Raw genomic sequence first — 63,527 nt, 5'->3', positions numbered from 1 at the left:
GTTAAAAGTGAAATAATTAATAATACGTGAATAATTAGTTAATGCGTAATTAATATGATATAAAATAATATATAAATTCACTCGTAGTTAATAATTATATTATTAATAATTGCATGATTTAATGGTAAAGAGTTGCGATAACTATAGAGGTATCAAGCTTCTAAGTCATACTATGAAAGTGTGGGAAATAGTGGTGGAGATGAGGGTGAGGAGAGACGTGTCTATTTCAGAGAATCAGTTCGGATTTTTGCCGGGACGCTCAACTACGGAAGCCATCCATCTTATGAGGAGACTAATGGAGCAATATAGGGAGAGGAAGAGAGACTTGCATATGGTATTCATCGACTTAGAAAAGGCCTACGATAAAGTCCCACGAGAGACACTATGGAGATGTTTGGAGGCTAAAGGTGTACCTGTAGCGTACATAAGGGTTATCAAGGACATGTACGAGGGTGCCAAAACTAGGGTAAGGACAGTAGGAGGGGATTCAGAACACTTTCTAGTTGTGATGGGGTTGCATCAAGGATCAGCTCTTAGTCCGTTTCTATTTGCCTTGGTGATGGATGTATTGACGCGACAAATTCAAGGTGAGGTGCCATGGTGTATGCTTTTTGCGGACGACATAGTCCTCATCGATGAGACTCATAGCAGAGTTAACGCTAAGCTGGAAGATTGGAGACGCACCTTGGAGTCTAAAGGGTTTAAGTTGAGTAGGACCAAGACAGAGTACCTAAAGTGCCAGTTCAGTGAGACTCATCAAGAGGTTGGCGCGGAAGTTAGGCTCGGGGACCAAGCCATCCAAAAGAGAAGTAGTTTTAAGTACCTTGGTTCTATCATGCAAGGCAGCGGGGAGATCGACGAGGATGTCACACATCGTATTGGGGCAGGATGGATGAAATGGAGGCTCGCATCCGGTGTGTTATGTGACAAGAAGGTGCCACCACAACTTAAGGGCAAGTTCTACAAATTGGTGGTTAGACCAGCTATGTTATATGGGGCGAAGTGTTGGCCAGTTAAGGTCTCTCACGTGCAAAAGATGAAAGTTGCCGAGATGAGAATGTTGAGATGGATGTGTGGGCATACCAAGAGCGACAGAATTAGAAATGAGGCTATTCGAGACAAGGTAGGAGTGGCCCCAGTGGAAGACAAGATGCGTGAAACGCGATTGAGATGGTTTGGACATGTGAAGAGGAGAGTCCCAGAGGCACCAGTGCGGAGATGTGAGAAGTTGGCCATGAATGGTTTCAGAAGAGGTAGGGGTAGGCCGAAGAAATATTGGGGAGAGGTGATCAGACAGGACATGGCGCATTTACGACTTACCGAGGACATGACCTTAGATAGGAGGGTGTGGAGGACACACATCAGGGTAGAAGGCTAGTACATAGTGGCATTATTCCCCCTTATCCGTAGGCGTATTAACGCACTATGATTTCTTGTACTCTGATTTATGTTATGTATGTTATGTTACCTTGTTATGGTATTTATGTTATTATTTGACGATATCTACTGTTTTTTTTTGTGCTTTGATTATACTATTGTTTGGAACTCTTCTGTTGTCTACTTTTCTACTTTTAATATTCTTGTCTGACCTTTTTCCTATGCTTCTATTGAGCCGAGGGTCTTTCGGAAACAGCCGTCCTACATTGCTAGGAGTCAGGTCTGCGTACACTTTACCCTCCCCAGACCCCACGATGTGGGATTTTACTGGGTTGTTGTTGTTGTAATGGTAAAATCGAAAGGGCAATAGTCGAAATGACAATTTGGTACAAATACACAGTCTCTCGGATTATTTTATCCCATTAAAAATATACAATTAAAATAAAATATTTATTTTAGTGATTTAATGTCTACAGTATATTAAATAGTTCATATAAATTGTGGGTCCCATGAGATTGAAAAGATGGTCCATATTGATTCACGTTGCAACATTTGAATGGATCCAATGTGGTACTAAATCATAAAATTAGTTGAATTGACTAACCCAATAAAACCATCCATGAATAGAATTCTAATGATGGAAAAACAAAATGAAGTCTACTTAGAAATGTTTCATATTCCTAAATACCCTTTTTTTTCTTTATCTTACTAAAAAAAAAGATAAGCCTTAATTTTAATTTCTCTTTCAGAAGAAATTAGACTGAAATGTATATGTTCCAAACTTTCGATTGTACCACACTTATTTGAGTCATACAAATCACCCAAATTTTATTTTAAAATTTATATTTGTTATTTCAAAATTTAGAAAAGGGAACTTAGATAATGAAACTAAAGAATAAATATAATTACAAAAAAAAATTAGATGCCTATCACATTCTAATGTTTTGGTCTGACTAAAATTATTGTATTAAACAATAATGATTATAACACCATTAGGAATATTGTAATTTGAATCAGGATGAACTCTAAACTACTGAATCTTCTCTTAAAACTAACTTTAAGATTAATCGTTAACTAATTGTAGACCGTCTCTAAAATGACTTGACTAGAATTTGTTAGAAATTGATTATTAAGTAATTGTATCATAGTTGAATGCGTCTTTTTATTATAACAAATAATTTACATAAAAACAAGTGAAGAATATAAAAAGTAAAACAAAGATAAAATTATTGTTCTACCTTGAGTGGCCAGATTTCCCTTCAATTTTTGGTATGAAGGAAAATATTAGAGTTTTCCATTGTATACAGAAGAGTTTCTCTCTTTCTAACCACTCTTTTGTATACAATGTGCTTTCATCCCATTTGTCTCCTAAAAGCATTAGCAATAAGTTGGATTATATAACAACTAATGTAATACAAAATATAAAATTGTTCTACAAATACTAATGACATATATTTTTTGGTCACCAGTGCTTGCACGAACTTACACCATCTAATTTATAAAAAAACAAATACGTATTTGTATCATTCTAATTTTTCCTTATTTTTAATATTAATTGGAAAAATTATATTAGCTTTTCATTGATTATGATATCATGATTTGGTTACAACAATATTGGCCCTAGGTATGAAGTAAGAAGTACTGAAGTAGTATTTATTACAGTATTGGTCGGTAATTTTGATACTATTTCAGGTAGAATGATTAATTTATCATAGTATTTATCAATAATTCTGATACTATTTCGGGTAGAAGGATTAATTTGAAACTCGTACGCTTGAAAAATATTCACATGTGAAAAAAATCAACTTTTATCAAATTATTAAAGAGAGCTAAATCAGTTGGACAAGTCAACAAAAGCAGTTAAAAAAAATTGGCGAAAAAGTTAGTTATAAACAGTAGTAGTCCTAGAATTAGTTACTAACAAAATTGGAATTAGTTAGCAACATGATTGATTCATTTCTTTGATTGTATTCAATGATACTTGTATAATTCATTCGAGAAGATATAAAATATACACTTTATATTTGACTACCATAAATTCTCTTCATCTTCATCTTTTTTCTTTTATCAAATTAGGTTATTTTCTCAAATTTCCTCTATGAATTTCTGAATTAGCCATCTGAGTCCTCGAGTTATACATAACTCTTGTTATTCATATAACATTGGTATAACATTGATATTACAATCAGTTTAATGATATTTATTTAATACGATACATTTTCAATCCTGTAAATAAAAATCAATCCTGTAAATATAAAGCATGGGAATGTATCGAGACTTAATCGAGCCACTGATGAGGAATATTGAAAAGCTATTGAGAAATATTATATTATTTTACACAAATCTCAGACTGTTAATGGAATAATGTACAAGTACAATCAATAAAGAATTGAAAAGGGCTATAACTGTGCAGTACACCTTAATACTTTGTAGAATCTTTCAAAAAAGTGGATTGAAACCTCATAATCATGACATATACAAGATTTAGTTGAGCAGATGACATAACAATTTGATTTTGTCGACGAAATAGTGATAAGTACGAGTCGATAGAATGACCTTCACCTAATTCACTTTTGACATACAGAAAACATAGAAAAACAAAAACAAACATGCAAATGGTTTTGATCAGTCAATTATTGGCCAATAAATCCACCAAGGACCACGATATAGCCAAGTTATTCACTTTCTCTCTTCACATAGCTCTGGTTACAACTTATTGAATAAAAAACATAGAATAATATTTGTTATTTGTAATATATTTGTAGGTTCCTATCCATTATTGTTCTAAAAAATATGTAATTTAACCATACTTCCCTTCAAATCATAATTTCCTTCTAATACTACGTACAATCATTAAATTGTGATTTTCAAAACTTAAATGTAAGCAACTATCAAATCTTATTTTCCATAAATCAATTAAAGGTTCAAAGTCAATCTTTTGGTATTGCCTTTTTTTCTTCGTAATTATTTATAACATAAAGGTTTAATAAAACACAAATGCTCTAAGTTCACAACACGCATTTAATAGTAATACTATCATTTAAATTGGTAAAATTTAATTCAGGTTAATAAGATGTTTGCCATATTTTTGCAATATATCAACTTAAATATTGTTGTAAATAACATTATTTACTGGTATGAAAATTCGAATAGTTTAATTCAAAGTTCTAAAATATTTTTCATCTTTCTTCTATTTCCTATTCTATTATGATTTTTTTTTCTATAAACTTCAATATTTTTCGAACACAAATAAAGAGCGAAATACTACAGGCCACTCAAACTTTACATGAAAATGCATTTTAACATTTTATCTTCTTCACCACCATAGAAAAGTAAACTTTACCTAAGTCGCATAATGGAAAAGTCTAATTACTATACATCCCTCATTGTACCAAAATTACCCGATATCTCCTTTTTTTTCAACTTTTCTGATACATTAGTGATGTATCTGATACATCAATTATCTATAGAGTAATTAATGAAGATCATCTATTTATGGATAGTATCTTAATATAAGGTATGATTGGTTCTTTAAATCAATTACTGATCTAATTAATGGGATTAATTTGGTTAAAAAAATAACTGTTGTGTACTTGAAGATTCAAGCCAAAAAACAGAGCATAAATTCAAACCAACTTCGATTTCAATTTTTTTTTCCAGTTTTGGTGATACATAAGTTATGTATCTGATACATTAACTTTAGATGTAGAATAATTAATGCATATCAATTGTTAAAAAAAGCAATTGTTATGTTCATGAAGATTCAAGCCAAAAAACAGAGCGTCGTCTCGAATGGAAAAAACAGAGCATCAATTCAAACCGAAGTTGATTTCAATTATTTTTTCACTTTTGCTGATACATAAGTTATGTATCTGATACATCAACTTTAGCTGTAGAGTAGTTAATGCACATCATCTATTTATGGATAGTAGATTGAGATAAGGTATGATTGACTCTTTAAATCAATTACTGATCTAATTAATGGGATTAATTGGTTAAAGAAGGCGACAGTTATGTACATGAAGTTTCAAGCCAAAAAACAGAGCATCGACTCCAAGGAAAACAACAGAGCATCAATTCAAAACAAAATTCGCGTTTCATCAATTAATCGATGATTCAAAATCATCAAGAAAATTAGCCCTATATGCCGTGCCGAATCTCAATGGGTGGGACGGGATCTTCTTGATGACGTATTTCATTCCCTGCATTGACATGAAAATATCTGATGCATGAGATGAGATTCTGATACATACAGAAAATGTATCAGAAATAATTATATATTATATTCCGATACATAAATGTAGATGTATCAGAATCATTAAAACTTGAAATAACAGAAACTGAGACTTAAACATGATGTATCGGAAATAGTAAATCTCAAAAAATTGCATTTGAAAAAGACATTATGTATCTGATACATAAATGATATGTATCAGCATCATTAAAACTTGAAACAACATAAAATGACACTTAAGCATGATGTATCAGAAATAGTAAATCTCCAAAAAATTGCATTTGAAAAAGATATTATGTATCTGATACATAAATGTATATGTATCAGAATCATTAAAACTTAAAACAACAAAAACTAACACTTAAACATGATGTATCAGAAATAGTAAATCTCCAAAAAAATTCCTTTTAAAAAGACACTATGTATCTGATACATAAATGATATGTATCAGAATCATTAAAACCTTCACAAAATTTTCATTCTAAAACAAAAAACTTAATTGAACCCATACCTTTGGGAGATTAGGGCGTGTTGTAACCCCTTCAATCTTGTTGTCTATTTCTTTGGGTGCATGTTTAACTGTAGCTTTCGACTTCAATTTTTCACGTAGCTTATTCATCACTGCTGGATCGTTATGATGTTTGGATCTAACCTCGTCGTAACCTTCCCAAGACGAATCAGAACCAGGAGAAACAAGAATTCCTTAATTTTTATTGGACTGTTTGAGACCATGAACGGATTCCATATGTATCATTGAAGGTATGAGAAACAAAAATAGAAAGATTTACAGAAGAAAGCAAATGATAAAAATTTAGAAAATTTTTCAAAGATTTTCAGAAGAAATCAAAATATACAAATTTTAGGAGAAATCAGATTGAATGAGGATGAAGTGAAATTCCATATAAGGAAAGATTAAAATATACCTTAGTTGGAACCTTGAAATTGATTAACGGTTGAAGAGTATCAAATTAACTAGAGCAAATTAGGGCGAGGATGAAGGAAGAGGCGGATGTATCAGTGAGGTATAGAGAGAGAAAGGAAAAAGAGGGAATTTGGAAATTTTTTGGTGTAGAAGGGAATAAAAGTAAATATAGCATCATATTATGTGTAAAAGGGTAATTTTCCCTAAAGAAAGTAACTTTAAATCCCACACAACAATAAATAGAAAATCATGCTTTCCTATTAGAAGTTTCTCCCTTCTTCTTCCCTTAACTGGCTGGAAAAAGATTAACTTAACAACAATTATTTGGTTTTTAATTGGAGGAAATTTCAAACATAGATACTATGAGTATTTTAATTATGCTCCTTAGCTATAGTTTGACTAATTACGCCCCATAACTATAGTTTTGTTTGCTATGAATATTTTCGTCTGTATATTTCGCTAGCCAATATACAAACATGATAAGTATATACAATTTATACATTTAAGAATTTTTCAGAATTTATACAAATCAAATATATCAATAAATCATATATACAAACAAGATAATTATATGCAAATTCTTAATTTATACAGTTATGAAATTTTCATAACTCATACAAATTAAATGTATCAACAAATCGTATACAAATAGCTAGGATAAGCATATACAAATTCCGAATTATACAATTATGAATCGAATTAAACAAATTCTGAATTTAAACAATTAGGAACCAAATTATACAAATTAAATAGCAAAATTTGATTAAACTATGGCCGTGTTTAATAATTAACCAAAACTATAACTTAAATACATAATAACCATTAAATATTTGTCATTTCGCTATTTATTGTATAATTGCCTCACTATTTATTTTTTGCCTTGAATTTGGTCCAATCGGTGGAATGAGCGTATTTCTTAGCTAAATTTAATAGGTTAGGGACATTTTATCAAAAGATCCGGCGTCTTTGAACAAGAAAACCCAGTCCAAATTTTGTCATTTTACGCCCTCAATCAATATAAGTGAGAAACATATTCTGCCCCACATCAGCTGGGAGTGTTGAATAAAAACATTTATTTTTTTTGCAATATTAGGTGTTCAATAGGTACAAAGCAAAGATTTGGTGTTAAAATGAAAATTACGTCAAAGTTTGAGTGTCTGTGTATGTATTTCGTCAAAAGAAAATCGTAAACTTCACTACTTCAGTATGAAATATTTTGGAGGCCTAAAGCAAACGCTTTCTTGCTTACTGGCTATTGCTAAAGCTTCCTTCCCTGCTTTCTATCAATCTCCTCCATGCCGTCTTTCCGCAATGTACCAAAGTCACAATTGCTACACAATAGAGAAGTGGAATGCCAATCATGCAGCCTCCAAATGCAAGATTTGCCAGTGTCTGAAAACAAACCAGGTTAGCAAGAGTGATCCTCAAAACGCCGTTTAATCAAAATTCACTCGACATTGCTCAATTCTTTCTTCAAAACAGTAAATCTACAAAGTTCAGCGTAATTATTAAACTCGATCATCTGTACATTAAATAAAATCAGTAACTGACATTGAATTGTATGGTCAAGTGATTGATTTCAAGAGGAAAAAAAAGAAGAAATGGACCTCTTTTGGAGATCTTGTACTACCTGAGGAATCAGGATATGAAAAGTGAGCCAGTCATGGCAGTTCCTGTTTCGAATTCTCTCTTGCTAAAGATATTCGCACATGAAAAATGTAAAAACTACAACTCTCAGTAACCAAGAATGTAAATAACCTGTTATGATCGACTATGGACATTTTAACCCGAAAAAATTCAGAAGCCACACCAATTGCTAGAATTATCTGCTTCGATATTGATCTCATGCTAAACAATTAGCAGATTCATGTAGGAAAGTGTTGGTTACCAGATCCCTAATATCATTCAGTTCAGTAGTTGGTTTTCTCTACAGGTTTAGTGTGCCCTCTTCAAGTATGCATACGCAATCATGTGGTTACCAAGGGTAGCAGCATTTCACTACGTTTCATTAGTAAAACACTAAGCTTCTCTTAAATAGCCTCAAATAACGTATACAGTCTCAGACTTTCTTGGTTTTCTATGCCAAGAAGCTAAAGCTATTAATCCCTTCAGCTTTACTTTGCTAGCTATCTCTCTCCATTTCTAGCTGGAGGCTGCTATCATCTCGCAGTTCTGCACCTAATCTGTATTATCCAGCCACGAGGCTACTGCTATAGTTCTTACGCCTGAGTTCTAGCTGCACCTTATATCTGCTGGATGAAGGTGGTATCAAGAAAGTTCATAATATTTAGTGTCATATTTTTACTTCAAACTCCAAACAATGGATTCAATGAATTGGACAAATCATGAGTTAAACATTCTGCACATATCATGGCCCCAAGGGCTTTGATTTAGTGGTTAGAGCATGACACGTGATATGTGAGTTAGATGCATGTCATGGATTCGGATTTGATTTCTCAGTTATAAAAAAAATTCCACCTATCATGTTCAACCTGAAAAAAATTCAGGTATTTGATCTTCTTTAGTTTTCCTTTCGGGGTGGGTGGGAGCGGTGCATCAGCATGGAAGGTTTTTCACTCACCGGTGGTTCATGTAGGTCCAATGCTCTTTTCTAATTTGTACTGGTAAGCACTTAGTAGATGCTACCTTATGTAAAGAGAAGTCATTCAAAAAGGTTTAAGAAATTTTTTGACTGGAGATTATTGTAATTTACGAGCACACAAAAACGATTTTGTACCTATATATTCCTCTCAAATGTTTGAGTACAGAACTTATTATGTTCAATTGAGTACTTCTCCCAGAAAGTAGAAGCTAGATTGACAAAACCAAGAGAGCTTTTTTGGTAAATTGAACAGTATTTCCAGTTAAAACGCAGTACAACAATCTAAAAAGTACTATTTCATATACACAAGTAGACAAGATGGAAATCAGACAATCTAGATACTTACCAACATGCCAGCAATTACGTGAACAACAGGAGCAAAACACTGGTCCACTTTGTTTCCTTCTTCATATCCACTGAACGCAATAACCATGGAGAAAGTGTGGATCGTAGCAAATGCAAGCGCTATATTTGCTGCAATTAAAAATGCCAAAATAGTGTTATAGGACTGCATAACCATATAGGTATCAAAAAACACCATGGAAATGCACACTACACTTTACACTATATTTCTAAGTTAAACAGTAGTGGCAGCCCCAAGAAAAGGGAACCGAAAATTTTAGGTAAGCTCGTTGTCACATTGTCTCACACACTTTATTTCTACTTGTTTTTATCTCTATAGGCTTTTACATCTCAACTTAGGCTATCAAACAGCTCTAGACTTCTCGTTCCCAATACAGCATATTGAGTCACTAACTTTTCTCTTGATCGACTCTTCAGCCTAAGGAGCCTACTCTCTCTATCTCTCTACTCCATTTCCACTCTTTAGCCTGTTGAGCCTACTCTCTTTTTATCTCTGTACTCCAGGCCCACTCTTCAACTTGTTGAGACTACTCTCTCTCTACTACAAGTCCACTCTTTAATCTACTTCAAAAATAAACAAAATAAATATGAAATATAAAATGAAAAAATGTCCAAGTCCACGTGTATACCCTATAACTGGGTTACACATGTGTGTGTTGGTGTTAAAGATTACAATAGTCCCTAAGGATATCGAAAGAAGTTTATAATGGTCCTAAGTTACTCCATTCACTGCCTCAAATTTTTGGGTTGGTGCTCAAAATATTTCACATATAGAAATAGAAGACTTCCCTTACCAGAAACAAGAAAGAAGGGTATCTTTGAGCATTTCTCTACATAATATGTCGCTGGTCCAAATGCAGGTGTCAAAAGGCCAAGGCAAAAAAACACAGCATGAGCCACACCATGTCCCAAACCCCCAGCTGCATGCAACACATATCAGATATTAAAGACAGATCAACGGAAAGAATATCAGAAACTACACTAGATATCTAATAGCAGAAAGGTAATTCATATTTGCCTTCACCAAAAAAGGGAAGACCAAAATAATATTCGAAAGTTGAAACAACTTGGAGCTGGAAAGGGGTACAAACAGTAATAGTACCCCAGATTAAGCACCCACTTGCAAATAGCATCACGGTGCGCAGCACTATTTTGTCGTCTCGGCAGATTCAGAATCATAATGAATAACAATGACCCTTAAAAATGCTTATTCTAATTAATAGAACCTCTAATTGTCAGTTTAAATGGTAAAGAGGGTTATTTATCTAGAGCAAACTGAAGGGTAGTTTGTAAAGAAAACTACTTTATCTTTTTATTTTCACACTCCGATATTTGTACCATCTAGTAGAAGTAGCTCATATAACAGTCAGATTAGAAACATCTAAACCTTCAGAAAAAAGAAAGAGCAGTTAAAACTTAAACCTCACAGTCATGCCAACCACTAAAAGTTAGCCTTTTCCATCCCAATCTTATTGAACGTGCCTTTCCTCTATCAATAACCCAATGCCTTATTGTCCTTCTTCAACTTTCAACTCCTTTCTAACTGACAGTCTCTTGGTCCATTTTACACTAGTTAAATGAAACCAGCACATCAATTTCAGCTACTAAGTCCCTCCTTTCCCTGCCTATCGTGGAACAGAACTTCAATTGCATCAGTCCAATATAGAGAGTGCAACTAACAGCATCTTCAAGTTTCCTATAGTCAGAAGTGTTTTCGTGATATTTTTAGAATCCTTTTGATCTGTATAACAACAGAAACCATCAAGATTATTTAGTTATTACCAAATTATTCTCAACTTGTCAATCAATTAGATCTAAAAGTTGCATAAGTGAGGCAACAGTTATCCGCATGTTCCTTTTTAGTTTCCGTTAAATATGCTTAGGATTTCCCTGTTCAATTCTGTTTCCACTGGAGAAGATCAATTCATTAAGTGCAGAGCTGAAAAGAGGGTTTAGAAGTTGTATGGTGCTATGGTATCTTTAGTTATATGATATTCATTTTTAATGTTAAAATATGTCGTCAACAGTGAACTCTTAGAAGCAGCCAATGAATAATATGCAATGGTAGCTCCAATGGTCGTACATAGCCCTGGAAGTATCTATGTTCTCTCTACGATCTCATCTCTTTTTTTTTTTTTGATGACCGTGGTATCCGGGCCAACTTTTGCATACCTCGACTAATTCCATGGGATATGATCTCATCTCTTCTTTTCCTGTTTTCGATCTAAGGATTGCTGTTTTGTTAGACCAATTTTTGTCCTTTTCGCCTCTCACATGCTCTCCTTCTCTCTCTCTATCTATTGTCCACACTTCAGTACGAGCTTGCTGCTCTGTTGCATACTCTGAAACTAAAATGTAACATGTTTTGCAACAAAAAGGTATACTCCCAATGGGTAGGCGAGCTGCTTCCACTTTTTTATTTTCCCGCTTATTGGGTTGGGTTAAGGCTAGGCCCTAGGGGTTTTCAGGTCATTGTGAAAAGTCTTCCACACTCATTTTTCCTAGCCTCCCCATTAAGGTACCTTAGTGAAAAAAGAAAACTATAACAAATAAAATTCTACAGGGAGATGGAAAAAGTATCAAGACTAAATACTAGAATTTAAAAGACATGTAGTGAATATGTTCAGTATTCTACCAAGAGCAATTTGCATCTTGTCCGTCATAAAGAGGCGAGGTTTAGAGACTCTGTCAGCAAATGCGTCCAATATATCCTCCAGCTTCCTGACATAACACAAACATGGAATACAAAGTTAAGGGTAAATTCTACATATAGAGCAGGATAAAGGTACTGTAAGTCATAAAAGCTCTTCGCAACAAATCATAACCATTCTTTTGAGGTGACAGTTATAACCAAGCAAAATCAGCAACAAATTTTCAAATGAAAAATGTAAACCATGTCAAGCAATGATGCAACAAATAGAGGAGCTCTGCTGAAGAAAAAAAAGGCAACGAAGAGAGGGAATGAGCAGAAGGATAGATTTCTTGTTGAGGTCTAGTCCAGGTAAATATAAGCAGATAGGATGTTCTACCAACTTTTTATTAGAAAAATAAGTTTCACAATATATCTGATAAATAAATTTACATTCCTCATATACTAGTTTTCGTAACCACACATCATTTCCAACATGGAAAGCACGACATATATCCTAGACAGAAGGGCCGGCAGGGTATCAAAAAAGTGGCTATACACCAAGTCAGCATAGTATAGCAAGGAAACATAGACTATCCACTACTCATGAAAAAGAATGTTTACATCTTAATAAAGCTATGTTTATTCATTTGTGCATGTAATTTACTTCATTTGGCTTCAACATACTCTTTACCCAAGCAGTTCCATGAGAAACTATGTTAGTTGAAATACGAGAATTGGCTCTATATGTCAAAGGCTACTTCAGATGATTATCAAAGTAATGATATATCTCATCTTGGCTTTCTCTGTGTGGTCAATTGGCGCAATTGCGTGCAAGTATCTACAATCATGTAGTAGCAAAACACAAGGTCTGTTGGGGATAAATAATGCCTCTAATTTTGGAGATCGTCACGTTTATGACATTTTGCACTGGAAATTCTATGAGTTTAATACGTATGCAAGTCGTCCCTTCACATTTTCATAGTATAATCTAGAGAGCACCACTTTGATGACCTCTTGCCCTGGAAATTATATGAGTTGAATACCTATGTGAGTCCTTCACATTTTCATAACATAATTAGGAAAGAGTCACTTTGATAATCTATTTCACTGGAAATTGTATTGAGTTCAACACATATGTAAACCCTTTACATTTTCGTAGCATATCAATCATGCGTATACTTTGGAAAAAAATCATGTGTATGAAAACTCCAATTTTTTTGGGAAATCAACAAGTAATTCAAAAGAGGTCAAGTCATCTTTATTTTATTTTCCATATCTACTCTTCACACAAATTTTCTGCAAATAAACTAATTGGTTATAGTGATATCTATATCATCTGTGAATTTCACTCAGTTATAACTGTTTCAACCAATGCAAACAGAAAAGTGTACACACGACATTAGTTGTGGGCCGACTTACTTGTAAACTTTCCAGAAGAGAATACGAAGCCCTTCTTGGAAACCAACAGAAGTGAGTATGAGGATTGTATATGGCCACCATGCTGTGGTTTTCAGTGGAAGGAAAGCCCTCCAAAGTGCTGACATTACTATCAGACTCATAAGCCATACCAATGTACTTGCAAAGTAGAAAGAAAGAAAAAATTACACACATAGAACAATCATAAGTTGACTATACTAGTACAACGCAACACAAACCACAGCATGATTGACAAACACCAAGCTGATTACAGCAGAAGAAAACATTATGATGAAAATGTAACAACAGTAGTAGTTCATATAGTCACCTTTAGTAAAGTTATTGAGCAACAAAGGGGTTTCCTACTATAATCAAATGAACAAAGAATGACAACTATATGTCAGCATTTACCATAAACCAATCACATCCAACAACAACATACCTAGTGTAATCTCACAAGTGGGCTCTGGGGAGGTTAGCGTATACACAGCGTTGCCCCTACCTACCTTTTGAAAGTAGAAAGATTGTTTCCGATAAATCCTCAACTCACGTGAAACAAACCAATCAAACCCAGTAACCAAAAAATACAATCTTTAAGTAATAAATGACAACAATATGCCCCCATTTTATAATGACCAAGTCACACCCATCAAAGAAAAAAAAACCACCAAACTTGCCACAAATAAATAAACTATAAGCACCCAATTTTTCAATAACTGTAATCAGATGGATTTTTTTGTGAATTTGAAGAAATTTTCGAAAAAAGTAACCGTGAATTGGAAGTTTACCTTGAAAGAAGTGTGAGAATCAAGAAGGGTTTTTTAGAGATAAGAGCAATGAAGAGGGAGAGAGAAGGGCCAAGAGCTAACAAAGCGTATCCAAATCCTGCTGCTACTGTCATGGCTTTAGCTGCTTCCTTACTCCGCAGCAAGTTTGGCAATCAAGAAGAAGAACAAAGGGAGTGGACACTTTGAAAAAACAGAAACTTTGAGGGGTCAATGTTTCGAAAATTCTAAAAGAAGAATGATCGAAATGATCCCTGATGTATTGAAGTTGCATTATTTTGGCCCTTGATATATCACTTGCTTATTTTAAAAAAGAATTATATACAGTTTTCAAATTATAAGTTATTTAAAATAAATTTATTTAAATAAACTCAATTATTTATTAAAGCTTATTTTAAATATAAAATAATTTTAAATTAGTCACTCAAAAAAATTAAATACAACTTATAAATCACTAACATTCTAAAGTAGGTATAAAAGTGAACAATTTGCTCTAACATTCTAATATTTATCAATCTTTTTGTCAAATTTATGTTACATTTTGGAGTAATCACTTTGTTACATACTTTAAGATCTATTAATCCATCAACTAAAACAAAATAACTCCAACACATCGCTACCATTTTGATCATTTTCTCTTAATTCATTTATATATATATGAATAATAATAAATTTATATATCTAGGTATTGTAGTTTAACTTATATACACTACTCTTTATTTTTATTATTTTAGATTACTAATTTACATAATAGGAAAATATTATATTTTTCTCTTTAGTTTAAAAATAAGCTATATTTGCACCCCATTAACTATACTTTTGTATTTATATTATAGATTAAAACTAACTAGTTTGTTTTATCTTTCACCCATTGAAATTTCATTGTTCATGATACTTGACATGACTTTGTTTTGTCTCTCTCTTACTATCTTAACAATTTAGATGTCAATTAAGGTATTTATTATTTAACTAAATTAACCAATAATTAAGGTATTTAACATTGAGCTTCTTTTTTTTTAATATTTGGAGCAGAGTCCAAGAATCAAGAAACGAAAGTATGGTTTGGTTTTAATCAAAATGTCCCCCTCTCTTCTCAGAAACACTGCGCTTCTTCCCTCAATCCCACTTCCAATTCAAACCATTTCCTCCGCCAAAATGCGAAGAACTCGAAGTTCCCTTAACCAAGAAACCCCTTCTCAGAAAAACCCAGGTCAGACAAATAATAAAGAAGCTATTTTTGAATTACTTCTTTAAAGCTGTTGCACGTATGCATTGAATAATAAAAAGGGGTAACTTTTTTGAGGGGGTGGGGGTGGGGGATTTCAGCCATTGTTGAAATTTTTTCAGTAATATTGAAGTTTTATGTTCAGGTTCTGATGGCTCAGGTGGAAGCTCCGTTCCTGAACTTCGTGTTTTCATCCGGAAAAAGAGAGTTAAAAATACTGTGGAAGTCATAGCCAAAGAGGTCAAGGAAGAATCTTCTGGCAAGAAAGTATGATAGTCCTACATCTTTATTACTTTTGGCTTGAAATGGTTGTAAACTTAAAATAGGCAGTAGATGTATAATATATGTGTAGAATCCATGCATAATATGTGTATACTCGTGTGTAATTCTATAAGATGTGTGTACTGGCTAGAATAAGCAGTAAATCTTCCTGGCTATTTGTGTGAAGATCCCCTGTATTTAAGTGTATTTACAGAGGGAATAGACTTTCAGAACTTTTAGCATCCAAATTCATTGTCTGATAATGCATCTAACGAACTGATTAAAATCTTAATCAACTCAAGATACTTCTTTGCTTTGATCATTTGAGTTCTTTAAGGTAATTTGATCATTTGGCTTTTCAGTGACACAAAAGGAAAGAGAATTTTCTGATCTTTTTTTTGGCTTTTGCAGTTTGTTAGACTGCCTGATATAGAGGAATTTTCCTATTCGAAGGGCGTTACACATTCCCAGTCAAGTAAGTCTCAGATCTTCATTTTGACTCCATAACTATTCTTATCACCATCAATACATTGACAATAGTTTGCCTAGCGGTCCCTAATCAAAAGCACAATATTATTTGCCAAGCTGACAAGGGCAATGACCAACAAACTTTGCTATTTTAGTAGCTTGCTAACCTTTATTAACTTGCTGCTTGTATCCTTGTGCCTGGAAAGTAGCACCTTTTACCTTGTTAAGCTTGATTATTTCTGGACTTAATATTCTTGCCTAACCCCATTCTACGGGGCACACATACAATAAATTTGACAATCAGTGCTATAGTTTGTGATTAAATGAATGAATGCGATTGGATCAAAACTTTTGCATGATTAGATGAAGTTTAAACATGATTTTTGTAGAAGTTTTTATCCAAGCACAAGACTAAAAACATACAACTTCATGAAGAACTTTAATTAGATAAAGTGATTGTTGAAAAAAAAAGGGAAAATACAGAATATCCAAGTTCTGTAGTTATCTAGTGCTAAAAAAATGTTAGCATAGGTATTCGTTTATTGACTCAAGAAGAAAATTTCCTTCAAGATTGAGTTAGTGAGACCCAAAATATTGCATGACTTGACTTGAACTAACTTTTGCAAATCAAAGAAGGATAATTTAGAAAAGATATCAATGGAGAAACAGCAAAGTGATAGGAGATGACTAATTGAAGTAGTAGATGTGATGGAGTCCTTACAACCCGTCATATGTCTGTTATTTTTACATTGAAGCATTAGTCACGAGGAACCTAACTAATCACTTTGACTTCCTTGTGTATTAACCAAGGTTATATGAAAGGAAAGGAAAAGCGTATGATTAAGGCATGTAGAAACTATGTTGTGTAAAAGAGAGGAAGTACACGACCCATTGTTTGCAAATCATTTAATCAAAGGCTTATTAGTAATTGAAGATCTATATCTGTGACTTTCTAATGGCACATCTAATGCCATGACAGCCTTAAAAATACTGATCATTTGTTGACTAACTAATTTCTAAGATATAAAATGTGTGCATGCCTACTCAAAAAAAGAAAAATAAGTGATGAAAGTATAAGCACTTGTTTTGTCAGCAAGTGAAGGCCTTTTTTTTATATGATAGGGTTAGAAAGAAGGTAGAGTCTTCTATGTTATTGCCATTTCTCTTTCATGTTTTTATGATGCTTGAATGGTATAGAACTCTGTCACAGTTACAAGCTTTCAGTCACCTTTGCAGCTCTGCTATTTTACGTTCCTGTCCATCTGCATTTGGACTTCCTAATTTCCTTGTTCTTCATCCATTTTGCCAATCATTTTTTACTTTGTGCAGCACCTTCCAAAACTGTGCATTTGTCAGGAGAACAAGCCCTATCCCAGTTGACGCAAACAGGTAAATGAGGTAATCTGGAGGTTCTCATTATTGTTTCTGAAGTTGGAAAATATATAGCTATGGATACATGGGAAAGAGATGTTGATTTAACTGCCAAGAATTGTGCAAATAGGATTTAGGCGGTAATGTGAATATGAACTTAAAGAAAAGGAACAAACTTGTCACCTAAGGGATAAGTATTAAACCTGCAAGATATCTTTTTTCTTCTTAATCAAAGGTTCGAAAGATCGTACTAGTCTATCTCAAATTTTCTTTCCTTCGTGTCACTGCAGAGTTTTTTTTTTCTGGATGTAACAAACCTCCATCTCTAGGATAAAAAATTCAAACAGATCTTACCTCTAACCTAATATCACATTCACAAACTATCAACCTAAATTTAATCTACTTCTCTTGAAACAATACTCACAAATTGATTAAGCTTTGAAAACCCAACTAGACATGTATATAGATTCTTCAAATGGCTGTCTAGTAGATCAAAAGCTTAAGTCTGGATAGTTAAAACCGCAAAACTATTTCTCTGCCAACTAGCTTGACAAATCTGCTGGTCTATGGCTATAATTTTCAGTGGAAGAGTCCAATTCGTTGGATAAGCAATTGTGTCAGTCATTGGTTTCATTACTTCAATTATTCGGAATTTAAGTCCTCAATTGACACGTTAATAATGTGTGATTGTAATTTTTGTACTGCCAAAGTGAATGAAGAAGAAAAGGGGAAGAGTTCTTTGCTTCAGTTCATCTTTCTAGACACTCTTAGGTGACTAGAGAATTAGCCTTTGTCTTGAATTAATGAGATTTATTTGATGCTTTTATAAAATTCTGTTTTTCTTTTTTAAAAGATGTTAACATGTTATATTCATCAGCAACCCAAAAAAGGGATGGTATATCATATCTAAAATTACAGCCCTTGACAAAAACTTACAAAGAGACCAAAAAGTCTAGTAATGGTTCTGCATCATCTATTAACTGTTCTTTACACCAAAAATAAAAAAAGATAATTTAAGAACCCTTGATCTTCTGGATTGAACTGCTCTTGCCTTCAAAACATCTTGCATTCCTCTCTTTCCAAATTGTCCACCATATGCAAGCTGGAACCATCTTCCACCACTCTTTCTGAGTAAAAGAATTCTGTTATTATCTTGCTGTGGTTTGCTAATACCGAGGTTTCTTTTTGGTTTATATCTTACCGTTGTTAGTTTGAAATAAAGAGGACTTGAAGCACCTTTGTGTGGAACTCAACATTATGTTGAGCCAGTGGGCCCTTTGTTTTGTTTAACCATATCACTAAGCTAAGGTCTGTTAAAGGACAGAAATCAAAGGCTTCAGTCTATCTGATCCACTACAACCACCTTCAAACTGGGAAAAAGTCCTTGAAGGAATCCGCAAGATGAGATCCGCAGAAGATGCACCTGTAGACTCTATGGGTTGTGAGAAAGCTGGGAGTTCACTTCCTGCCAAGGTGATGATTTTTTATTTTTATTTTTGCACTAATTGAACTCAAAAGCATATCTATGATGGTGGGACAAATTTCAGGACTCAAATCTGTGGGGTTTGAGAGTGAAAAGAGTAGGTAATTGCTGGGTAAGAAAGCTTCCAGTGTCAGCAAGGATTAAGTAATGGCTTGAGGAGGGAAAAGGGACAAGTTTCCGGCGGAAAGCTGTGAACACTTCACAATATTTCTTAAAAAAAATGAAAAAGATTGTTAATAAAGAAAGAAAGTTCTAGAATGACTCCCAGACCCTTAAACAACTCACTTAGGGTTGGATGTGATTACTACAGATCAAAATGTTAACTCAAGAGAAGAAACAATGTTTACACTTTACACCTCCAATGAGTATAGAAACAATGTTACTCTCTAGAGATAAGGACGAAAAGGACATGGAAAAGAGAAAAAAGGAAGTTGCATCGGGAAGGGTAGATTTGAGCCTTTCTTTCATGTGACATTAGCAACCTCTGGCCTCCTTTTGACTAACTACTTCCAAAACTTCATGGGTCACATATACCATGGAACTAAATTGAAGGAGTGTTGTCAGTAGTGTATCTCCCTAAGCTGGGAGGTGCATAATTTCAGCAATCTAGAGGATTATCCATGTTTATTACTCCATAAAAGGTAATATTTAACCGCAGGAAAGGCAAAAACAGTTGTGGTGAAAGAAATTCAGCGAAACATACAAGGTCTTCAACTAATATCCTACTAATTCAGTGTTGCCTAGTTTAGGAAGGTATTATAATCAAACTATTTTTCAGTTGAAGATGCTTAGATGTTTTTTTTTTTTTTTTTTTTTTTTTTTTTTTTTACCTGTGACGCTTTCATTATTTATTTAATCGTTATTTGTTATTAGTCTTTATTTATTTGTATTTATTTGTCATTTATTCGTTATTTGTTTGTTGTTTTTCTCATAAAGCTTTTAATTTTCTATTCTTATCTAACATTTTTTTATGCATTTATGCTTTTACTGAGCCGAGGGTCTCCAGGAAACAGCCGTCCTACCTTGGTAGGAGTAAGGTCTGCGTACATTCTACCCTCCCCAGACCCCATGTTGTGGGATTTCACTGGGTTGTTGTTGTTGTATGCTTAGATGTTTTTGACAGTTCTTCTAGTTGTTGATTGTGAATGGGTATTACATCCATTCAGGTTTGACAGGTTGTATTCCTTGCTGACCCTTTGGTGGATAACTCTTGAATTATTGATGACTTCTGGATGCTTCATCTTGACTTTGTTGTTAATTTTGACACCTCATGTTTTTATCAGGAAAGAAGATTTGCAGTCCTTGTATCATCACTCTTGTCAAGCCAGACCAAAGATCAAGTTAATCATGGTAAGTTCTGAAGTTGCTAAGCTTCTAATTTGAAATTTCTCTTACTGATTCTGTACTCAATTTTGCTTTTCAACTCGAAGTTGCTAATCCTAGTTATATTGTGCCTAACATTTCGAATTGATTCTGTCTAAGATACTTCTTATTCCACTGATTACTATATCTTAAATTCAAAATCTGGTCGTTGTCATTGTCTTTGTCCTCTAAATTTTAGCATTCCTGTAAGGTGATATCCCCGTGACCTTATATGGTGAATTTTTCTATCAAATGCTCATTTGTAACTTGAAAACTCTCAGAACTCATGTCCAAAAATAAAATACATGATTTTTGAGTTGAAAGTGCTAAATTATCACGTGTTCTCATTACTACATCATGTTTTGGTAGAAGTAAAGCCCTGGTTATCTGGCATGGAATTCCTTTATTATACTTGTATTCATTGAGGACTTATTATCAACAGGAGCTATCCAGCGTCTTCTTCAAAATGGCTTGCTTTCTGCAGATGCCATTGACTCAGCAAATGAAGAAACAATCAAGAGTTTGATATATCCAGTATGCCTTCTTTTATGCCAATTACTTGCATGCTATAATGTTTTTGTTAGACCCTGATCAGCTGAAATGCAAGAAACAATTAAGAACATTAAGCACCTTTAATCAACATGTTTCAGAGTTTTCTGAGCATTGATTGGTGATATATGCACACCATTTCCCTTTCAGGTGGGGTTTTACACGCGAAAGGCTAGCAACCTGAAAAAAGTAGCAAAAATTTGTCTATCAAAATACAAAGGGGACATCCCTAGTTCTCTGGAAGAATTGCTTCTGCTCCCAGGAATTGGTCCCAAGATGGCTCATCTAGTAAGGAAGTTATGTTTTTCTCTATTTCCTTGTCATTTTCACTTGTAAACTAGTTGGATATTTATTCCTTCAGGTTATGAATGTTGCATGGGACAACGTTCAAGGGATATGTGTAGATACTCATGTGCATCGTATTTCTAATCGGCTTGGATGGGTATCACGTCCTGGAACAAAGCAGGTATTCTTGATTTCCATGACAATGAGGCTACGTGCCTGTTTGACTTTTTCAGCTTATAAGCAGCTTTAGATAAGCTAAGCCAAACAGACCCAATTATTTTTTTAGGCTTATTTTAAGCACAAATGGGTTTTAAGTTGGCCAGTCAAACATTCAAAAAAACTGAAACCAGCTTATAAGCAACTTATAAGTCAATCCAAATGGGCTCTACATCTAATGTGTCAGGAGTGTGATTCTCATATGATTAGATGCTATTGTTTTCTAATTTTAAACTAAAATTCATATTTGTTGAGGAAAGCATAACATATATTTTAGTCCTTGGTAAAAAAGAAAATAGAAGCTACTCTAAACTTCTGCCTTGCTTTAGCTTTCAAATAATTATTGGTTACCTTTATAATAGCAGACTTATGGTGTGGAGTTTGAGCCAAGGGTCTATCGGAAACAACCTCTCTATCCTACAAAGGTAGGGGTTAAGGTCTTAGTACATCCTACCCTCCCAGAACCCCACTTGTTAGATTACACTGGGGTATGTTGTTTTTTTGATTGAGCACTCTCTTACCATTTTGGGTAATAGTAATTGTGGTACAATAACATATTTAGGTGTAGTGTAGGAATTCAATATATTTGAGAAACAGTTGCAGTATCTTAGGATCTGTAAATTCTCTAATTATCACAATGCATTACGTCGTTTGATTTCTTACTTTGCTCTTGTTAGAAAACAAGAACCCCCGAGGAGACTAGGGAGTCCTTGCAACTTTGGCTTCCGAAGGAAGAATGGGTGCCAATCAATCCTCTCTTGGTATGTCTCTGATCTACTTTTCTTGCATACGTAAAGTATAGCTACTTGTATTCAAAACTGGTAGACATTCTTGAATGATTCTTTTTATCTTATATCAGCAAGAGGCATCCATAATCTGCAAAAAGAATTATGCATGAATTCTGCAGTGTCTGATCATGATATGTAGTTATAGAATCCATCAACGTAGGTGCACATTGTAAATTCTTTGGTGGGGGGAAAAACAAAGGTGCTGCTCCATAAAGCATGGAACGACATATCTGACAAGGGAACATATCTTTAAAAGCTCAAAAGGCTGAACATGTTTACTTGAATTGGTTTCACGCTGGTGCGATCTTGAGAAACTGACCATCTCAAGAATCTCTTCTTTCTTGAAACTTTTCAGCATCTTAATCAAGAAGAATATTAAGACGGTTGCACTGAAGTACACTATTAGCTTCTACATATTGAACCGTTTGTTTTTATGTTCCCCTGTGAATCACTTTTTGTTTAATTGCTTAGTTTACTTGGTTTCATTGATTTTAAAAACAGGTTGGGTTTGGTCAGACCATTTGTACTCCTTTGAGACCACGTTGTGCAATCTGTACAGTAAGTGATCTCTGCCCATCCGCATTCAAAGAAGCGGCAAGTCCATCTTCCACACCCAAAAAGTGACATTTGATGGCCTTTCAACAAGTTTTGCAGTGAGGGCACAGTTTTCTCAGTCATTTCTCCCATAACATTGTCATTTTTGACTTTGAGCGATAAGCGAATTTTGTGCTCTTAGCTCATATTTTGTATCAGCCATATATACGGCCATGCTGCTTCTTTCTTTTTGATGGTCTGGAAAGAAAAATCCATCGGTTTTGTTTGGTGGGAGGATGTGGAGAAGATGAAAAACTGGCAAAGTACATATTGTAAAATTAGATACATTTTGTACAGTTCTCTTCACTATCCTACAATCCATGGAGGGAGTAAGATCATGTTTTGGTTTCATATCAAGGGAAAGTTATATCATGCTATCTATATTTTGGATTGATGCTATTTGCTTTGTCAACTCAGAGCATGCACATGACCAAGCATTTCATTTTCTTTTTTCTGTTGTGGAGGCCTGGAGGATGAGTATGAAGGGCTAAATTAGAGAACTTTGATGAGGCCCATAAGTTATATTTTGATTAATATCCTATTAGAATATCTTTGCATTAATTACTAAACTTTTCAAGTTGTTTCAACTAAAATTTAGCCTATATAGAGATGAGTTGTATTCTTCCACCTTCAGTTTTTTATTTTTTTTATTTTGGTAAAGATGGAGAATACAACTCTATCCACATTAATGTATGCTTCATAAAGTACACCTACTAAAATTTTCAAGATCTAACTCGACATGGAAGGTAGTAGTAAACTACACGTTACCAGCCCCCCTCCAGTATTTTAAGTCTCTCAAGTCACCAAAAGTATCAATAAGCTATGCATCCAAATCCAAACTTACGAAACATAGCAGCGCCAAAACTCAAGGCAGTACAAAAAGTCACGACAGTGATCTCTTTTGAGAAGCACAATATTCTCACAAGTATGTATATTCGTACAACATCAGTACAATATTCTCACAAGTCATTCTTGCATCTCAAATTAGCCAACCTATCTGTATTCTGACACTCAGCTGATTGAACCCGAACTGTGCTTTTGCGCCAATTCCAATATTTTACTCTCATTGGATCAGCATGTTCCAATATGGAACAAATTCTCTCTGTCAGTTCAAAATCTGGTGAGCATGACTGTGGAGTAAGAACATCTACTGCACTTTTCAATTCTTGGCTTGGTTCAAAACCATGACAAAGAAGATCCAACAAGAAACTCAGAGCATGCACATGACTATTTTGGGAGGTTAAGACGTCCAAAAGCACTGATGCTACTTGAGAATCCTCAACTAGAGATTGTGTATCATTCTTGTAAAGACCACGAAGATACCTCCAAGGACTTTCATTCTCTGGACTAGCCCTGATGGCTTGAACTGTGTAATTCACTTCCAATTCCCTCATTGCCGCTAGGCCCCCTAGTAGAGGTGATCGTGTTACGACAAAGTATCTCTACAAGAAAAGAAGTAAAGTTAGGAGCTACACTTCCTTCACAAAGGATTTTTACCCTTTCAACAATTTAAAGCAATAAGCATAAAACTTTTTTTTATGAGGCAAGCATAAGACATTTGTTAGAAGTAAGCTACTTGAAAATCTCAGCGAATGCTGATGTTATTTAAGTCCTCTCTCATTAAACCTTCAGGGGTTTGGGGCAAGTGAAGAAGTTAAAGTTCTATAGAAGAATATTATGCATCCAATTCTGTGCTCTATTTGGCTTGTGGGTATCACAAGTATTCCAAACGGAACTCGGCATCCAGATTTCTTGGCATCACAATAGTTTTCTGGCATAGTTTTAACAAACCTCCAAAGGGATTGGCAGATGCTCCGTGTTTGAAGATCTCTTTGTTATACCTTTTGATTCTGTTAGCTGACGACATCTTGTCGCTCTCTGTAACCTCATTTACTATCATTCTCACTAAAAAAACTCAATCATTACCTGATTCCAAGCAGAATTGTTGTAAATATCATCTTCAAGGAGTTTTTGACAATAGGCAAGCTCATCTTCCCATCCGCCAAGTGCTTGAAGGACCCACTGAATAAATAGGAAAAAAGATCAGTATTCTGGTTTGCTAATGAAATAAAGAAGCAAATACTAGTCCAATGTTATAAAAGGCATGATCCAATATCATCTCTCGTAGGTGCCAGATTAGATCACTGAGCTGTAAGATTCTCCTAGATAAAAGCTAATTACTCCGGGTGTCTTTCTAACTTTTGTCGTCTTGGTTTGACTGGAAATGGACGTTGAGGTATATTTGAAATTGTATAGTAACTGAAGAAGCAAGCTCGCAAGTGGAGATTAAGTAAAATTTTGACGGGGCACATCCCTATTGTTTATGCTTTTATAGGTGTTGTAAAGCGCTCACGTAAAGTGCTTAAACAATGAGCTATGTACAGCGCAGGCCTAACCGCTTCGTCTCGTTTAAGCGACACTACAATGCAAGCACCGAGGCAGCCACTTCTGGCTCTTGAAGATAGTAACACTACTCAACATATATAGCTGGCAAACTGATATGCTAATTGTCAAAGCAACGATAGTGATTTGGTAAGTAACTCGGAAAAGGAAATTAGGATTTTTTTCTATTTTTAATAACAATAATGTTTGGGCCAGCTTGCATGCAGCTTGACAATTGCAGCTTGACAATTCCATTGGGGTACCTGCTACCTCCCACCAACAAAGGTATTAGTACCTGAGAACTGCATCACCAAGGTTTAGGCCACACCCTTGGGTAAAGGAAATAAGGAACTTAACACAAGAAAACTAGTTCTACTCCCAAATCAAAACTTAATTCATGAACTTGTAATCTAAAACATGATTTTAGTACCATGAAACACGACTCATGCAAAAGAGCTTTTCCAAACAGGCAATGTCATTACTTTTTCGAAACAAAAAATAGGGACAGAAAGACAACCTGCCTATGGGACCAGGCATGATAATTCTTTGCATCCTGAGAAAATATTTTCTTGGTGAATTCCAGCTCATTTGTCACAGCATCAGCTCCCAGCTTCTCAGCAAGCCACCGTCTATGATGCCTGTAAATTTCTACAATGAAGAATTCCGACTATCGTACCCATATTTACAATTAAATACAAATAAAGAATTCAACAGATAAAGAATAACTTATGGAGGAAAAACTTCCCTTTTTCTGTCAAGGTATAATGGAGTCAAGTATAATATGCAGACACATAGGTACTGAAAAGAGTAAAAGAAAGTCATAGGCTATAAAACACCTAGCAAATATTGAGACATGGACAACATGCAAGTGTACATAGGTCACAAGAATTTGTTACAAAAGTGAAAAACATGTGGGCCATTTTAAAATTGAAAAAGACAATCAACACGGGAGAATGGTACTTTTCACAAATTAACTTTAAAAATATATTTAAAAAAACAAAGAACAAATTTAAACTCAAGGTTTAGCTTTTGAGAAGAAATACAATTATGAGCCTTGGTTGGCTGACCAAGCGAAACCATATTAAGAGCTAGAATAGTAAGTCAAGGTCAAGCCAAGCATGATAGCTTAGACCCCGTTCAGCTTAGCATCCAAAGCTGCCAAAGAATGGTCATTTCATCCAAGCACAATGGAACAAGCAAAAACTCTCACTTTCTACTTATCTTTAAAGGATATTGAGGGTGTTTGAATAATCTTATAATGCGTTCAACCCAGCTTATAAGCACCTTTTGTCTTATCTGCAAGTATTTATAAACCAACATCGACCAAATATCATAAGTTGAACTCCCAACTTGCGACTTATCAGCTTATATAAGCACTTCTATTTACCAAGTTTATATTATTTTATCCCTAATATTTTTTATAATGCTTGTAATACATTTTTTGAAACAAAAACCTTTAACTCTCTCTCCATCCCATTTCCATTATTCGTCATTCTCCTTGTAGAATTTTTTTTGGTATATAACTTTAAGGATATTCTAGTCTTTTTGACAAAAAGAGTGATTATCCACACTTTTTACCAAACACAGTAACTGCTTACTATCGAATTCAACACTTCTATCCAAACACAGAATTGCTTATTTATAGAACATTCCATAATGCTTATAACAACTACTTTGAATTTGTTCCGCGCCAAACGGGATCATTCTAAACACACACAGTAAAAACGATTGAACATGGTGATGGTAAGGGGATAGGGGAAACTCGTCTATGCATATTATTAAATGTCACACATTTTTGTTGAGACTAATAACACATTTTCTGCTTTCCCCAAGTCAAAATTATGTATAGCCAAGAAATTCAAACAAAGAATTATCATCTTTGCAACACCTTAATACCTTGTTAGTATCTTGATGTCACTAAGGAATATAGGTGGAGCAATACTTTACAACCTTAAAACCCTTTCTCTTGATTATATAAACTGCTGGGCAAGAAAAAATTCAGGAAGTTTGGCATAGATTATATGTCCCTAGTGGGAAGGAAGATGGCTTATTGAACAAAAATCCTAGGTTATGATTATTCATGTCATCTCATCGAAAAATCTGTTAAAATGGTATAGCCAGGGCCCAGCTGTGAATTTTAACACCCACCGAAAGAATCCATACATTTACTCATAATCACTATTCAATAAAGTTTCAAGTGATGCCAAGGCAGTGTACTAACTCAAGGGTTACAGCATTCAAGAACCTGAGACCCATTGCAAGATGAGTGAGTTTAATAATCTTTGATAACCAAGATTTCCTTGTCAATGAGCTTTCCCAGTCCCAATGGTTATCTATAAAATTTGGGCTTCCCATGCTGACAACTTGTGCGGAAAACAGTTTACACAGTGATATTTCTCCAGTGATTGTTTATTAAAAACCTTATTTACTCCAAGAATATAAATCAGCTATGTTTCATAAAGATCTGCAATTTCTTTGAAACAAGCACATCTCATAGAAAAGGTGGATGCATCACCTTGTCTCGCAACCCAAAGAAGACCATTCACTCTTGTGCTAGAACCATTAATTTTCATTTCTAAAAGAATGTACTTACAGGGCACTAACTTAAACTGGCCAATTAACCACCAAGCCATGATCCCCCCCCCCCCTCTAGAACATGATGGATAATCAGAACTCAGTAATCAAGTGTCTCTGCATATCGATTTTTATATGTTATGATGGTATATCTGATTGTTGAAAGCTCACCTACTGTCTAATCCCATCAGCTTAAAGCAGTTCCTCCATGTGATATCCATTAGCCTTGGAATGGTGATATCAGTCACTTGTCAACAACGTATTTACATTACATCACCTTTACTTAAGTAGGGACCCGCGTGGAATTTTTAACTTACCAAATTTGATAATTTTTTGTGTTCTCCCCAGCAATGCGATCAACAAACTTCAATTCTTCCTGTAAATCAATACCCAATGCCTCCAGGACAACACGCCTGAATTGCCATACCTAAACATGAAAGTTAACCATTAACTAACAAATTTGTAGTACAATTAGTCTACAAAACATCCTAGCCCTCCTCCGACCTCCATGCCCCAAGACAAGCAAAGGGTTCATCCAAATTAAGCTTCACAGTTAAATATAGACAGATGAAATTTAGGAGTTTAAATCAGTGCCAGGTCCACTGTGAATCCTGCATAACCCACAGCTTCGAGCCTGAACCATTATATGTATGTCACTAGTGTGCACCATATATTTGTGCCTTTACACGTATATGTGAAAAAACTAATATAGAGAACCCAAAGAACAACAGCTCCTGGCTCGAACCCTAAATGCATGTGTCTCACTAAGAGCGTCCATACATAGTTTGTGTGTGTGTGTGTGTGTGTGTGTGTGTGTGTGAAAGAAAAAGGTATAGATTGACTTAGATATACAGTTAAAGCTTCGTGGAGCATCAATGAAGTACACGGATTCCAATCCTATTATCTCACAAACTTCCATTTTAAGCTCAAATTAGAACTCTACACCAACTGTACAATTTTTCCATTTGAATACACGAAAATTCCAATTATATACCAAAATACTGCATTAAGGAAACGAAAATGAGAGGATTGAAAGAGGTAATTGCAGTTTTGGAGAAAAAAGAAGAAGATGCAAACACAGTTACAGACTTACAGTGTAATTTCCAGGGTTTAGCTGAATAGCTTCAGCAGTAAGATGGAGGGCGCGTGGAGATCGCTCGTCGGCTATGTAGATTGCCCGGAAATAGTCCATGGTTTCAGAGAAGTCTTCCGTGTAGGCTATGGGAGCCACTGGGCAGGGCCCGTCGTCTTGCGGAACGGGCTTTACATCGGCCCAATCGGGCCTATCCTTGAATGGAATTCGCGTTCTCACCTCTTCATCAGAGTCCATTTGCTACTCGGCTCCGGGATCCGATCGGAAAACTACCTGCAGTAGTTCAATACTGGAATTGGCTGGCAGAGTTAGCAGGAACAGAATAATGTGTTTCAATTAAGAGCCCGTTTGGATGGGTAAGTGTTTTTAGAATTTTAAAGTGCTGAAAGTTATTTTTATAAATAAGTAGTTGAGTGTTTGGATAAAAGTGCTTAAATGAGGAAAATTATGTGAAGTTTAGGGTTAAAAGAATAAAAAGGGTAGTTTGGGAATTTAGTTAAAATATAAGGGATATAAAAGTAATTTCTATGGTCAAAGAAAATGACTTTAAGCACTTAGGAAAAAAAAATTAGGAATCCTAACTTTTTATTTTTGACTGACTTTAAGAAATTTTTGGCTTAAAGTTAGCATTAGGCAAACACGTCCAAAAGCTGAAAAGGGACTTTAAGTTGATTTTGACTAACTTAAAACTAATCCAAACGGGCTCTAAAAAGTAACTCTAACACCCCGTTTCCATTGGCATATAATAGCAAGTTTGGATTCATTTATTTTTAAACAGATTATAAGTTGAAAAATATTTATAAGTTAAAATAAAAAATTAGGTGCAGATCAATATTGTTTTTTTGACTTATAAGTTATTTTTATAAATTAATTAAAATAAATTCATTCAAATAAACCTAACTATTTATTGGGCTTATTTTAAGCACAAAATAATTTTAAGTTGGTCAGTCAAACACTCAAAAAAAGTTGAAAACAATTTATAAGTCAATTCAAACGGCCGCTAAGTTGTTGAATTCAGCTAATTTCAGTGTTTTGATTGGCTAATTTAGAGCCTAGACGGACTTATTATTTTAAGTAATTTATAAGTTTAAAAAAAATAGGTGTGACCCAATTTTTTTTTTTGATTTATAAGTTGTTTTTAACGTATAAGCTACTTTAAATAAATTCATTCAACTAAATACAATTATATAAGTTGGCTAATCAAACACTCAAAAAAATTGGCTAATCAAACACTCAAAAAAATTAAAAACGGCTTATATAATTAACTTATAAGTCAATTCAAATGGGCTCTTAAAATTATTTTGTGCTTAAAATAGGCTCAAAAAGTAATTGAATTTATTTGATTTAGTTTATCTAAAACAGTTTATAAGTTATTTTCAGCGTATAAGTTGTTTTAGATAAGCTAAGAGAATTAAACATATGTTTTCTTATTAAATTAGTACTATAAGTAGACACATTTTAAAGTCCAAGAGTTTCATACAAAAAATTCAAAAAAATTGATATTCCGTCGAATGGTTAATATTAAAGATATTCCTTTGAATGGTTTAACACGACTAGCAGAGTAAATCATGTCATGTTTAATTAAATAATAGACTCTGATTATAATTTGAATTGTTATATATTATGTAGAATATAGCTATACATAAGATTTAATATGATAATTTAAATATGTGTCTAATAATATTTTTCATATACTTTTACTTTTTACGTGATATCCGAGCGTCACATTATAGATCAAAAGAACTCTAGCAGTAATTGACATCAACTTTAATTCTCATATGGTGTCAAAGTGTCACATTGTCGATCTGAGCAACACTAACAATAACTATTATCAACTTGTCAAGTTCCTCCACAATTGCATGGTACATATTCCATATCGAACTCGTATTTTTTTAAGTTTGTCATTTGAGATATCATATCATAAAAACAAAATATATCATTAATATATAAGCATGAGTCTTTTTTAAACTAAATGATATGTCTGGATTGAATTAAACAAGAGCATCAATTTGGAATCAATGATCGCTGGAAGAAATTATATTATTCATCATCAATTTTTTTTAATTGTGCTCAAAACTTATCATATATCACGATAAATTTATTTTGGTTAAGTGATTATGAACACCTTCACCTTTGCACCACACCTCAAACGGTCAAGCCCAAATTAAAATAGCTTGAACTTCCCATCAATGATTCTAGAGTAATCATAAGACATGAATTCTCAATTTCTGTTCAGATACGAAAAATATCAATTGAAAATAGTGGAAATTTTCAAACAAAAAAAAAACAATTACACAAACATTATTACCATAAAAACTAATCCATTCTGTAATTTGAAATAATTGCATATTGTTTCAGTAATTAATAATTTCATACCAAATTTCAAGTCAGATACACTGCTCGTTCAAATTTTAAGTTACATACGTGTATCAAAGATACTAGATACATATATCTTTGATTTTAGATATATTCTCAAAATACATATACATAAGGAGAGAGACGAGCAAGGAATTCAGTTTATACAAATACATGTGAATCACACCAGATATATATATCTATCGATATCAAATATATTTAAGATATTCTGAAATACAAATCGATATGGAGAGAGGCGAGAGAAGGGGGAAGCAAGCAACATAAGAAAGAGGTGAGCGAAAGAGTTAGTGTATCTCATATACATGCGAATCACGATTGAATATATTGTATATAAAATAAATTACACCTAATTTGATCAGCATTTATCTGAGATATACAATGTGAGTGCGCTAAATACATAATCTGGTGAAGCTAACGTGGTACCAAAGATAATTTCAAAAATTGAAGTGCTAACCTAATGTATTTGAATAAGGACACGAAAAAACTCCAACGATAATAAATTTTCTCTGCCTTCTCTCTAAGTCACTGTTCATCAACTCAGGTTTACCGAAATGGCCTCAACGCAGCCGGTAGAGCTTCCCAGGCCACCGGATGATTCCCAAACGAAAAGGAATTTCAATATGAACATAACTTATCAAGCATCAACCTATAATTCAGCTCATATTTCCTCGAATCTGTAAAAAGAAACTGAAATCGAAGTAGCAATTTCGAGTGAAGATGAATTGATTTCAATTGAAATTCCTCAAATGGAAACGCCTGAGATGCGCCCTGACATTCAAACAAGTTCTGGTGGTTTTTCTGACATTTTGACCGTTGGGTTCTCTTCTCCAGGTGATGACACACCTATTGATACCGATATGAACAATTTTCATGGTGAAACCACCGGCGGAGAGATCTCATGCGAAGTCGGCGGAGCCACGGCGAACCAAATGGCCAAAGACCAATACCAAAATGCTCAACAAAGCGCGAGCAGTACCAATCACTCAACAAGAGCTCTCGAATTATGTCCAGGTTTGTCGAACAATCAAAAGGATCAAAATATGGGACAAAAGACTGAGTTCTACACAGATACTCGATCCCAAGGATCTCTTCAAATTGAATCTCCTTTGATTTAACAAAAGGGAGGAATTCAGTCTCAATCTCTATCTCAAAATAAACAAAATGATGGTCCAAATAAAGTTGGTTGCAATCAAAATGCTCAATTTGACCAAGATAAACCAAGAACCAGTGAAATCTATGTAGGAAAAGAGGCTACTCTGCAACAACAAATGATCAACAAGACTCGACCAATAATTTAAGGTATGTCTCTAAATCAACCTACCTCAATTCATGATGTTCAAAAACATTGTGTTGACCAAGTAGCTCAATTACATTCTAATGCGATTGAGAAGAATATGGCAAAACCAACCCCTCTTATGCAGCATAAAGAACATAACAGTAATTCTAGTGATAGGAATATTGATAAGTCTCTAACTGGTAAGGAGAAGTTGAATACCAATCAGAATGTTCATGTTGGTCAATATGGAAAGAGTCATACCCCCATCATGATCTTACTAAATTGGCATCAAACTTTGAAAGACACATCAACTAAAATCATAGTCCCAAACAACAACAACCTGCAGACAGCACCATCAAAGCTCCTAATCATAATTCCAACAGTTTCCCTAAATCCAAACTTTTTCCTGAACCAAGACCATATACCATTGTTCACTGCTATGCTACAAGATTGAGGGTTAATCAAGTCAAAAGTGAGACTCCTATTGAGATTAGCAAATCCAAAGTTACTACCAGACATGGTCTTCCAACAGTCATATTCAAAAAAGAAAACTTCATGGTTAAACTGACTGCTAGATGCAAATACACTTTGGTTGAAATTTTTCAAATATTATACCAAAGATTGAGTTGATCAGGAAGAGTTTCATTCAACAAGCTCAACTAACTGGAGGGATCAAGATTGCTCATTTTAATGCTAGTAGGCATATATACATTGATTTGGATAATGAAGAGGATCATCTCTCCATTTGGAATAAACAAAAAATGTATATTGAGGGCCAGCTTATGAAACTTCAAGTCTGGACACCCACCTTCACCCCTGAAAAAGAAACACATATTGTTCCAGTGTGGGTTACATTGCCTGAGTTTCCCTGGTACAGCTACAACAAGGAATTTCTGTCAGCACTCTTATCACCCATAGGTAAAACTCTTTACTTGGATGCAGTATCACTCTAAAAATCCAGGGAAAGTATGGCTAAAGTCAGGATACAACTGGACATTATAAAAGAAAGACCACCACATGTGTGGATGGGCTTTGATAAGGAGGACTTCACAGTTGGAAGATGGCAAGCCATTCAATTTGAAGGCCTACTTGACTATTGTTTATATTGTAAACACCAAGGACATTTAGCTCAGGTTTATACTGTCAAAAAGAGAGATGAGGAGGAAAAAAAGAGAAAAGAAGTTGAAGCTATAAGAAAAGCCAAAAACAAGCCAGTTGCAGAAACTATTAACCATGTATCTTCTCAAACTGAACCTATTATGCTTGTTACTACTGAGGGCATTACTAATGTCTTAGGTACCAAAGATAACCAACAAAAAGGACAACAAGGAATAGAGAAAAAATAGTAGGAAGAATGGCAAATACAGGGTAGGAGAAACAAGAAAGATTAGCATACAAGTGTGCAGCAAAAGGATCTAGCTACTGCTACTAATAAACAGCAGCAACCAAACAACTAGGCAAATAAGGAACATCAAAAGGATAATATCAACATGTCTAAGGATAATAGATGCTTGGACCAATGTTCAGCTTGCCAATATATCTAATAGTGTGATTAACACAGTTAGTCAGAAACCTATTATAAGGAGAAATGTTGTTATTAAGTTGGACATGGCCAAAGCCTATGATAGGGTGTCTTTGTCTTATATTTGTCTTGTTCTAAGGAGAATGAGATTTGGAGAGACATTCATTGACGTGACTTGAAGAATTATGGCTAACAATTGGTATTCCATTATTGTTAATGGTGCAAGACATGGATTTTTTCACTCTACAAGGGGTCTTAAACAAGAGGACCCCTATCCCTTGCCCTATTTATTTTAGGTGCAGAAGTTCTGTCAAGACTATTGAGCAATCTTACTCAGAACCCCTTATACCATGGTTTTATATGGAAAAGAGAAAACCTCAAATCAATCATCTCAACTTTGCTGATGATGTGATAATTTTCACATCTGGTAGAAAGAATTTCCTCAAGCTGATCATGCATACTCTGAACACTTATGAAGGAGTATCTGGACAACTGATCAACAGAGACAAAAACCATTTTATGATTCCTTTGAATGCTTTCAGACCCACCATTAACAGGATCAAGATAATCACTGGTTTCAATCAAAAGAAAGATCCTATCACATACTTGAGTTGTCCATTTTATATTGGTAGACAAAGAGTGATATTCTTCTCAGATATGATATCTAAAGTGGTTAACAGGATCTCAGGTTGGCAAATTAGGATCCTAAGCTATGGGGAAAAAGCTACCTTAATCAAGTATGTCCTACAATCTATTCCCATTCACTTACTTTCAGCTATTTTCCCTCCATCAATAACCCTTAAACAGATTCATAGCCTCACAATTGACTTTTTCTGGGGATGGAATAATAACAAAAAAAAGTACCATAGGTCATGCTGGAAAAATCTCGGTTTCCCTTATGAAGAAGGAGAAATTAATGTGAGAATGATTACTGATATTTGTTTATCCTTCTAATACAAACAGTGGTGAATTTTCAGGACCAAAAATACTTTATGGGGTGAGTTCCTTAATGCTAAATACTATCAGTGATCAAATCCCATAAGCAAGAAGTGGGCGCACTGGGCAATCTTTGGTGTGGAAACACATGATGAAAAATAAACACAAGATTGAACCTCACATACAATGGAAGATCAACACTGGTACATTGTCACAACCTAACCCCGTAGGCCATGATGGGTGCCCGAACTGGACACTCGCATGTACCCTTGCTAACTATAAGTAAACCTGTCTCCTATTTGAGTCATAGTGTGCCAACATGCAAGATAATATATAAGCCGATGAGGCTATCGTAGCATATCGGCATAACGTTACATACATACATATACACAACCCACATACATGTCTACAGACCTTTAAGAGTAAAAAGAAATAAAAACATAAGGCGGGACAGGGCCCCCGCCATACCCCTAAATAACCAACTATATACATTATACGATCAGCACCAAAAGCTAGGCTCCGGAATAATGGAGCACTTCCGACATAGCTGAGTGAGAGTCCTAAGCTGGCGGATCTCCAAAGTAAATACCTATACCTGCGGGCATGAAATGCAGCCCCCTCGAAGAAAAGGAGGTCAGTACGATATATGTACTAAGTATGTAAAACATAACACATCATAGCTGAGACCATAACTGAAACAAAGATGCAGGGAACAAGTGTAACAATTAACAAACTAATGTACCTGCATCTTAGGACACGTAATCATATACATCATCATACACTGTGCCCGGCTCGCTAAGGAACTCGGTATCATAACTATTTCATCATATTACCATATCACCATATCCTCATCCCCTTTCATCATGTATATTATTTTATCAGGTTATCGTATACGGCATCATATCATCGTATACAGCATAATCTTATTGTATATGTCATCATAGTACATCCGGTCTACTATGGGGTTCGGGGTCACAAGTGTATTCCTATATTTTTATATGCATGCCTACGTAACCCTTTAGTGAGGGACTCGGTGAAAAACTAGTGTACATAACGTATCGCATTCGGCCCCTTTATGGGACTCAGTGCCATTATCACATAGTAAAATATACCGAGGAACGTTCGGCCCGATTCATAATTTAAAACAATGCCGAGGAACGTACGACTCGATCCATATTTTCATCATATCATCATATATATATATATATATATGGCTCAGGACTCGGTGAATAACTTCATCACATACGGCGTCATCGTATGCTTCACTTCATCATATACGACATTTCATCATCGTATACTTCATACATATATATATATATATACATACCTAGCCCGGGACTCGGTGAAGGAGTAATAAAGTTGCGCACGATAACATAACCGGCCCATCGGGGGACTCGGTGAAAGAAGGGTTACCGTATGCACGAGTAGAGTAGTGAGAAACCATATGCAACTAAATCATCTCCTAAGACTCGATGAAACAGTCAAGTGAACCATCACTTGTAGACCAGGAAATTAATTCTCCGAGGTACCTTTTAGATGTTATTAGGGATTTCATCAATTAGGGCCTCAGGAACCACAAGCATGTACCAAGATTATGCCACACAGTTTATGCAATCAAAGACACACATTATGCAATCAGACACATAGCTTATGCAATCAGGAATATAGCTTATGCAATTAGAGACATTTATCCTCTCAGAGCCTTTCAGAATAAGAGCTTATATTTCCACTTACTATTCAACATATAGATGGCTCGGGAGTAGTAATCTAACTACTTTAGGACCCTTAGTATTCAGAGGTGACTACGAGTCACGAACTACGTTCGGAACCTCTAAATGGAATTATCTCTAAAATCATGTCAGACATCATTTCCCTTACCTTAAGCCCCTTTCAAAGAGTGAAATAGGCAAGCCTTATATGTACTACTTATCATCCTACAGAAAACTTGAAAGGCGAGGACTCCACTTATTGCAGGATTTCTAACATCCAGAAGTGAACAAGGGTCTTGACTCCTACTCAACGCTTTATGAATGGAATGACTCCCAAATTTCGTATATATATAACTTAAGGCTAAGACATGCCAAAAGAAAAGAAAGGGTAAGCTTCACATAACTTTTGTGGATTAACTGTAATCCAGCTCGCCCCGTTACCTCCTTGACCTAATAACATGAGAGTAATACTGAGGTTAATGATCTTTCGCTTTCCGATTTCCAACTCTACAACCAAGTACCCATAGGAATCATTTCCTTATCCGATACCCTTGACTAGTTTGTTACTAGTCCCCAAGTTACCGAAAATCGGGCAGCATCTCCCCTATAACTTCAACATCCCCGAGATTTCAACTCGGCCACCGTGTCAACAACCATACCAACAACAACAACCAGCAACATATATACAAGTAAATCACTTCAACATTACACAATACAAGCTCCAAACAACTAGCTCCAAACTATGATACCGAAATAGAGTTTTTAACTCTTTATTTCACAAAATCTTTAATCATACCAAACAGAGGGTCATGTGGCTGCAACCAGCATAATTCAAACCCTTTTTAAAACACTTTAAAGCCCTACAACACGTAACCCAACCAGCTTCACCCGCAGCACCACAACGACAATACCCTACGCGACTTCGATTTAGCTATGACGACTTTAATTTAGTTTATTTCAAACGTCAAGCATCCTTATGCAATTTTTCCACTTCCAACCTTATTTAAGACATGTAATATACCTCATAACATCATCATAAACTCCAATTTAAAAGAGAAACCCTTACCTTTCCCGAAACTCGTCAAACTCGTTGAAACTTGACTCGGAAGTTCCTTTAGCGCGCCTAAAACTTCGTGGCTGTTTGATAATGTTTTGGGCTGCTCCAAACCATAAATTTTCATTACTAACACCTTCATAACATCGTGGTACACCCTAGATAATTAATTCATGAAACAAAATTGGAGAACTTAACTCTTTTTCTCCCCACAACCGAAGCTTCTCTTCTCTCTAGCTCAAGTTTCTCTTCTCATTTCTTCTAGACTTTTCTTGAAATTTTTTGATAAAGATGAACCCTAAAGGATAAGGATGACTTAAAAAGTCATCAAACATATATATATAGAGGCTACTTTAGGGGGTGACACGTGTCAACCCCTAAGTGGTGACACGTGTCAAGCCCTCATTGGGCCAACACACCACCCTCTCCAACCTTGGGCTGCCACATGGATGTGGGGCCCACACCCCTTGTTGCAGCTGCTGCCATGTGGCACTCCCTCATGCTGCCACGTGGCACTCTCTCATGGGCTGCCACGTGCTACTTTCTTTTTCTCCTCGTGACTTCGTAATCCCGTCTTACTTTACGAACCTATGTAATCCTTGCTACGTAAGCTTGGTATGTACTCAAGTAGCTTAAGTATGTAAGATTTTTAAATTGGTAGCTTACGTAAGTAAGTCGAGTCCTACGACTCATTACTTGGCCTTAAATTGGTAGCTTACGTAAGTAAGTCGAGTCCTACGACTCATTACTTGGCCTCCAACTCCTTCCGGATTCTCATAACCATATTTCCAATCTTCCCTTCTATGGGGTGTCACATTCTCCTTTCCTTAGAGTTATTTGATAGCGTTATAGCTTATCCGTCTCACATGGTAACTTCTAAGAAGCTTAACAACCCTTCAAAAAACTTAAAAACCTCTCAAGGTATAAAAGTCTTTCAAGATACAAAAGTACGGGGTATAACATACATGTTCCTTTTGGTGGGATAACTGTTAGGAGAAGGTCCTTTGGCAAATTTTAGAAGTGAAAGTACCAGACAAAACAATACTAGAGTTGCAGAATTTATGCTAAATGGACAGTGGAATCAGGACATGATTATTCACCTATCACCTCCACAACATATTTCTAGCATTCTGGCAACCCAACTTCATCCAAATCAGATGGTTCCTGATCAACCTTTCTGAAACCCAATGTTAGTGGTATGTTTACTTGTTCTTCAGCATGGAATATGATTAAGGAAGAGTGAAAACCAAGATCAACACTTACACTTGGCACAAAAACATTCTATTCAAGTGTTGCTTCCTACTATGGAGAGCTTTGAGAGGAAAATTACCAATTAAAGAGAATATTACCAGCTTTGGAAATGATCTAGCACAATGTTGTTGCTGCTACAGGCCTGACATGGATACTATTGACTATATTTTCATACCTGGACACTTTGCTGCTAATACATGAAAGTTTTTTGCAGACTCTTTGAGTATTAGTAATGACTACAGACCCCTAAGACACCAAATTATGAACTGGTGGAGCTCTAGCTATAAGAATGAACCTTATAAATTAATTCTTCATGCTACTCCCATATTTATTTGTTGGAACTTGTGGAAAAATAGATGTGCTTGCAAGTATGGAGGAAAGAAATCCAATTTAGCTAGAGTTAAATATGATATTTTCAGGGACACCACCAATCTACTTACCACTGTTTTCCCTTATATTCAATGGCCAGCTTGCTGGAGAGACCTGGTCCTTATAGTTGAAAGCTGCAAACATGAGATTCAGGTCACTATTGTCTACTGGGCTGAAACCTACCACTCAATGGGTTAAGCTAAACACTGATGGTAGTGCAACTACCAACCCCGGAGAAACTGGAGCTGGAGGTATCCTTAGAAATCATAAAGGGGAGCTTATTTTTGCCTTTGCAACTCCTCCAGGTGAAGGAACAAATAACCAATCAGAGATGGGGGCTGCTGTTTTTGGTCTCACTTGGTGCCTTCAGCTTGGTTATAATAATGTAATAGTGGAAGTTGACTCAGAACTTCTTGTGAAATGGATAATGCAACAAACTGAACCACCTTGAAATATTAATCAAGCACTGCAAAAGTTCCACAACATCATAATCAGATGGAAAACTTCAGGTGCAATCATTTTTTTCGAGAGGCTTACTATATAGCTGATGCATTATCAAAACATAGTCACAAGATCAATACACCTCAGCTTTATTTTAGCAGTTAGCAGCTTCCACATGCAGCCAAAGCTTACTTCCAGTTGGATAAAATTGGGATGACCAATTTCAGGAGGAGGAAACTGAGGAGGATCAAGAAACCACCATAGATAGTGGTCATTGTTGGACCTGGTCTATTGCCATCTAACTTTTTTTTTGGTGATACTATGGCATCTTCACATAGGTTGTCTCTATGTCTTAGTAGTTATAGCTTTCTTGAAGATGTTTTTATTGTATTTTGCATTGTAAAGGGGAGAGTCTCCCTTATTTATGCATTTCTAGTATTTATGTATTGAGAGGAGTCCTTTCTTCTAGGAGCTTAGATACTAGGATTTTCTTCTTGTTAGTTATGGGAATAAGGTGGCCAACCTTAGTAGATTAGCCAACTTATATACCACCATAGGTAGGAGGTAAGGTTTTTATGTCCCCCTCCATGTATTTTGATGTTGTTTTTCATATATGATAAGGCCTGGGGGTGTTGCTCAGCCCCTGACCCACACAAGAGTCGTTAAAATAAAATAAAACAAATCTAATGTATTTGTGTTATTTTTGAAGAAAAGACAAAAAATTGCAACATGGGTTCGGAAGGGTTAGTGCACTTGCCTTTTCGCAATATAAATTGATTTTTTTCTAATAAGTTAATATAAATACTTGATTATTTATTATCCACATTAAAGATCAGTGATTTTTATTGATTCAAATTCTCAATATCACTTCATCCCAAGTTTGAAATACTTTATCTAGCCTTCATGTGATTTGAGGTAAGTTTTCTAAAATTTTATTACGTTTTTTGAAGTTTATTATAGTAAATTATCATGTATCGTGATAGATAATTGCTAATTGAGACGCTGCTAGTGAAATATTGATAGTATCTATGATTGAAGAGACAATTTTCCTTGTGATTTGGGGTAAGTTTTCCAAAAATTTAATATATTTTTTTCGTTTACAAAAATAAATTATCATGTGTTTTTTATTGTTGTGTGTATGTGATTGTGAACTTTTTGGCCCAGTTATACTATAATACAATTATTGAAGAATGATGCTTTGTTTTGATGAGGTTTTTAGGGTTTTGTGATATTATAATATTTAAATCTAATTCACACCTATTTCTTATTTATACATTATATACGATTTGTTATTTTTTTTTACTATAAAATTGTAACACTTTGAAAACTTGAGTTAGATTTGAATCATTATTCTTTGTGATTCTCTAATTATATATATATTCCACATTCTACATAAAGTATTAATTACATCTCTTGACGTAGATTGAATATATAAATTTTGTGTTTCAGTGTTTAATAAAATCATCAATTTATTTATTAATCTAAATAATTTTTTAATAATTTAAAGTGAACTTATTAAATTAAAGTACACAGCGCGATACGCTTATTCTTAGACTAATAGATGTATATATTCTAATTTTGACCAAAATATAGAAGGTCCAACTAGAATATTAGAAAATGCAAGACGAACAACTTTGACAATTTGAATATGGGAGCAAAAATAGTATAGGAGAAGTAATTTTTTGGATTTCCCATCCAGTATTTAGAATTCGTAGAATCCCGATTAAATTTGAATAGCGCATTACAGGATCTATTTGGGGGTGACACTTCCAATAATTTTTTTTTTCATATTTAAAGCTTGAACTCAAGATCTTTGATTAAAGATAAAATAATTTTACCACTGCACCACAATAGTATCGAAAAAATATACCAAAAGTAACCAAACATTAAAGGACGAAGAGAAACTTAATGACCGACTAAAAATGGTCATCACCAAGAGAAAAAGCTAAAGCCAATACATATATATACGACAAGCTTGCATCACAATTTACAAAAAAGAACAAAATACACTACATCATAATAATTACAAAGAATTACTATAAATAGCCTAAGCTACGGAACAAAAGATTATCTTGGATTTAGATTGAAATATTTATGATAATTTTTTAATCTTACAAAATAGCATGTGATACAATCCGATAAAATGCAATAAAATAAAGATAAGAAATAAGTTATCTATTTTTAATCGACAAAATAATTTTTTTATTTTAAATTTTAAATTTAGAATCAATCAAATCTTCTCAAGTAGAATCCAAATCTACGATCAATCGAATGACAACTTACCACGCTATTATTAAGCTATTAAGGAATAACAGAAAATTCAATTTTATAGAATTCAATTCTAATCTTCCTTCGTAACCTTCACAATATTTGAGAAATCATTAATATGTTGATTTATTAAAGTTCCATATTCTTTTCTACACTATTCAATCACTTTCGATTACAAATTATGAAACATAGCTTTTTTTCTCTTAATATTATAGGAAGAATAAATAGATAATCTTTAAAATATGATTAGCGACATGTTTTAGCTGATTAAATTATTCTCTCAGTATATAATTAAATTAAATCTTTTGAGAGAAAAGGAAATTTTTTAAAAAGAATTAATAGTTCTTTTATTGAACACGTGTCATCCACGTGTCAAATAAATGCTTTGCTGTAGACAGTGGTCGGTGGGTGACTACTTTTTTCTTTTCACATATAAATACTAACAAAACGCCGTTTTGTCAAATTAGAACCAAGCAGGTCACATCCGTAATATTGATACGAACAAAGGTTAAATCGGTACATTTTCTTTCACTGACCCTTCAGTCTGAAAATCGAAGCTTCTTTTTCTTTCACTATTATTTTTTTTTCCCATTTTGACTTTGAAATTTGTTTATAGCTTAATGGCATATTCCCTGAAATTGATGGAAATTTCTCCTATTTTCTTTATTTGATTGATATATTATTAACAGTGCTCTGATCTTTGATTTCACCATTAAAGGGTGAAAAGTCAGATTATTATTTGTTCAGTTCAGGTTATTCTTGAATTTCATTGGACTTTTCTTCACTGTGGTATGTTTCCATTTCTATCAATTTACATTACTTTTTTTGTTTCTTGATTTTGTTTTTGGATTATGGGTCTTATGTTTCTTGCTTTTGGGGGGTTTTGTAGTGGTTCAATTTGCTGGAAAAATGAAATTTTAGGAATTTCATTTGATGATAATAGTTTCCCTTAAATTGATATAAGATGGGTCCAAATGGAATATAGGGGATTGATTTACATAGTTCAGGAGTTGGGAGTTGTTGAATTTTTTATACACACATATAGAGGCATATAATAGATTGATGCTTTGTAGTTTCCTGAAGAAAATTCAGTGTCATTGGAGATGAATAGTATATTTGTGTAGTCTTGCATTGTGTAATTAGAACAAAAAAGGACTAACTTCTATTGGTTTTGATTTGTACTTGTTATTTTCTTCCAGTTGTTGCTTGTTTTTACCTCTTAGTGTTGGAAGATGAAGGATCTGTATGTAGAAATTTCGTCTTATCTTACATTGTGCCAGTAGAAAGTAAGTAAAAAAACAGAAGGATAATATGGTTACCTTTTTTAAAAAAAAAAAAAAAAAAGAAAGAGAAGAAAAGGATCCACTTTTTTTGGATTTGACTTTCAACTTGTTATGTTCCTAGGTAAGTGTTGGAAATATTGTCATTTGCCCTGTTAATCGACTTTACGTATGTTTTTTATTTTCCTTGCGCTTAATGTGGTGTCCAGTTAGTTTGTGTGCTGCTTGACTAGTTCCACGTGGTACTTGCTATCTCCACCAACTTGGTAGCTGTTGCATCAAGACTTGTACATATGACAAGAATGTACTTGGTGTTTTTGCCTATACTTGGCTGGGATTTCAACCTGAAATCTTATGGTTCTAAACCCACTTCATTGACCACTAGGACTCACCCTTGGTTGCAACTTTACTTCTCTATCTTTGGAATCCAAGCGGAGGGCTGAAATTAATTTGTTTATCACGATTACTTAAATATATGCGCATGTACTATTACTGCAGTAGCGTCCTTATTACAATGAATTCGGAACAGGTGCTTCTGATTGATACAGTATGGCTCATTTTGTAAACAAAAAAATTGAGTCCATACATCTGTACCCACAAATTTTACTTTCCATATATAATTAACATGAATTGCAACTATCATTGTTAATCTCTAAGAATTTCCCCAATAAGTTTTAACTTACTTGTAATTATTTTATTTGTAATCCTTCGATTTAAGTGTCATTTGAAATCGATACTTTTTTTTTCGACAAGGGAACCTATAGCGGCTACCCTTTGGGTGTGCACAAGGTAAACCCCGCTCTTGTACAATAGTTTAGGAGAGGTAAACCGCACTAGGTAAACCCTTTGCGACTCCGACCCAGAGGACCAATCCATTGCCGTCGCAGGCAAGGGGTTTCGAATTTGAGACCTCCATTATGGAAGTCCCAAGCCAAACCATCTGAGCCACCCCAAAGGGTCATTTGAAATTCCTACAGAAGTCATATGAAACCATACGTAGATCTCGATTCCTATGACAAGATAAAGGATTTTATTGGTAACTAGTACCAACAAGGTACATAAAAATACAAAATGGATGCACAAGTTCATTGCTACAGTTACGAAATCAAAGACTCAAAAAACTCCAATAGAAGAGTTGGGTTTTCCAATGGACTACTCTTGCACCCCAAATATAGTGTTTGTAAGCATTTATACTTCACAAAGGATGAATGCAATTTCTTCCCTTCTTGTGTCCGTGAAGCAATCAGCTGACATCTAAGTTGCGCGGACTCTTCATATTTGCTGCCACACCCATGTCGACACGAGACGGGTGGGGGTGCGGGATACGTGTGGGATTCGGTAAACCACATCGAATACTTTGATCAAGAGTCTATGGACAACCTACATCAGATACATCGTGCGGGTGCGGGATGCGGTCAACCCACATCGGATACTTTGACCAAGATACTTTTTCTCTTGGTCAATATTCATAGCTTCATGTTTCAAGCCAAACAAAGAGATGCTAAATATTCAAGCGGTTGTATTCCGACTTATGGTAGATAGTAATACTGGTCTGTAAGGAGAGTTGGTTGAAGGTCTTGAATGACTTTCTCTATCTTTTCTGAGGGGAAGAATATCTTTATCTTTATAACTATATTTTTATAATTTTGAATATTTTAGCCGAATTCCTGCACCCGTATCCATACTCGGATTCGTATCCCCGAACCTTAAAATTTAGATTATGCCGAATCCTACTCTCGAATTCGCATCCGTCTCAGACACCTGCACCCGAGTCCGAGCAACTTAGGCTGGCATGACTTCTTTGTTTAAGCACACGTTGAATAAGTTAGGGAAGATATTCATTAGTCTCCCATTTTCTTGCCATTTATCTGTCCAAAATGTAATGTATTCTCCTATTTCCTATCTTAAATGTGATATTCCATTGAAAGTCATCCTAAAGTCTACAAATATTTTTCCATACAATGGTGATATTTTGTGTTATCACTGCTTTAGCGGCCCAAAGATCCTTTTTCCCGTATTTAGTGACTCTGATACCATGAGAAGTGGGTGTTTAGATTGACTTTTTTTAAGTGGCTTATAAGTTAAAAATTAAAAGTTATAAGTTGTGAACACTTAGCTTTTGGCTGTTTTTGGTACTTTTTCCGCCTAAAAAGTGCTTTTAAGCACTTTTTGAGTTACTCAAAGACTTTCAAAACTTATAAAGAGCTTAAAAGCTAAATGCCACTAAAAATAATCCAATCCAAACACCCACTTCTCATCATATCAAAGTCACGCTCATCCCAATTTATGATTTACCAATGTTGAGCCCCCATATTAAAGCTATTCACGCATCAGATGTCCAATCCCGAGCGTGAGGTTGGGTGTTAAGTCCCACATCGGTGGGATGAGGAAAAAATGGCCTCGTTATATGAACTTGAGCAATTCTCCTCTCTTGAGCTAGCTGTTGGGGTTTAGTTAGGCCTAAGATCCATTTGTTTACTATAACTAGTAAATTTCGCCATGCTTTGCTCGTTTCCCCTTCATTTTGTTATTAAAACTTTGTTTTATATTTTCCTCTTAACTTTTCATCACCTTAGTTTTATCCAAAAAGAAAAAAAAATCCCCTAAGGACCTTCTCATCATTACGGGAAACCAAATTAATCTATATTCTATAAATGAACACAAAATAATATATGAAATAATAAAGTGGTTGAGAATCCTGAGGTAGGTCTCAGGTTCAAAACTCAACAGAGACAAAAAACATTAGGTGATTATTTCCATCTGTTCTAGCCTTGGTGGACAGAGTTATCCGGTCCCTTTTGTTGGTGGGAGGTGATAGTTATCCCTTGGAATTAGTAGAGGTGCGCAAAAGTTGGTCCGGACACTATGGTCATAAAACAAATGGAAATTAAAGGGTTGTATATTTTAGTAGCCGATTAATTAATATTGATTCCGAAACATGTATTGTACCTGTACAAAGAGTATTTATTGCAGCACCGACAAAAATAGCTCCCCTATTACTAAAAGCTTGAAACTGAACTACTAAAAGGCAAAAAATATATATGAAAAAGCTATCATATCCGGAAAAACACTAAAGAAAATCCATACTGACGGTGACCATGAGAATTGAAATCATAACAACTTAAATTACTTGTTTCACAGGGGATGAAAAATGAGGATCAAAATTGAAGTCCCTACATAAGCTTATTATCGAATTTGGTTGTAAAACATTGTTTCAAAAATGAAAGAATGTTTTGTAGCTACAATCCCTAGCGAAGTGTTTGTCATAATTATATTGAACGAGTGACTCTTCACACTTTAAACAACCGCCTAGTGGTCGATGAATTAGTTGAGAGTCATGAGGTCTGGGGATATACTGTGGCTAGTAAGTCATTTCGTTTGCATTTTATTCAACGAGACCGAATTCCAGAGGAGACCTGGTACCTGTTATACCTGTTGTTTGTGGTAGGCAGCATGTATTCCGTGAAATTAGTCGAGGTGCGTGAAATCTCTCCTGGACACCACGGTCATAAAAATAAAAATAAAAATCACTGCCTCCGCTTATGCTAATTACCGCCTCTTCCACCATAAATGAGAAAAAAAGAGCATTACCATTTTCTTTTAAGTTCTTACATAAAAGAAATAACTTTTGCTTCTTCATTCCAGGATACAATTTTGTTTCTAAAATAAGGACATGAAAATGTTAGCTGACCCGAATTTTGAACAAAAAATATAAATCTAATCAAAATAAAAGTACGATATCTCCTGACCAATTACCGAGATATTACATTATACTATTTTATTTTAGAGTACCACTGCCTTTTTTTGTCCTTCTATATTTTTGTGGTAAAATTTTAAAGAAGCAACTAAAGAACAAGAAAATACTTCACCATATATGTAAGAAGCTAACGTAGTAAAAATAAAAATGAGAATAAGATTATGCCGCCTTTCCTATTGCATAACAGATCTGATACGACCATTTACCTCCGGTATGGTCTTATCCCTTTCTTTTCATCCATTCAATTTTGATGCAATTTTTACTTCAACCTTCTATTGTAAGCTTCAAGTTATGATAGAGGATTTTTGATCCAACGACTCCATAGGCGATCATTATTTATAGATTGGTTAAATCATAAGAATTAGGAGGTATGCTATTTAAGTAGAGAACACAAATAGATGGAATATTTTTGTAACTCATGAGATATAATTAGATGCAATAAATGTGGTAGATTTTTTTAATTATTAAACAAATTGATTAATGAAAAGAATGAAGGAAAATATTCAAAAAAGGAGATAAAAGATAAATAATTTTCTAGGCCATAGGGAGGTGCCACATCACCTTGTCTATACCTAGCTTTGCTATATATATAGATTTTCATCCATAGCTCCTACCTATGGTCATTTAATCTCTACAGCCATTTTCTTAGAAGGCATTCGTTGTGAATTCTGAGATCTTGTATCCCCAATCCTTCTCCTTTTATAAACAAGAACACCATTGTTTCTAGTTAAACGTTTTAAATCATCAAAACACAAGGTGTCTTTTTCTTTGACTTTATAATATTATCTAGTATTCTCACAGGGACAAACACTTGCTTTATTTTCATTTTCACATTAAGATTGTCTTATTTCATTACTTTATTTTCATTTTCACATTTAGATTGTGTTATTTCCTTTTTAAGATAGGTATTATTGGCTAAGAAATTCCCTGAAAAAATACAAACATCCTTATACTATACTTGTACAGAGCTCTATTGAAGATTTATGATATAATGTACTAGTTTCACTCCACACTTTGTCATCCATGCATGGATTCAGGAGAAATTCTACCATAGGCCAGCAAATCCAAATTGAATTCTCTTTAGTTGGAAAAGAAAAAAGAGTCCAAGTTTAAAACTGTTATTTATTTTGATGGTGCTATTTACAGGTTCTCTCTTCAGTGAGCTTGATATACCTGAGTATATTATATAATGCGTACACGATCACTTCTTGCTCAATGCTTGCCTGGTTTCATATCGCAAGACCGAGGGTGTCACATGTCAGTCATAGCTGACAAAGATGTCCATCTTCCCTCACCAGCTGTGGAGATAGTTCCATCAAAGGTATACCTTCTTTAGCTGATTTCAAAAAGTTTCTTTTTAGTTTTTCAGTTTTCTTGAGTCTCACATGCGCATTAAATTGTGAAGGCTACTCATCCCTACAAATATGCTGGGGAGACTGTAGATTTGGATGTCTTCAAGGTACAAATAGTTCACTTATTTTGCTATTGATACAAATTATTTCAAGTGAAGTTGCTGGTCATATGTCTCAAGGATGGGTGGCTACTCATAACTCTTTCCTTATTTTATTTTTTGATAAGGACTCATAACTCTTTCCTTATTTGAATTCCGGGAGCTGTACTTAGTCTTTGAGGAGGTGGCTGACACAGTGACATGGCAGGAAACAACCTAGGACCGATATTTCTAGTTCTAAAAATTGTTATCTTCCTTTGGGAAGTCATTGTATACCTGTATGTTTCCTAAATATATAAAAACAATTTATAAAAAGGATTTAACAATGTCCAAGAATCCCAAATGTAGTCAATTTGACCTGCATATTACAAAATGGGCCATGTCTCTTGAAATAGAGAGTATAGTTTTACAGTCGGATCTGTGTCTTTCACTTGAAAATCATGCATGCTCTATTGCACTATCCTGAGCTTAATAATATATATATGCACAATTTTTTCCAAGCGTTAAGCTGCTAAAAGATTTTAATATGTAACTTGAAATGCACTTGTTTCTATGTTATGCAGGGTAGAGTCAGTGTCGCTGATATAATTGGATTCACTGGTTCAGAAACAATATCCTCAAAGTCAGATGGTAGGTACAGTTGCTGGTTTCTGCATAGGCCAAATGTTATAAATAATTCATAGCAGGTTTTGGTGTCAGAAATTGTAAAAGGGCATTGAATAATCAGTTTTAACTTCGAAAGTTGATCTGTTGCACTTCAGGGCATCTTAAATCTTGGGACATATCAATTGATCTTGTTAATGTTCTCAAGCATGAGATTCGGGATGGACAACTGAGCTTAAGAGGCAAAAGGGTGCTTGAGGTACTTCATCTGAAATCATTCGTGTGATTTATATGCAGTTTAACCATTTATTACCTCATCTTCACTATTGTTGGATAACAATGAATTAACATGCATATTTGGAAGAATCTAGATCAATCTATTATACAAATTTCTACAATGATCTGTTCAAACGCCAGGGAGCTTTGTTTCTAAGCTGAGAAGTATGTGATAAATGTAATACCTGTTTAGTAGCATGTTTTTGGACTTGTATCAACAGATTCTACGAAACATGTGTTAGATGGTAGAAGCAAATTATCTTTATGGTTCCTTTTGAACACCACCAACTTAACTGTAGTGCAAAACTGGATCTTTTGGAACTTGGTATAAGCATTTTAAATTACCTTAGAGGACCTTGATGATGGGATAGGCTGAGAGCAAGCAGAAGAAATAAAGCTTGGTTAAAGAGTAACCTTTTTGTGCCATTGGACCTTAGCATAAGTCTTTTTGGAAAGATAACTATTTGCCTCCAAGAGAATAGGGCTCCTAAGATGCATCATTAGTTGGTGCCTTTTGAATTGTAGCTTATTTCATCAAAAGATTTATGCACGTGATATACGGCACATAACCACCCATAATGTGGCTTGCCAAACATAACATTTTTGAAACTTTTCCATTAAGCCCCAAAGCACACTTAATTCACTTGTGATTATTGTTGGTTAATGGTGGTAATGCTGGCACTGAATAGAGTCTTAGTCCATCACATATTTTGGAACTGTTATTATTGTTGCTTGATATCTTTATCTTTGATCTTGTGATGCATTTCTTGGTGATTTGATACTTAAATGGCATGTCTGTGCCTTTAGCATTTGCTTAGATTGCAGCTTTGCTTGTCATTCGGTCTATCATCTCTCCTCAAATCTATAGGAGATGAAGTAACCGTACCTAGTTGTATTCCCAATATTCCTCACTTTAAATAGTGGAAGTTAATTCTGTTTTCTGTTATGGACTTTTTCCTTTCAGCTTGGTTGCAGTTATGGGCTTCCTGGAATTTTCGCTTGTTTAAAGGTAACAGCTTTAATGTAGTTTGTGTGCAGAAATATATGACAAATATAATTTTGAATGTCATTGGTGTAAAGTGTTCAGGAAGTATTTTTAGAACTGAATCTAGGCACACAAAGGGTGTCAACTGCTGGAAATAAATTAGTTGATTCCTGAGAAGTCGTGCCTTGATTATTGTATTTGTCACTAATCATCACCGAACTATGTGCATTGCATATTTCATTGCTTCAAACCAGGATTTTCATAGCTCAATATAAGTCATTTAATCCCACATTTGTCAGTATCCAGCGATCCTTCTTATTATTCCTTTCTTGTTCCCTTTGTAACCCCTCTTTTCTTGGGTGAAATTTGGCTATACATTCAAAAACTAGCTTATCATAAGTCTCAATCTCAAGCAAGTTGGAGTCTGCTATAAGAATCATCACTATCCATTATACTCCATTTGTGCCCTCATTTCATTCTAATAATCATTAATTTAGGTTCTCGACACTACAACTTTTCCACTTTTTCTACTTAGACACGAATCTCTAACAATATTAGAAGACTCATAGCAATTAATGGACCTAATTTAAGCAAACCAAATGGCAACTCTCCTCTCGCCTATATGCATTTTCTCCCATTGTATTCGATCTTTTGCCAAGCCTGCTTGGACTTTAAGAAACTTTAGGTCGTTTAAGACAACTTTCTTATTATGTGATTTTAGGTCTGTTTTGTTCCTTTTTAAGGCCTTTCAATCATCATGGTTACACTTATACACCTCTATGCCGGTGCATTTGAAGGTCTTGTAGGAATTGACCAAATCATTTCAAGTGATCTTCTCACGTTTTATTCTCTGCATGTGCTACTTGCTTTTCCTGCTTGTGCTATTTGCATTTTCTGCAGAGTGATGTTTATTTCTATTATTGAATAATTATTTATGACTGCACATCCATCTTAACATTTACGTTTATGCGACATCCATCTCATAGATCTGATGAACCTTAGAGGAACATTTTCCCCATATAATATTATTGACCTAACTACCATCTTGTAGAACTTACCTTTCACTTTGGTAGGTATTCTTCTGCAACATAACACCTGATAGTATTTTTCTATTTCAACCATCCTATTTTATGGGCCCAAGAACCATTTTATAGAACTAACCGTTGACTTTGGTAGGTATTCTTTTCCAGCATAGCATCCAATAGCATTTTTCTATTCGCTATTATAATTTTGTGTTACATTTTATGTACCGTATCATTCCTGGAGCATCGAGCTTAGGTAATCTGAACTTTAGGCAATTTTCAACTTTTTATGCTGACCATTTGCAAACCCAACTTGTAGATCACTAAAGCTGTCATTGGGAATTCTGTGGTTTTCAAAGAAAAATTTGAGAGGATCAAAATTTCAGTTTTTCTCAAAAGTATACCCTGACCAAAATAGATGTATCCCTGTTAAATGGAGCACCTTTTTGGATCTTGCCAGACTCTATTTTTAGTGGCAAGTTCTCCCTAAACTAGATTGCACAGTTTTGAAAGGGTGCCTTGTGAACATGAAGAACCTACTTGACCTGTAATGGGAACAACTGGTTTTGTGTCAGGTCCCAAAGCATAGAAATTTTTAAAACCTCTTAAGGTCCTTTTTTGTCAATAAATTAGTTGTGCAGGTTGACAGTTTGCATTTTTTTTAGGTAAAGGTAACTTTGTATTCACAACAAAACTCATCATCGAACAAATGATGAGTATAGGTCACTTACAATCCCATCAGGGAAAACTCAAAAGCATAGTGACTACCTTCTGGAAATTTAGAAATTTCCTATGAAATCAACAAAAAGTTCTATACGTTTACACCAAAAGTAAAGAAGACTAAGGCAATTCATTCTAATTTTCTGAATGTTATTACTCTTATCCTCAAAGCATCTTGCATTTCTTTTTTCCACAAAGTCCACCAAATGCAAGCTGGGATCAGTTCCCAGCTTGTAGTGAATTCAAGCTGAAGGTCACAGTTTGCATTCTTTGAGGATATATTGTAACTGTCATCATTTAGGGGGGCTTAAATAATGCACGAGGTGGATGTTAAATCGAAAATTCAACTCACGTCACAACTCACAAGTGAGTGAATTCAAATGACGGAGTTACAAATTTTTAGTTTACGGACATGGTAGCTGAAGTCCAGTTGTAGTGAACTTTGATGGGTATATCTCCATAGGACCCTTGCTTTCAAGTTACTCCAATAAACTGATGTAACATAACCTCTTGCAGGGAGCTTCAACGGTACATTTTCAGGACCTCAGTGCAGAAACTATAAGATGCACCACTATCCCTAATGTTTTAGCAAACCTTGAGCAGGCCCGTGATAGGCAGAGCCGCCAACCTGAGAGTCCTTTGACTCCTTCAAGACAGATTCTTGCTCCAGTGGTGCACTTTTATGCTGGGGAGTGGGAAGAACTCCCTACAGTCTTATCTGTGGTGAGGAATGATATATCTGAGGTACCAACAGGAAAGAGCCTTAGCTTGTCAGAGGAGGATTTCATGGATGGTTGTAGTAGCCAAGACGGGAGCATATTGGGGCTGGAGTCTTCCTTAAGGAGATCTAGGAAGCTCTCGGGAAGCAGAGCATGGGAGAGGGCTAATGATGCAGACAATGGCGAAGGTGGATATGATGTAATTTTAATGACTGAACTTCCCTACTCAGTGCCTTCCCTCAAGAAGCTATATGGGCTTATAAAAAAGGTAAACTTAACTCTTTAGCTATTATGTTATGTTTGATTTTACACCACCTTTATCGTTTCTTTATTTTATCCCAAATTGGTTACAGCGAATTTTGTTTTGCAACTGCTGCTTCCTATATATTTTGTTTATTTAACGGGATAGTGCTGTAACAATTTCTCACCATCTTTAACCTACCAGTGTCTGAGGCCTCCCTATGGAGTAATATACCTGGCTGCGAAAAGGAATTATGTGAGCTTCAACAGTGCAACACGTCATTTGAGAAGTGTGGTCGATGAGGAAGGTGTTTTTGGTGCCCATTTAGTGAAGGAGCTAGCAGATAGAGAGATTTGGAAATTCTTTTTCAAATAAAGAACCGTCAACTTCACTACCAGTGCATTTCCTCAGCACCCTAAATTCTATTCATCTAACGATGCATCTATATTTACGTTACAAGCATTATGATTACTTTAGCAACTTATGATAGTCATCTGTGGCTTCAAGTCCTGCTGGTCTACCTATGTAGTTATTTTTGCTTGTGGACCTTCTTTTCTTCCTTATTTTGAAGGTGTAAATTAAATGTACATTATCTTGGTTAATACACGATCCTACATTTTTCGCATAGAGAGATTTGGAAATTCTTTTTCAAATAAAGAACCGTCAACTTCACTACCAGTGCATTTCCTCAGCACCCTAAATTTTATTCATCTAACGATGCATCTATATTTACGTTACAAGCATTATATGATTACTTTAGCAACTTATGATAGTCATCTGTGGCTTCAAGTCCTGCTGGTCTACCTATGTAGTTATTAACGTGCCATTTCAAAACACGATCCTACATTTTTCGCTTAGATTGAAATGGCACGTTAATCTATAATTCCTTTGATTGGTACGAAAGAAGCTCTTGCAATGTGTTGAGAAACTTCCCACACATTACATCACAAAACTAATCAAGCAGATGGAAGAAAAAACTGCATACCAAACAAAGACAATTAAAGGTGTAGAAAAATGAACTTCATTAGTAACAAACAGTAGTTCAGATAATACATTCTTCCAAAGCAATGTCGCTCTATAGAACTCAAAAATCCATTACATTCAACAAAATCATAAAGCTAAGTTCCACTCAAACCATCTCTTGTCCCATATCAAAATAAAATAGCATAAAACATGCAAAATTGGCTCAGGAGAAGGCAATCATCGCTTCTTGGAGACACCAACAGTCTTTCCTCGGCGACCAGTGGTCTTTGTATGCTGACCACGCACACGAAGACCCCAGTAGTGACGTAAACCACGGTGATTCCTGAAACCATCACATAGTGAGAGATAATGGATATGCACAGACAAGGTTTTTCATAACTTGCATTAAAGTAGTTGATTTGAGATTTTCAAATATAATATATGCCATGTTAACAGCAAAAGTGGATAAATAAGACCAACCTAATCTTCTTCAGGCGTTCCAGATCATCCCTAAGCTTCATGTCCAGTGCATTAGATGTAACTTGTGAAAACTTCCCATCCTTGTAATCCTTTTGCCTATTCAAAAACCAATCAGGGATTTTGAATTGACGAGGATTTGCCACAACCACCATCAAGCTATCGAGTTCAGCAGCAGTGAGTTCACCAGCCCTAGAGAAAAGAGTAAAATATGAAATTTAGATAACTTTGCAACAACTAAAATATCAAAGCAGGAACACTTTGTGCAACACAAAAGATTTGAACAGTTGGTGCAGAACCTTCACATAGCAATAGGCAAAAAGGTTGGACACTACATTACTTGAAACTTCTGTAAATGTGAAAATCATTTTTTTCTACCACTCCCTACTTAAAAGACATGTTCTCTACCCCCAGAAAATTATCATGGTTGTCCTTCCTCAATACTGCAAAGTTGCAGCAACCTAACATGGTCACATAGGCTAATTTTTAGTCAAGCTACTAGAACTACGTTGACAGCACTATCTGTGTCACGCTATAATCACAACTGAGTGAATGCATCCCCCAAATCGGGATGGGATAGTTTCATCATTCCTTTCTCTCCAGCAGCAGATGATCAATGGCTCTCTCCAGTCTCCACTAACCAAGTAACCGAAAGACAATCAGAATTTTCCTCATTAATCAATCTTAGTTTCTGAACCATAGGCTAGCCCAACTATTGGTTATTTATCAAAAAAAGTGACAAAGTCTTTACAATTTAAGAAATACATCCAATTATGGTTGCAGAAACTGAAGTAACTATTTTCATTTTATTTTGCCAGGGAGGATTCACTATAATTAAGTTTTACAGGCAAATAACAATACATAGTAATCCAATACCATATAAACATCCCAAAAGGTTAAGAACTTAATATACACCAAAAACAACAATGAGATCAAAATTAGAGCTTTCTTTACATGATTAAATGGGAAGTATTTACCTTTAAGAATGATACCACATGATAAGGGACAAAAAGGATAAGTACAATCAGAATTACATAATTAGTATGGAGAAAAACAAGGAGGAAAAAGTAGTAACCTCTTGCTCATGTCGATATCGGCTTTCTTGCAGGCAATGTTAGCAAATCGACGACCGATACCTTTGATTGATGTCATAGCGAACATGATCTTCTGTTTCCCGTCGACATTCGTGTTTTGAACACGAAGAATGTGTTGAAAATCTTCATTAGCAACCAGCGACTGCACACAACCCGAATCAGAAGCAATTCAAAAGATTTTACAAACACAATTTTGCATAAGAAGATATGTCTCACCATGATTAGGGTTTCAAATCCTGCTCTGAGGTGCGGCTGCTTCGTTTACTGGCGAAGAGATGCAGAACTCCCAAAACCCTAACCCTGATCGAACAGTTTCAGATTATATATAGGCGGAAAAGGGCAATATAGTAATTGTATTATAGTAAAACTATTTGGTGATTTAAACTTGAAGTGCATATGTTTTGGAATAATGACTGTTGAGTCTCTCAAGTTTAAGGAATTTCATGTTTGTGGCATTAAAATCCTTTATTAAGATCAATAAAACTATGTTAATGCCACTTGAGCAACGATAGAGTAATTTTCCTTTAAAAAACGAGAAAAACGACAAACCTCAAAATCATAAGCATTGTGATGAGAAAAGTAATATTTTTGCATAACAACGATTGAATTTAAAGTTTAGTTTATTGAGAAAATATAATCATACAGAATAAAATATTTCTTATTTTAAGGTTGTAAATTTACTTTGATTACCTATCTCATCTACAATATATATATTTTTTCTAATTAGCTCGCAAATATAGTTTCAAGTTCCATTATTTTTCCTCAAGCGACACATCCATTCATTTAGCAACTCAAACTCGAAACGGATAAAAATACTAACCACTCCATCATAATTCTTAAAGATTTGCTTCTTGACATAGGCTTCTCTATAAATTTTCGTTTTGTTGGATGTCATGAAGGGACTTGTTGACATAGAATCATGGCCAATATTTACTTGAGTTGGGACCAATCTCATTTAGTAATCAGATTATCCCCCCAAAAGAAATACCATGGATTTAGCATCATTCACTAGCATAGATTCGACAAACATTACAATTAGCAGAACAGTAATACATAGGCAGTTGCATTGGTGCATCCAAAAACCAAAATTACTTCCAAGATCTGAAGGTAAGGCCTTCTTTAGCGACGGAAACATTAAATGAAAGTATCATAATTGAAGGTGAGAAAATCTCACCAGGAATCACATACGTTTTAGAGCATTCAAACATTAAGTTCAAATAAAACCAAAATTTGCATGCAAAGTTCTTGGTGTTGAATGCAGCCTCAACTGTTTGGAGCCATCTTATTTTCATATCACCAACCCAAACAAAAGTCAAAACACGATTTTCATGTACTTAGTATCAAGATAATGGACCTTCATTATCCCATTCTCCCCATGTTTTGGAGAATTAAAGCAGTGAAGAAATGCAAAAGCAGAATGATATGCATTATGTGCTTCCTTCTGCCTTCTTCCTTGCTTCTTCCCGCATAACAGCTCTCACATATATCTCATAACAACATCCTGTAAATACAAATTAGGAAGATCAGAATGTCAGTTTCAAAAGTATTAGCAATCAACAGAAATGGTGAAACTTACAAACAGATCCATATCAATTGTTGCAAATTGCAGGCAAAACAAGCCATGTAGAGTAGCTTTTTCCAGGATGAAGACAGCAAATAGCAGCCCAATAACAGTAAAGAGACGCCACAAGGAACATAATTAATAGCCTCTGAATAAAACGGAGTTGGATACAAATCAACAGCGAAGAAGCTACTAATGTTCTTAATAGTTTCAAATATAAATGAGACACCAATACTTATGAAGGCCGGAAACTGATCATTGCAAATTATATTAAGAGCAGCGTAGATCATATCGCTCTAAGAGCACCAAAGGGTGGCTGATATCAGATGTTGCATAGAACATATAAGCCTCTGAACAAGATCTGGACATAACTCAACTTAGCAGAAGGCTTTAGGTTTTCGTTTTTCCTTTGTTGGGGAATAATAGGTAATAGCAGAAGGTTCTAAAGCATTTTCAATGGCTTTGAACTTATATGACTGAGAAACGAATGACATGGATCTGATTATCATCGAAAACTAAAAACTCATGGAGGGTAGTAAGACTATTAGTGACATGGTGTTACTACACTCAGACCAACTTGTTTTGAGACTGACATCTATAACAAGCCACAAGTAATAAAAGTGCAGCCCGGTGCACAAAACATCCGTCGTTAGCAGGGTCCGGAAAAGGGCCACACCCCAAGTAATAAAAAGCAAAAACCATAGTGTTATCCTGACTGTTATGATCATTCTTATTTCCATTTCTAGAAGTTGGAGAAAAGAGGGGCATAAGAAACCTTAGCTCATCAGAAATATACAGGGAGATTTCAATCATAAATACGTTGTGCCCTTCAGAACACTTGCATATTACTTTCCAAGTTTCCCTCCTTTCACCTCTTTACCCCAGAAAAAGATAAATAAACACTATATTTATATATCCAACCACCATATGCCCAAAAAAAGGAAAAAGAAAAAAAGAAGCAGCAACTCCTAGCTGGTAAGAGAAAGCTGCACTGCTTTTCAAAATCCTACAGCAGTTAATCCATGAGACTGAAATGGAATATTTTTTTTACTACCTTCTTGTTCTGCTTCTATAACCTACATTGAAAATTTCTTTACAATTCTTTTTATCTGTCTCGTTTCAGTGCCTAGAAATGTGCCCCAAGCCCCCAAGGCATTGGCAAGTCTAAAGTTAAATTGGAGAAGACAGTTGACGTCCTAGTTTCTTTCTTTTGATAATTTATAGTCAGACAACTTAACGCACTTCCAAGTTATCATGCCCTGAACTTTTCTTATTTATGTCCATATCAAGCACAAATTCATGTATAGGCCATCTGAGAAGGGAAAGGAGAGACATCAATCTTTCTACAATCATCTTACAAACGAAGGGAGTGCAGCAAATAATGCAAGAGGAGCATCCCTAATATATGAAATAACTCTTACGACACATTTGGTTTGAGGGATTGGATGAAACAATCATGGTATAAAATTTGGGTTCCATATGACCAAAATTTGTCACAGGGCAGCCCGGTGCACTAAGCCCCGCTATGCATGGGGTCCGGTGAAGGGCCGGACGACAATGGTCAATTGTACGCAGCCTTACCCTGCATTTCTGCAAGAGGTTGTTTCCACAGCTCGAACCCGCGACCTCCTAATCAGATGGCAACAATTTTAACCGGTTAGCAGAAAGCTCCACTTAACCAAAATTTGTCACAGATGATAGATTACTGCATGTCTAATAGTTCTGTGACATTAGTACAGATACCATGCTCTCAACCCCAAGAGAAATGGAATCATGAACCAATGCTGGGGTTCATGTCTCAATATGACGAATGTGCTCAGCCAAGGGGATGGCATGAAGAAAGTAACAACTAACAACTTCACCAGCTCTGCAGTACATACCCTTAGGGATCGTTTGGTATTGGGGATGGGATAAACAAAGTTATCCTATGAATTGGGATATCACATGGGATTAGTTATCCCATCATATATGTGGGATAACCTATCCCATCACTATGGTATAAATGGTGAGAAAAATAATCCTTGCACTAACTAATACCTCTAACTATACGAAAGATTAAATAATCATGCATTTTATTCCGAGATTATTATTGCTTATCAGTTATCCCTCATACCAAACGACTCCTTAGTCACTTATAGCTATTCACAAAAAAAAAAAAAGTAATATGTGGTGAAGAGCAAAACCTGCTACTACAACAATAGTTAGAACATCTCCCACCCTTTTGAGGGTTCGCACACTCTGTTTATGTGATTTAAAGCGTTTCAAGGAGGGATCCGCTGCCAAGAGCTGCCAAAAATAAGAATTGACAAGGATAAATCAGATGGAAAAAAAAATAGAGCAAAAAGAAAGAGCTACTGATGGAAACAATTAAGCAAGTTCAAATCAAAGCGATCCTACTTGTGGAATTAATAGCTTACAGCATTTTGCCAAGGAAATTTAATGATTTACAATTGAAAGCAAGCCACTCAAATGTTAACTCAACTAAAGAATAAATCATGCACATGGAAATATTAAAGCTCATGCTCGTTTTAACATGCGCGCACACACACATACTATGCTCATTCAAGCACACATATATTGGAGGCACTATGGAATTTGAGTTTTGACAAACAACCCCATCCCAAGCAACATACACACGAGTAGATAAAATATAAATTGTCTCAAGAAGAAGTCTAATTATGAGAAAAGCCTCCCAAAAATGTTGTAGACCAAGCTACAGGAAATACATCTGATACTTCTTTAACATGCTGTAACATGCAAGACATTCTGGGTAATGTCATGCGGCACAACTATTATTTTTGCACTCTAGCATATTACTATACTAAGAAAGAATGCAACTGTAATTTTCACATTGCTGCTATTGCAACACCACCTGTGCCCTCGATAAAATAGACAAACAGTCTTTTATCTTAAAATGGCTCACAATGATATGTAATCCTCAAGTACACTTTTTAGTGCAGAAACTACACCAATTTTTTTTAACAAATCAGCTGTTTCCTGATAAGGTGATTTTAACAAATTAGAACTTAGACGGTTATTGGCACAAAGATAACCAGGATACATTGTATCGATGCCCCCTATCAACCTTGAGGCTACAACAAAAGTATCAATCAATTAACTAGATTCCTGGTTACACCCAGAACAATTAGAAGACAGCTCCTAATATCTCTTTATCAATTCAAATTTTCTTCAGCTCTTCTATAAATATGTCCAGCTTCTTTCTTCAAAAAAAATCAGCTATCCCAAAGTTCCATTTTTTATTAAAGGAAAGTTAGATTTAGTGGGGAAGATTTTGAATATAAGTGGTATACACAAAAAATGAGAACCCCTCTACCTCGACCAGGTAGGAGTAAGGTCTGAGTAGACTCTATCCTCCTCAAACCTCATATGTCTGGATTACACTGGGTATGTTGTTTGTACACAAAAATGGAGAACCAACACAAAATACAGTACTCTTCAAAAAGCACTCAATCCCTAATAGAAACATCGTGGGTTCACCAAAAGTTTACTAAAAACAGAGATTGCCCATCCCAATTAAAGCATCAAATCTAAATTTAACGCGAATTTGGATCTTTGAAGTGAAAAAAAAAACTTTGGAGAAACAAGGTCAATTGGTAAAAAGGGGAAAGTGCAAGTACTCACAGCCTTCTCGCGAACCCCGGGTTCGATATGTATCCCACGTCGTGATAGCATCAAAGATTCATCAGTCTTCTACAATATGATTAAAAAGAGAGATTTAATTAGAACAAATCGTCCGACACGCATCACATAAATACAAAAAAAAAACTCGAATAAGAAATGAAAGGAACCTGAGCATTGAGTCGAAGCTTAGACAAGACTGTTTTGTTCAGGAAAAACGCCATTTTTTTCTTCACGAAATCGAACAGAGCAAAGTTAGATGAAGAAGATGACGAGTCTCCCAATACAGTGATTTTTTGTGAAATGGGGGTATTGGAAGAGAGGTGATTTACAGAAAACTCCCTAACTTCTAATAATGAGGTTAGTTGTATTCGAAAATAGAAAAAAGTAAATTTAGAGAGTAAGGATGGAGATGCCCTTAGAGAAATCTCATTAATTTATGAGCTAAATTTAGATATGCGTTACTTTGCAATATTATGAATTAGCAAATTTTAGTATATTCAAATACATTAATGATATATGTATTTTAAAATAAATAAGATAAATATTAAATGTTTTTTTTCTAGATACAGTGTATCCAAATAGATTCGCATGTATTTGACATAGATAAATTTTCCTTGACTCTCTATCATCTCGCTCGCTACTCTTCTATGTATCTGATATTTTAAATACATGCGAATCACATTAGATATATATAGATACATGTATTTACTGTGATTCACATAAATTTAAAATACATTAATAAATCTCGCTCGCCTCACTCATATTCGCGCTCATTTCTCTCTATTTTAGTGTATCGCATAGAAAAAAAAAATCTAAATGTATCTGACTTGAAATATTATTTAAAATTATTAATTAGTGATATAAAATATAATTATTTTAAATTATAAAAAATAATTGTAAATATGATAATAATTTATTTGTGATTATGTTGTTTCTCTAAAAATAAAATACCCATTCTGTTTTATATTAGTTATCAATATTTAAAATATAATTACTCAAAATTACTTATTAATATACAAATTAAGATTATTATTTTTTGAAATTGTGAATAAGTTTCTAAAGTTACAAAAAGATTTTTCAAGACTTATTAATGATTTTCTAAACAACGTGTAAAAATAAATTATTGACAACTAATATATAAGGGATTAAAAATAAAAAGTGGGTTAAAGGTTCAATGACGTTTTATGCATGTCCTTTCTTGATTTCCTTTTCCCCTATCTCCTTCTTATCCCGTGACCCCTTTAGTCAATATTTGCATACTTCAAATTGGCTATAAATAGCCAATTAATTTACAAAGACAGGTCTCTTTATTTCTCTTACTATATCTCCTTCTTATTAATGTGTTAAGTTAGTTTGTTTTATAACACGTTATAAACACAAGCCTCTATCACTTTGAGCTATTTCAAAAAGGTAACAAAAGGAAAAATATGAATATGCCTCAAATTTTGTTTGGATCAATAATCAATCACGAGGATATTTGTCTAATTGATAGTGGAATAACTCATGCCATTTTTAAAGACGGAAAATATTTTTCTTACTTGCTTAGAAGAAAAGCAAATGTTACTACAATTTTTGGAAATTCGAAAATGATTGAAGACTCCGGAAGAGCTACTATATTTCTGCCTAAGGAGACAAAGATTGTTATAGAAAATGCACTATTCTCTTCTAAATCCCCAAGAAACTTGTTAAATTTTAAAGATATCCGCAGAAATGGATATCATGTTTAGACACTAAATAAAATGAATATTGAATGTCTTGGTATAACCAAGAGTGTCTCAGGCCAGAAATATATTTTGAAAAAATTACCAATTTTATCGTCTGGCCTATATTATGCAGAAATTAGTGTAATTGAAGCACATTTGATCGTAAACCGAAAGTTTACTGATCTAAATACATTTGTGCTACGGCATGATCGAATAGGTCATCCTAGATCAATAATAATGAGACGAATTCTTGAAAATTCAACTGGACATCCGTTAAAGAACCTGAAGATTCTTACGAATGGTGAATTTTCATATGCTGCTTGTTATCAAGGCAAATTAATTGTCAGACCATCAATCCTGAAGGTTGGCATCGAATCTCCTATTTTTTAGAGCGTATACATGGGGATATATGTGGACCTATTCATCCACCTAATGGATTGTTTAGATATTTTATAGTCCTAATAAATGCATCATCAAGATGATCTCATGTGTGCCTCTTATCATCTCGCAACTTGTGTTTGCAAAATTATTAGCACAAATATTAAGATTAAGGGCGAAATTCCCACATTATCCAATTAAAGCTATTCGCCTTGATAATGCTGAAGAATTTACATCCTAAGCTTTTGATGATTATTTCTTATCAATTGGGATAAAAATTGAACATCATGTTGCTTATGTTCATACTCAAAATGGCCTTGCAGAGTCATTTATTAAGCGCCTACAATTGATAGCAAGACCTCTCTCTACTTATGAAAACAAAATTGTCGATTATTGTTTGAGGTCATGCTATCTCACATGCAACAGCATTTGTACGTCTCAAACTGAAAAATTATAATAAATACTCTCCATC

At 34.8% G+C, this 63,527-nt stretch overlaps 6 protein-coding genes across 9 annotated transcripts; 2 read left to right on the top strand and 4 right to left on the bottom strand.

The window, feature by feature from the left end:
- Positions 1 to 7,591: 7,591 nt before the first annotated feature.
- LOC129901235 (gamma-secretase subunit APH1-like) lies at positions 7,592 to 14,576 on the bottom strand. Its single transcript, XM_055976364.1, has 6 exons — positions 14,335 to 14,576; positions 13,550 to 13,705; positions 12,134 to 12,219; positions 10,293 to 10,418; positions 9,482 to 9,609; positions 7,592 to 7,925 (listed from the first exon to the last, which is right to left on the bottom strand). The coding sequence occupies exons 1-6, from the start codon at positions 14,445 to 14,447 to the stop codon at positions 7,779 to 7,781; spliced, it is 756 nt and encodes a 251-aa protein (XP_055832339.1). The 5' UTR covers positions 14,448 to 14,576; the 3' UTR covers positions 7,592 to 7,778.
- Positions 14,577 to 15,218: 642 nt separating this feature from the next.
- LOC129898716 (endonuclease III homolog 1, chloroplastic-like) lies at positions 15,219 to 23,314 on the top strand. Of its 2 annotated transcripts, XM_055973360.1 has the most exons (12): positions 15,219 to 15,541; positions 15,702 to 15,823; positions 16,229 to 16,292; positions 17,615 to 17,674; positions 18,981 to 19,129; positions 20,423 to 20,489; positions 20,944 to 21,035; positions 21,201 to 21,338; positions 21,412 to 21,516; positions 21,914 to 21,976; positions 22,229 to 22,312; positions 22,841 to 23,314. In XM_055973360.1, exons 1-12 carry the CDS (start codon positions 15,409 to 15,411, stop codon positions 22,961 to 22,963), a joined length of 1,200 nt encoding a protein of 399 aa, XP_055829335.1. In that variant the 5' UTR covers positions 15,219 to 15,408; the 3' UTR covers positions 22,964 to 23,314. The 2 variants fall into 2 exon arrangements, with proteins under 2 accessions (XP_055829335.1, XP_055829336.1); XM_055973361.1 differs by lacking the exon at positions 21,914 to 21,976 and having other exon boundaries at positions 15,222 to 15,541.
- A 416-nt stretch (positions 23,315 to 23,730) lies between these two features.
- Positions 23,731 to 29,336, bottom strand: LOC129898717 (protein farnesyltransferase/geranylgeranyltransferase type-1 subunit alpha). Of its 2 annotated transcripts, XM_055973362.1 has the most exons (6): positions 28,983 to 29,336; positions 28,207 to 28,316; positions 28,061 to 28,114; positions 25,833 to 25,953; positions 24,860 to 24,955; positions 23,731 to 24,375 (listed from the first exon to the last, which is right to left on the bottom strand). In XM_055973362.1, exons 1-6 carry the CDS (start codon positions 29,217 to 29,219, stop codon positions 23,893 to 23,895), a joined length of 1,101 nt encoding a protein of 366 aa, XP_055829337.1. In that variant the 5' UTR covers positions 29,220 to 29,336; the 3' UTR covers positions 23,731 to 23,892. The 2 variants fall into 2 exon arrangements, with proteins under 2 accessions (XP_055829337.1, XP_055829339.1); XM_055973364.1 differs by lacking the exon at positions 28,061 to 28,114 and having other exon boundaries at positions 28,983 to 29,334.
- Positions 29,337 to 42,666: 13,330 nt separating this feature from the next.
- Positions 42,667 to 53,868, top strand: LOC129899323 (uncharacterized). Of its 2 annotated transcripts, none has more exons than XM_055974252.1 (8): positions 42,667 to 42,700; positions 48,368 to 48,542; positions 48,627 to 48,680; positions 49,235 to 49,301; positions 49,433 to 49,533; positions 50,515 to 50,559; positions 52,794 to 53,264; positions 53,442 to 53,868. In XM_055974252.1, exons 2-8 carry the CDS (start codon positions 48,411 to 48,413, stop codon positions 53,610 to 53,612), a joined length of 1,041 nt encoding a protein of 346 aa, XP_055830227.1. In that variant the 5' UTR covers positions 42,667 to 42,700; positions 48,368 to 48,410; the 3' UTR covers positions 53,613 to 53,868. The 2 variants fall into 2 exon arrangements, with proteins under 2 accessions (XP_055830227.1, XP_055830226.1); XM_055974251.1 differs by lacking the exon at positions 42,667 to 42,700 and adding an exon at positions 42,785 to 42,973.
- Positions 53,869 to 54,235: 367 nt separating this feature from the next.
- On the bottom strand, positions 54,236 to 56,095 carry LOC129899324 (40S ribosomal protein S18-like). Its single transcript, XM_055974253.1, has 4 exons — positions 55,988 to 56,095; positions 55,753 to 55,913; positions 54,681 to 54,869; positions 54,236 to 54,543 (listed from the first exon to the last, which is right to left on the bottom strand). Exons 1-4 carry the CDS (start codon positions 55,988 to 55,990, stop codon positions 54,438 to 54,440), a joined length of 459 nt encoding a protein of 152 aa, XP_055830228.1. The 5' UTR covers positions 55,991 to 56,095; the 3' UTR covers positions 54,236 to 54,437.
- Positions 56,096 to 56,921: 826 nt separating this feature from the next.
- Positions 56,922 to 61,309, bottom strand: LOC129899325 (succinate dehydrogenase subunit 7A, mitochondrial-like). The gene is made up of 4 exons (XM_055974255.1): positions 61,142 to 61,309; positions 60,975 to 61,043; positions 59,516 to 59,618; positions 56,922 to 57,272 (listed from the first exon to the last, which is right to left on the bottom strand). Exons 1-4 carry the CDS (start codon positions 61,193 to 61,195, stop codon positions 57,199 to 57,201), a joined length of 300 nt encoding a protein of 99 aa, XP_055830230.1. The 5' UTR covers positions 61,196 to 61,309; the 3' UTR covers positions 56,922 to 57,198.
- Positions 61,310 to 63,527: the final 2,218 nt, after the last annotated feature.

This window comes from Solanum dulcamara, chromosome 8 (genome assembly GCF_947179165.1).
Source record: "Solanum dulcamara chromosome 8, daSolDulc1.2, whole genome shotgun sequence".
Taxonomy (NCBI): domain Eukaryota; kingdom Viridiplantae; phylum Streptophyta; class Magnoliopsida; order Solanales; family Solanaceae; genus Solanum; species Solanum dulcamara.
The sequence above is the reverse complement of the archived record's forward strand: the minus strand, read 5'-3'. Positions and strand labels throughout refer to the sequence as shown.

What these genes read in the sequence shown, in the direction of transcription:
- LOC129901235 (XM_055976364.1), bottom strand. Translation starts at nt 14,447, where the DNA reads ATGACAGTAGCAGCAGGATTTGGATACGCTTTGTTAGCTCTTGGCCCT. An exon ending in ATTCTCACACTTCTTTCAAG is followed by an intron (nt 13,706 to 14,334) that starts GTAAACTTCCAA and finishes CTACTTTGCAAG; the next exon opens with TACATTGGTATGGCTTATGA. An exon ending in CAAGATGCAAATTGCTCTTG is followed by an intron (nt 10,419 to 12,133) that starts GTAGAATACTGA and finishes TGTTGCATGCAG; the next exon opens with CTGGGGGTTTGGGACATGGT.
- LOC129898716 (XM_055973360.1), top strand. Translation starts at nt 15,409, where the DNA reads ATGTCCCCCTCTCTTCTCAGAAACACTGCGCTTCTTCCCTCAATCCCA. An exon ending in GGAGTTCACTTCCTGCCAAG is followed by an intron (nt 19,130 to 20,422) that starts GTGATGATTTTT and finishes TGTTTTTATCAG; the next exon opens with GAAAGAAGATTTGCAGTCCT. An exon ending in TCAAGAGTTTGATATATCCA is followed by an intron (nt 21,036 to 21,200) that starts GTATGCCTTCTT and finishes TTTCCCTTTCAG; the next exon opens with GTGGGGTTTTACACGCGAAA.
- LOC129898717 (XM_055973362.1), bottom strand. Translation starts at nt 29,219, where the DNA reads ATGGACTCTGATGAAGAGGTGAGAACGCGAATTCCATTCAAGGATAGG. An exon ending in TAAACCCTGGAAATTACACT is followed by an intron (nt 28,317 to 28,982) that starts GTAAGTCTGTAA and finishes TTTCATGTTTAG; the next exon opens with GTATGGCAATTCAGGCGTGT. An exon ending in CTGATGGGATTAGACAGTAG is followed by an intron (nt 25,954 to 28,060) that starts GTGAGCTTTCAA and finishes AGAAATTTACAG; the next exon opens with GCATCATAGACGGTGGCTTG.
- LOC129899323 (XM_055974252.1), top strand. Translation starts at nt 48,411, where the DNA reads ATGCGTACACGATCACTTCTTGCTCAATGCTTGCCTGGTTTCATATCG. An exon ending in TAGATTTGGATGTCTTCAAG is followed by an intron (nt 48,681 to 49,234) that starts GTACAAATAGTT and finishes TATGTTATGCAG; the next exon opens with GGTAGAGTCAGTGTCGCTGA. An exon ending in GAGGCAAAAGGGTGCTTGAG is followed by an intron (nt 49,534 to 50,514) that starts GTACTTCATCTG and finishes TTTTCCTTTCAG; the next exon opens with CTTGGTTGCAGTTATGGGCT.
- LOC129899324 (XM_055974253.1), bottom strand. An exon ending in GATATCGACATGAGCAAGAG is followed by an intron (nt 54,870 to 55,752) that starts GTTACTACTTTT and finishes TCTTTTCTCTAG; the next exon opens with GGCTGGTGAACTCACTGCTG. An exon ending in GAACGCCTGAAGAAGATTAG is followed by an intron (nt 54,544 to 54,680) that starts GTTGGTCTTATT and finishes TGATGGTTTCAG; the next exon opens with GAATCACCGTGGTTTACGTC.
- LOC129899325 (XM_055974255.1), bottom strand. Translation starts at nt 61,195, where the DNA reads ATGGCGTTTTTCCTGAACAAAACAGTCTTGTCTAAGCTTCGACTCAAT. An exon ending in AGCTTCGACTCAATGCTCAG is followed by an intron (nt 61,044 to 61,141) that starts GTTCCTTTCATT and finishes ATCATATTGTAG; the next exon opens with AAGACTGATGAATCTTTGAT. An exon ending in CCGGGGTTCGCGAGAAGGCT is followed by an intron (nt 59,619 to 60,974) that starts GTGAGTACTTGC and finishes TATTTTTGGCAG; the next exon opens with CTCTTGGCAGCGGATCCCTC.